Genomic DNA, 72089 nt, shown 5'->3' with positions numbered 1-72089 from the left:
CCACATGTAGCTTGCTTACAAGCAATCACTGCTTCCGCGTCGGAAAGTAAAACAAAATCATAGTTCACTTAACAACTTTGAAAAGCTTCTTCATAAAACTGTGCTTCCCTTTGCCAAGGTGACGGATGTGTTTATCTTTGGTGAAAATCTGAAACAAGATAATGCTTGGTGTTACCATCTTTATTCTATTAGTGTTACTATTTCATTGTCCTTATTATCAACATTATTCTCATTGTTATCATTACGTGAATGTAACCAATCAACCGGAAAACACCATACCAGTTTTCTTGTAGGGGCAAGAATATTGCAGAATTGCAGATTGCAGAAGAGGCGAGAATTGCAACAATATTTTTTGACCTGATAACGGGCATTCCCGAGCACATATTTTGAAAACCATGAAGCAATGTATAATTTATATAACTGCAGTGAATTACCCTTGTTTCTCACTGTCGACTGTGCAATTAGAAGCTAAACAAATTACGTTAAAAAGCACGATATCTGATTCCTTATAGTACAAAACGGTAGTCCAATATATTCGTTTGTATATCATGGCAACATTCGATTTTTGTTTTTGTGTTTCAATTTAACATTTCCCCATCCTTGGTTACTGATTCAGTGTATTTTTTACTTCACAACACATCATACCTGGAGGCAAATCAAAGGAGTACACTATTGATAGATCGTATAAATATCTAATGGTCTAAAAACAACATGAGGTCCACGTTTTCACGCAAGCACGCTTAATTTAACATATAGATGATAACGGACTGCGGCAGCACGGACAGTATACTGTACATGAAAATGTCACGATATGCTGCGTTAGCATTTGAGCGCAATCCAGAGCTATGCTTGGAAGAAAAAAAAATTGGCGGAGAGGCAACATGCTGATGCCTTGCATTAATTCACCTGCAAAATCGATTGGTACACTGGAGTGGCTGTATCGCTAAAAGGCTGCCCCAATTATTCGACACTGATGTTCGCTTTCTACAATTTGTTGAATGTTTGCCAGTTCGTCAGAGCATCATATTTGTTGTGGAGAAGAAAAAAAAAACACAAGAAAGAAGTTTATGCCAGCTCCACAGTCCCCAAGTATTCGCAATTTAGCTTTGACCTTTCAATAATGCAGTTGAAATGTCGAGAAGGGTCTCGGGCAGAGCGCAGATGTAATACTCGCATGAAACACAATGCGTGGGGCTAAATCTATTGTAATATACATGTACATGCAAATAATGATAACTGCTGGCGAAATGCGTGTACATGTTGTTATATGCGGAGTGCCATTTGATTGGATGTTAGGCCAGTCTTGCGCTACGTCAGTGCGTAGAAAGGGATACTATACATGATTCCTATATTCTTTTTTTGAACGCGTAAATGAATTAAAGTTAACCTAATAACGCCGCTTTCCTGTTACTTATTGACCTCACATGGCTAGCGGGTTCATGAGCAAGCTGATCCACTTCAAAAGAAAAGGTTTCATCAGATACAGAGAGAGAGAGAAAAAAGAACACCAGCAATGTATTACGCACAACAGCAACAACGCGCACGTCTCCCTCTCTCTCTCTCACCCTCTCTCTGTCTCTCTCTATCCGAGTGTGCTTGTGGACGCAGGTCTTTTTTTTCACCCGATAAAGATGCAGCGTCGAACAATAACTGAGTTTTGCGTCATTTGCTCGGCACTTGGCCAAGAAGGCAGGATGTTACAACGGTTAACCCAGGGAGGTAGGCAGATCGATGCATGTGACTGGGTATGAGTTTATCATAATGCACAAAACATTTTCCTCATTTTTCTTTTTTTTTTTGCATGAAATCGTGGCGTAGTAGAGAAAAAAAAATGATAATAATGCTTTATTGCAGTATACACTCCAATAAAGAGAAAAGTATCATAAAACTATACATGAAACCGTTTACGAGATATTTATTTTTTGAGTGTAATTGATCAAAGAGCAACTTTAATACTTTCGTTCCAGATTATTATTACTGGGCACTTTTGTACAACTTCAACCCATTGTTATGCAATGCATTTCACGCAAGCAAACAACATAATGACGTATTATCGTAAACGTCAAAAGTCATAACCATGATGTCAGATCTCTAAAGTTTGACATATTCTACCAAGACGTATTATAAACGCATGCCCTTCTAGATGTATAATGCATACTCAACATTCGAAAACATTATGTTGCTTTCATGATAACGCAAGGTCATAAACTGATTCCTCTTACGGTACCTTTTTAAACGACGTTTGACGTTTCATCTGGTTCAGTAGGTCATTTTTCATTGTTTCCCACGCAAGTAGCCCTTGTACCCAGTCGATGTTTCGGCCTATCTTCGCCATTTCGCTCGCTCTCCGAGGTAATCTTCTTTGCTTAAAGTCCCCTCACTAAACATCAAAACCACGAGAATATTAAGTGTACCCTTACTGTCAATGTGAGCGTGTTAAAAAATAATAAATCAGTGACAATTTAAGGTAAGTGTAGAATTTCCACAAAATCCTTCTAAAAGTGTGTTTTTGGTATCACTGTGTGTCATTCTTCATCAGCCTTACATACGGTGACTTAAAATGCCTCAGAAACTAGTATCGACATTTCATATAGAAATGGACTTTTGCTGTTGTTTTTTCTTAATTTCTCTCGTTGCTGGAAGGCCAATGAAGTTGGGTTTTTTTTTTCGTGTGTGTGTGTGTGTGCGTGTGTGTATTTTAAAGCACATTGATGCTAACAACAGCGTCTACAAGAGAAATATCTTGCAAGTTGGAAAGGTTTCGCAAACATCCACCGCTTCCTTTAAGGCGCGATCCATTTCACCGAGATGGCCGGCCGGCTGGCCCCGACTTATGAATTTGTTTATGCTTCGGCCGGCTGCAAGAGCGAGATATACATTTTAGATTGAAAGGGACGAGCAGGATACAACTCGCAAAGGTCACTACACGCATTTAACCAGGAAAGGAAAAAAACAACAACAAAGGAAATGCTGTAAACAAGTTTTCATATATGGCCTATAATGGACAGATACTATACAACTGAAGAAGCGGTAATTTGAAACTTGTTCATACGAAATGGCGTGCATGTATTTTCAAAATATGTGTATATAAATTGTGCTGGCTTAGGGATCTAACCCACATTTCAGTTTTTCATTCATTTTTTTTTAATACAGGCCTACAATGACTTCAGACAGACCAAAATATTGGCGTGTTATTGACTTTCGCAGTGAATAACATTCTGCTAAGACAGTTGATTCTGTCTTTCCTAAATAAGTTGTCCATGCTCACCTCAGATAATAATGATAATAATAATAATAAAAAAGATTGAAACAAAGAGGGTTGACACTGGTTTAAGAAGGAATGTTTGATAGATGTTAAGGGTGAGCTGAGGTGGTTATGCAACATTGTTTCTTTACATTAAATCATATGTTTTTTCTTCGCACTTCTTTACAGACTAAGCATAATCTTTGTGTGTGGTGTTTTGTTGTAAACTCTTTGGATTCAATGAAGTACTCGTATTTCGTCTGAGATGCCCTGTTGTAAACAGCTTATCATCTCATTTTTTCTACAATGCATACATGAAGTTTAAGTAAAAATGCACATTCAAAACACGCCACTTGTCTGACAGTAACTGAAACCAGCAGGCACAATTCATGGAATGTCTCAAATTTCCAACCCACTGTCTATCAGATCTTTGAAAAGACGTCACACACACACACACACACACACGCACACACACACCAAGGCCACAATTTCTTACCATCTCTCTTCACCTTCTTTTCGCTGCTTCTCACTTTCAGCTTCGACACACTTGAGAATTCACTTACACCGTCAGTATAAAGATCAGCGGTCAGTATGGTGTTGATCCCTCACACCGTGAGCGCGGTGAGCCAATGTTAACGCCCTGGCGTGCCATCGATGGTGAAATTTGATGAAGGGAAGGGAGCTCCTATAGAAGTTACGGCTTTAAAGCGTCGTTTATCGTAAATCTCCTTTTCCATTCGCCTTTCCCGCCATTATTTTTCGTCTTACCCAAGAAGCGCCTTCGCTTTTCCCTCGATATTCCCGATCTCGTCATGAGACTTTGCTTCCCACATTTTCATGCTATAGGTAATGTTCATCTATTCGCATTTAACAACTAGAGATCTTTTTTTTGAATAAAAATAGCAATATATCATTATCATTAAGAAATTTTAAACTCTTCAGGTGTTGTTGTTGTTGTTATTCCTGCTGATCCTACTATTGTTGTTTTGTCTATACGATAGAAAGGAGTCTTTACCCGGAATACACAAATACAGATGCACAGTATGATTATCTATATACGATGCCATGAGAACGGCATCTGCCTTGGCTAGAAACTATACAAAACACGCCACTCCACACAAGAAATAGCTCGGGGGAAGAAGGGTCGAAGCGCAAACATTTTGCTGGCCTTGAAATTATGATATTTATTCAATAACGGTAGAAGAGTAAGAGGTGGCTGGGGAGTAAAGGGGTGGGGTGGGGCTGTAACGTTGACAATGAAGTAGACCCGCTGGCCCAAGTTACCTAATAATGGAGAATCAAATCAAGTTACCACTACAGAATGACAAAGGTCGAGGGGGAAAAATGAGAGAGAAAGAAAATCAATTATGTGCTAACCGCTAGTTCGGCAAGGTCGTAAACACATTGACGATGTTGGGGGAAAAAACCCAGAAAATCAAATTGCAAGGTGTTCAGAATGCTTAATAAGCCGAACGCGCTCAATGTATTAAGCACTCCCAGTATAATATACACAAGCGCGCGTGCACACACACACATACACACACACACACACACACACACACACACACACACACACATATCCCTCCACGCACATGCACGTGATTCTCAACAGGGCTTTTCGTTAAGATTATTCTTTGTGTAAGTATAAACCACACAATACTGTAAAAAAAAAACCTGTAAAAAAATACAAAATTTAATAAGTGTCTATCGAGACAGAAACAAAACATACGAGACAAAATTGTTCTATAGGTAAATGACAAAATTGTGCTTTATTGGCAATTAAAAAATACTGATACACTATAACAATTCAAATGTTTTGACTCGCAAATTGCCATGGACTATGTCTGAAAAATCACAATAGGCTGGTTTAAATAGAAAATAGGAAGTCTAAGTATTACGGACGCAAATCGCGGCTACAAATCAATTTACATCAAAATGAAATTGTGGTGACTTCCACCAGAGTGGCTGACCCCTCTTTAGAGTGATTCCATAAAAAGAATTTTGTCCGCGTGCTTTCATAAAAGATCCTCTCGTAGTGTCGTATACGTCATCACACCTTGCGGATATTTCTCCGCCCTTCTAGCCGGATACGAGATTGTCTGTGACAATGTCTGTATGTGCTTGCGTGCATCTGTGCGTATAAAGAAGGAAGCTCCGAGAACACGGCAGCGTCTATACTGTTCCGATACCGTCACACAGCAACGCGACATGGAATTATTGATTGATTTCATGCTCTCCCCCAGAGGAAAAACTGATATATCACACGATACCGGTTGTCGAGGGAATTTCGGTAACTGATGCTATTCCCTTTGCTCTGCTTGTTCAACGCTTCTTTCTTCTTTCTCTCTCTCTCTCTCTCTCTCTCTCTCTTTCTTTTGCTGTATTGTCTCTGTTTCCAGTCTAACCTATACCTTGCCTTATGTCTTGACACATCAACCGTGTGGAGGTAAATACTCTTTATAATATCAATCAATACGATGAGTGTCAAACCGTGCACTGAATAATCTTTGCGCATAAAGTTGCCCGAAGAAAATGGCGTATGGTAATGAGGAAACAAAATACTATAGTAAACGGTTTCACAACACACTGGATGTTCGCAGCTAGAAAGGTATGGCGGTAGGGATCCCAGTCTGCCTTCTCAAAATGTGGTTTTCAAGGTCTATTTCGCCTAACAAGGAATGCAAGTCTTTCTCGCTATTCTTATATACACCAATTACAGCATGTTGTATAGAGGAAACTGTTATTGCTTCGTAATGAATGACATCACAGTGTTAATAACACAATGTACCTTAGTGCAGATTAGATTACATATTGGAATCAATTGAGAGAAGATAATGAACACCAGATCAAACCTTGGTTATTGTTTTAATCACCCATAAAGGTGCAGAGTTTCCCACGATTCATGACAGGTATAATGTCGTATTCGGACTTGATAAATTAAAGGGATCGTATAGTTTTGGTTGAGATCTAACTTCAGGTTTCCAACAATTTTTGGTGAGATAATGAGAAACCTCTTATAAAATGTGAAAGGGCGTGTAATTCAAAAAGGAATTCAACGTTTATTTGATGAAAATCGGTTTTGAAATGGCCGAGATAACCAAAACAGGGCGATCCTAATAAAAGATGGGACCTACCTTTTATTACGATCGCTTTGTTTTACTTTGTCTTTGGGTGTCTCAGCCATTCCAAAACCGTTTTTCATCTGATAAACTTTGGATTTTTCTTAAAATGGTATGTTCTGTGCAACTTCATAAATGGTTTCTTGGTATCTTGCAAAAAGTTAAAAGCCCAATCCTCATCTCCACCAATACTATATACCATCCCTTTAATGTTCGTCAAGAAACGATGTCAAAATTATCATCATTTTGATATTGTTATGATAAACATAATGTATGTTGATGCATTGATTAAAGTTTATCACGGAGTCGTCCGCTATTATTACAATATGATCGAGCAGGCGATCAATCTGTTTTGACAACATTATTATTGAAATCACAGCGCTGCTTGATCGATTACATCGGAAGTAACCATATTAGATGATGTTGATCGAACATATAATTTGCTGCAGGTGTTAGTCGAGCCTGTCTATGTCACAGATCGGTTGTCGTATCACTTCTTACAATAACACCGAGTTTGCCGACTGGATATTGAGTGCAATCTTGGAATTTGAATTATTGACGACATGCATTTTATTCATATGTATAGCAAAAAGTCGATTCCTTATAATGAATACGGTATTAATGTAATGGTCAACGTGTGATCCTTCTTGATTTTTTTATCCTTCAAAATAATGACTAAAGTCATACCGTTAAGCATTCTTTAAGGAGAAGGGGGAAATAGGTGATTGCCTCAAAACGGTAGATAGTTCAGAAGAAAATTTATACCAATATGATATAAGTTGCCAATGTCACCACCGCATCGATTGTTTTGTTGTTATTTTATCGTTATTCTCCGTTAATTTCTTTTGTCATTGTTATCATGTTCGTTATCAATAAAAACCCACTGCTCCTGAAGCCCGATGGATCAATTTGTAAATCACTAGTATTATAATCATCAACATTATTCTCTTATACCAATCAAAACAATCCATTGCATACAATACATGCTATTTCTTAGGGGAGAGCATGTTCCATCTTCTTCTCTGCTGCGTAAATTAATGTGCATATTAATGTTATCGAGGCAAACGTTCGCATATTGTAGTAGTAAATAAGCAACACACGCGTTTTGCAATTAATGCAATATACTAAAATTCATCTAATTCATAGATTATTTAACGCGGAACCTACAATGAAAATGATATTGCCTGGACTGTGTGGTCTTCCTTTCAATCAGTTCTCTATTATAAAAAGACAGATGTAAGCAAAATGCATTTTCCCTGCTCTCTCTCTCTCTCTCTCTCTCTCTCAAAGCAGACGCATATATTGCATGTGTACACACCCACACAAACACACGCGCACACACACACACAATATAATATAATATAATATGATATAATATATATATATACATATATTATATATATAATTATAATCATATATTATGTAAGTGATATACATACGCACATCTACATGTACATTGTACTTGAAAGTGATTCCCTGTGTGTGGCCAATTTCCAAGATACTCTAATTAAACTGTCTTCCGTGTTTAGTTCCTTAAATTGTTCTCAACTGTCACATTTTTTTGACACACCCGAAAGGGTAATCACGTGCAAACCCAACTCATATTCGAGGACACACAGACGCCACATGGTATACATGATCGGAGGTCTACACCAATAAAAGATAGCGAACTCCATGACACCTTGATATGATTACGTAAAGACGTAAAGATAGAGGAGTTCGTGTGTCTGGGAGGGAAACCTGTCTATAATGTTTCACGAGGTTATTATGTTCCTTATGTTCTCCGGCTCACACCCACGAGCTCACAGCTATTCTATATTTTAATCTAATAGACATGGTCTAAAGGCATTTAGTAAAGTTCGGAGGATCGCGTATGTATAGGCCACAAAATCATAATTTTAACTACTCATCCTGCCTCTGACCTGTAATATACAAAATAACAAAATGTGAATAATATACAAATTCACGAATTTTACTAACATTCTTCATTGGAAATACAGTCACGAATCCAGATGAACCTTGAAACCCTAGATTTATTTCTTTTTGATCTTATTCTTACGCAGAATCTCTATACGATATTAGTAATGGCAGTATTTAAAATAAGGTATATACAAAAGTAAAACACCATAGTACATGTATAACTATGTCATGTACCACAGGTACGAAATTTTTGGTTCACGGTGTGTTACATAGTGCAGAGTGATAAGCAGTGCAGCTCTTATTAGATCATACTTATATTTCAACGCTCCGAGCCTAACTTGATTAGTGACGAAATGAAATTTAATGTTCCGGAGGTTCACCCTTTCTCACACACCTACAAAATTGGAGGGTAAGTGAGCGAACTTTTATGGGGACTGCTAAAATAATGTCCTTATGGTCTATGTCTATGGTTATGGGTTTAAGCAAAGGGTCTTAAGACGATGGGTGATAATAATCCGAGGCAGATTCTGCGTGGTACGATCTGCATAATACAGCTATATAGATGCAAAAACATCCCCCACCCATTTAAAGTGTTGTAATAAGCAATGTTTTTTGTTTTCCACGAAACTCATTATTAGCAGTAACATCATCTAATATTGCTACCAATATTTCTATTTTGTACTATTCCTGTCGCTAGTTATAAGTTGCTACAGCTATCTTAACATTATCATTGTTATCGCTATTTATCTGGCGGCTTTAATGAATATAGGAAAAGAAATCGAAAGTAAAAGTAATGGTGAATATCCTGTATTCAGTGGTCTTGCTAATTCATGATCCCTTGATGTTTTATTTTTATGTAGAAAAGAGCACACGCCTTCAGGTCCCATAATTTGGGTGGGGTATAGGAAAATGGAGGTGAAAATGACGGAGAGAAAGGGTACGGATGAGTGAGGTAGAGGCAGACGATCTTCATAGGTATTTTCGTGAGCCTTATATAAGGTAAACGCGATAGTTCCACATCTTCTGAAGATCGTGGATATTAATCAATTATAGATGAATCATTTGCTATACAACGTGAACGACCAAATGGTCAATGAAAGAAAGTTAAGGGGCAGTAGAGGGTTCAAAAAGGGTAATGATATAATGAACTTAATTTCAGTGCATTCTTCGTACAGGGCTAATCGAACCGTGACGCCATCAACCCTATTCGTTAATACATGAAAAGATCAAATTGGACTAAGACCATGACCTATACACAAGGGACATCTGTAGTTAGCTCACCGTCTGGCAGGCTCTGTTAAATCAAATTTACGCGCTCTAGTTGCGTCATTGCTAACTGGATCGAAAAAAGAATGGTGCACGCAGCTCTTTCAAGCAGAGTCCCGGCCGCAATACGTTAAGACGAATCAAAGGTACCGAACAAACCAACGTGAGGTAGTATGGTGATACAGCTCCCAGTCAAAGTTACTCAGCTAACCTATCTGGGTGCAAATTCGGTTCATTACTGAGGGAAATCATTATTCGGGTATCCTTCTTCTCTTGGAGTTTCCTGGTTTTTATAGAACGTCGGAAACACCTGCTTTCATCCGGAGTTCTCGTAGAACACTGGAGTAGGCCTACAGGGGATAATGTGCTCTTGAGTTTCAAGCACTAAGATTCGACTATACATTAAGTGCAAGTCCATTGGCCCCCGTGACTGCATCCTTCCACGGGACAAATCTTTCTAGTCAGGTTGTGAGAAAAAGAAAGATTGAATTCTGGCAACTCTTTCGGTGTTGATGATTGGAGGCTACATTGCGCGGGGTACAAAAGTTGGTTACTTTTCATATTTTTATAGCGGGAGCTATAATGTACACAAACCTCCAGCACACGCACATGATATACAACAACAAAATTCAATACAGCTATATACAATGTTCATAAAGCCATAGTCTCATGTTTACTCTTCTGTCACACACACACACACACACACACACACACACACACACGCACACAAAGATACAGTATGGAGAGGCGGGGTTGGTAAGCCCCGTGCACGACCCTCTTATCGCTGTTTTCCATTAGCCGCACCAACAAGGTGATCGCTCATTTTTCAGCTCATACCGTCACACCATCAACTCCCTAACCTTAAAGGCACTATACACCCTTCCGCGGCAATTCTCTTCACATAAATGTTTCATCCAAATAGAGGCAAACAGTAATTGCAGTTGTCATGATAACAGGTGAACAGGAACCAATCCTCATTAACTCTCTGTTTTTGCTTTGTATAGTTGCCATATTTACTAACAATATTAATGTAGAAAGACACGATGAAGAAAAGCACACTGACACCCAGCGAATTCAGTTGCGTCGATATAGCATAATCTATCCATCTTTCTTTTCTGCCATCAATCCTATAGTCGAGTTTCAAAAATGATTGCAACGTGAATGTTCGTCGATAACACTTCACAAATTTGCCAGAAAGGAGGAAAAGCTTTCGTTGTAGAGACAAAATTGCAGACCATATTTTTTCAAAGAGTTTAGTTGTTATACCATCTTATACTACAAGATTCTGAAAGGTCGCAGTTTCCGAGCTCCTTGGCGATGCATATTCATTTTTTTTTCCATCTTTAAATGGCTCTTTCCCTGTTAATATTGAGATGGGTTTATCAATACCTATTCGTCATCTCCTTCCAATGTAGTGTCATGTTCGTATTCTTACCCCTTTCTGTGCCAGAGACTTTGAACAGTGTGTACAACAGAAGGGGTTTTTCTGTAACAATCGGCACTCAAAATCACGCAAAGGGTTAGAATACTGCTTATGGATATCCAAAGGCAAGTTTCTCACTGCTGATAAACCACATGCCCGCATTTATCAAAATCTCCATCACGAATCCAGTTCGCCCGTTTGCTGAGAAGCCATAAAAATGAAAAAAAAAATTACAAGATAAATGCTTACCTGCTTTCGCTTGCTTTGCTGAATCTGTCCTTTTACGCACGAAGACGGTTTCGCCCCCGAGGCTCGGGCATGAAAAGTCTGAAAGTACGATCCAATCCGCGTTACTCTCCGCGATATTGCACCGAGTATTCGAGCGTTGCTCCGATGTCGTTTTCTCGATGTTCTTTTTCTCGACGGGGAGACAGGATGAGACAAGTAACTCTTGCCAACACGGCCACGATGGAGCGATCACTCACTACGTGCGATCTCGAAGATAGTGGTAATACTGCCAGCAGGTTTGAGATATCATTGCCAAGCATACGGCATGATGTCCGCGCTCAAGTGTGCACGACCATAATGCTGCGCACGCACGTGCGCCGAAGCTCAACACTCATTTTGTGTAGACCGAGAAACGCGCTACTTCTTCAAGACTGCCAGACCTTCGCATATCCCGGGATATATCTGTATTTATATTCTTCTACAAGGATATATTTTGTTGCTGTTGTTGCACTGCACCATGGACTTTGTGGTTTGCATACCTTCCACAGATGGTGTTTTCTCATATGATATCCATTGATAGCATGCAGTCTTAATACGGGCGTTACCCATGACATGCTTACAATGGCTTGCAAATTGAGGTCAATATCAAATTCTGTTTAAAAGGGTCAGACATGGTACTCCGAGCGCACCTGTATCATCCATATTATCTACAATCGTGTTCATGTGAGTCCTCCGTTGTTATTTCAAACAAATTGTCACACAATAATTGTTCATTGAAGTGAGTTTCTGTATGGGAGGGGGTCGCGGGAGGGGGTTGTATCTGCAAAAGGTACAGAGATTCATGAATTCATGCTCCTCTAATTTCTGATCATCGGTCGTGTCTCCAATAACTTGGATGATATCCATGCACGTTGATACTTCCCGCTAAACCACTCTTTGTCCCTGAAGCTGCTCTTGTGCAAACTTGTCCTCGACGTCTTTTCAACTGATTCTTTTTTTCTTTTCTTCACCTTCACCTGCACCATCATGCTTTTAAAACACGACAAGACCTTATACCTATATGGGAAGTTATTTATAGGCCTCCGCTGTCCTCTGGGTGAAAGATGCTTAAACTCGTCTCGACATGTTATGAGGGGGCTTTAGATTTTCATGACGCAGATGTTTAGAGGGGGGGAGGTATACGTATTCATATATAACTGTTTGGTTTTGCTACAGAAAATTCAAGACCTCTTTATTGCGATATTTATCAATGATACAAAAATTTGTCACCTAACTATTCCCGCTATGATTATGATAGATATCATGATTATGTACTATCACCTTTTTCATAGTCATTATTAGTGCTTATGGTAGAGGGTTTTTTTTTTTTTTATTCATATGTAACTTTTTGGTTTGGTTGCAGAATATAACATAATAATATAATAATAATAGAAATTATATAAGAATAATATAAGAATTGACAACGCGTCTGCATAGATCAAAGTTTCTGTTTCTTTCTCAAATTGGTAGTTACATATGGGCAAAATTTCCTTTCCTATGGTGTGTAAAGTTAATGTGTTTTTAAAAAATGTCATTTAATTTTCCTCCAATGTGAGATATGCCTCAAAATTCAAAGATGTCAATTCACAGTAGTACTGGTGAAAAGATGGTAAATTCTGCAGGAAAATCCTCCGTAGACTTGATGTACTAACTCTATGACCGAGAAGAAAATGGCAAGCAGTGCGCTGAAAATGAAACCAGTGGACGTCAACAAATTGGGAAAGCCGAATTTCAGCACTGGAAGGATTCCTCCATCCAAAATCTAGTGCATGCTAGCGCCCTCACCGGTGAAGAGCATCGCAATCCCGACACCCAACTTGGTCCGTTTTGCCAATTATTTTGATAGGCAGTAATGCCCGTAACACAGCGAATTTCGTAGTACGTGCGAGTCGCAGGTAATGGAGTACTTGGCTTTGGCAAACTAATGTTTCTGAAATAAAAATTGTGCAAGCAGTAGAATTGTGTTTGAATTCGTTTTCAGTTTAATGAAAATTTGATAAGCATTTATGCTGACTTTTTCAAGAAATGATACAATAAATAAAATACTATCAAAAGAAACAACAAAAAATACACAAACAAAAACACAATAGTATGTCTGCTGTGATTAGCCCTTTTTTCAGTTATCTCAAATTACACCTAGGTCGTTCAAAAATCCTTTGCATCTCTATGAAAAAAAAAATCAAAAAATCACTGCCAAGCTGTCCAAAAAGACATCACACAAATCAACTGGGTTCCTTCCGTCATCACTGTAACAACTTCACAACATAAATTCAACCAAGTAGGTACTAGACGAGGCTAGTAACTCCTCGTTTCAATAAAGTACATAAACCTAATTTGAATTTACACATTTTACTTTTCTGAGCCCTTTTTTTTAAATAAATCATTTCCGTCTGTTACCACATTAGGTAAATTGATCCATTTTCTAGATGCAAGGAGTTCGAAATTGATGGCATATACCGAGTAATACATTAGATGTCCACTGATCACTTTCCTTGTCATTTGTTACATTTTCATGTTGTCCAACACTCGAGGACCTGCTGCAGACAAACTTTTATGTACAATTTTAGATAAAGCTTGGCAATTAATTTAGAAAGACGATAATCATATGGTTTCAGAGAATGCATTTTAGTCAAGGCCCAGTCAATTTATTCAGCTCTTGCTGTCCGTACTTGTCACATTGAAATACATTGCATATTGTGGTAATTTCATATCCAAAGACGATCCACATCGTCTAGGCTCGCAAGTGTGAATGTCTGACTGAAAAAAGGAAAAATGCATTATCATAGATTTCCAGGATACAACCGGCAGATGACGAGTATTTACGCCTCAGAGCTGGCCTCGCCTTCATTGATAGAGGCATCCAGGGGATTGTTTCTTTAATTGCAACCATTTTTTTTTCTTAGATTTTTCATAAACTTTATTTTGAATGATTACACGACTTGTCTTTTCTTTCTTCCGCGAGTTTTTGTTGCCTGTAGATTGTGTGTAGATCGAAGTTTGGCTGGCGGCTTTAGTTGAATACATAGATTGCAGTGACTGAGGCAGCAACACCAAGCAGCTGTCCAAAGGCCAACGGGAGAGGGCGCACGCCATCGTCGCTTGGGGGAGCCGTGGGCGTGACGTAATCCATGGTCAAGTCCCAGTTCATTCGCGGGTCCCAGTTGTTAATTCGCGGCACCCCGTACATCAGGCTTATGTGGAAGTGGTTGCTAAGGTCCAGCGGCAGCCACTCGTTGCTGCAATAATGGCATTTCAGCCCCGGGCCTGGAGGCGTGTCGGCGCCGTAGGGCCAGATGTACGTGAAACAGCTCGCTTTGTTCGGGTCATTCATGTCGCTATACATTGCGTCGTAGCACTCGTCCTAAGACAGAATTTGTACACACACAAAATCAGACAAGCTCTCCTAATCAATTCTGATCTATCGGAGCCAAATATGACATTAATACACGAAGAACTTTTCATTTTGGAAGTTTGTGGTGTTGACCATGTACCAATACATTTATCAATTGTACGCATTCATTTGTATAATATGGTAGATTTTGAGTGAGTCATGTGCTTTTTATTTACATTATCGTCACTTCTGTCGAGATGCCCATTATGCTGCTTTCCGGTCTGAAATCATCATCATTTTCTTGTCAATCTCCCCCCACAACCATTTTTGCACAAGGCATGGGTGCCCATATCTACTCAAATTTACAACCGTTTACGAGCTACTTCACTTATTATGGTGTGTCGTTATCCGCATTACAATCGAGCGTGTTTTCTTTTTGTTTGTTTGTTTGTTTGTTTGTAGCCGGGATAGACAACGGGCAAGCAATACGAATATCATTGGTGAATTATGTTGACGAAATGAGGATACATGGAAATATATATCTGCACCTTCGAATCTTACCATTTTAAAGAATGAACACAGGGTTGCTGCTCACACATTTCGACTGCGCTTGGTGGGATTGTTTGCAGTTATGGATCACAAAACAATAATTGATAGTTCTGCTAGTAAATAAGTTCGATTATGTTTGTAGTCTAATGACATCCTCACCAGGTCCATGCATCCCTTGCGAATCATAAAGCCGTCACCCTCCGGATTCATCTGGATCGTCGTGTAGCAAGTATCACGAGCGTTTGGGCAATAAACGGCCGTTCCATTCTCAGATTCCTGGTTTGGGGGGGGGGGGGTGGGGGTGGGGGGGGGGTTAAGATGAAGATGAAACAAACTCTTTAAAGCCTGAAACATAGCCAAAATTGTTATTAAACATGCCTTCGACTGCACACTCTTGCAGCTGCGATAAGTTAATGTTGGAGGCGCAGGAGTTACTGAATACTAGTATTATTTGAAGAATTACTCTCCATGACTGCACATAAGTCGTGTCTGTTGATTTGTTTACTTATTCGGCAGTAATTACCATGCGAGTCATTTGTTATGATGTATCCAAATCCGTGCACAAACACATGCCAACATGCGGGCGAGGGGATATCCTTCACTTCTTTTTGCAGAAGTCAAATGCATAATCAATGAATATATGGAATAAGTAGAGAGAAGGAACATTATTTGTTATAGAAATCGAGTTCTAGTAACCTACATGTAGATCAAATAATTTTCTCGAATATATTCATAATGTATGCGCAAGAAGTTTGCATGCGTGCAGTTTCTCGAAACAGAAATAGGCATGAACAGGGCGCAAATACAGTCATTTCAACCCGACATGTGTGTCTGATGGCTGCTGAAAACATGACGTGAATTGATATATTGGAAAGTTTATATGGGACCAAAGACATTTTATCTCTTTGTCTGAAACCATCTTCTTAGTCAAGCTGTGCTTAGGAAGATGGTTGTTAAGGGCAGCTCTCGTTAACAGTGCGTGCATTATACATTACTGAAAGGGTATATGTCATGGTGGAAGATACTACATATGTAGTAGTAGGTTGGTCCGCTGTTTATCTTTTATTCATTAGTTCGTTTATTTACATACAGATCTTTTTCAATTCACAAGAAAATATCAACGCTAAAACATCTCTACTCACCATACGACCGTTACACTGCACATTGTCGTATGAGTCTTGGCAGGTGTAACATCGGAATCTCGTTGCACGTGCTGCATTGGACGAAACGATCGTGGTTTTAGATCTACGTACCCATATAGATGCTGCTCATAGCTATTATTCTGCAAACACCGTAGCTATATTCTGTACCCATTTTATGTACAGCAGTAGTCATTTTCCTTAGCAGAAATGCATGACGAAAACTATACGATAATAACATTATTCATTTGAGATCAAGCATTCTAAATGTTCCTTGATCTTCTAAAACACTATACACCATGTTGGTTATAACTGCTAGTTTACCTACCCAAACTCAGCAGAGGAAAATCATACAGATTTCCTACAAGGTTGAGAATAATAAAGTCATCTTCACTCCTGCTTAGATATCATATCGCATTGAAAAAAATATCTCGGACTCATTGCATGATAGACTGTCTATGATTCTAAGAATTCAATTTCGTCAACCTTCGTCGCAGACAAATGCATTTATAAATCGAAAGCCCTTTACCGCCTCCATTTTGTTGTGTATGGTACTATTATACTGTTTTTTTTTTTTTTTTTTTTTTTTTTTTTTTGGGGGGGGGGGGGGTTCCCAATGAGATCTTGCATCCGGAGTTTCCCAATTGATGCCTTCTTTTTGTAAGCAAATTATTATTATTTTTTTTTTTTTATTCATGTTCCATATTCCACATTTCATACAAATTATATATTCCATTTGATTTTGAAAAAGAAATGTTTTTAACACAATGGTCAGTTTGAACCAAAATTGCACAAATGGATAAGGACGTATAATTGGCGTGTAATATGAGGAACCCACTAAAAAGCAAAGCTTGTAGGATGTGGGTTCCAAAAATGTAACAGGCTTTTAGTACAGTATATCAATTTCAAAAGTGACGTAACATGCAAAAATACAAGATATCGAGAATATTATAAAGTTTACGGAATGCACAAAGTATAGTATTATGTTTTTGACTAAACCTATGGTTTAAATGCTATAAAAGTAGCTAGTTAATCAAACTACTGAAGTCATCCGAGCGAGGCATCATTTGAGTATGCAGACATTTCAAATGGTTACGGCAAAATAATTAAACATAGGATTTTAGAAAATGGGCTTTGAGATTTTGCTTAAAGGAACTTAAAGAACTTGATTGCAACCGAACCGAATCTAACTCATTCCAGAAAGAAGGGCCGGTCGATGTTATTGTCTTGAGGGCTAAAACTGTACGAACAGGGGAAAAATGATTGAAATGATTGAAATGATTGAAAATTTTGAAATGTGTGTAGCAATAATATGTCATGAAACAAATAACACTGCGTCCCTGAACAAGCACTTAAACGATATCCAAATTCTCAAGTCTGATCAATTGATTTTGAATGAGCTCAGATCTTTTTCACGTCGTCTTTCTTTAGTGGCTTTATTTTTCTGCCTGATGTATTTTACCTGTAATTCAAATTGCTAATAAGCAGTTTTGTATACTTACCGACTTCTACTCAGCGAGTCGACAGTTGTGACGTGCATGAGGAAAGAGGCAGAGCAATAAAGCCATAAGAAACTGTCGCTTATCATTTCTATCCATACAATTACAATATAGCAATGAGCAAGTACTAGTAGATCAAGGATACTATCTACGGAATTGATGCCACGCAATTCTGCATAGCTTCTCTCTTAAGTTCATTATGTTCATTTATCAGGTTATTTGCTTCAACCAAATCTTCAAGCTGCAGGCAATTTTACAATCACGAAGTGCGAAATGAGCGCGTCTTTGAAAGAATATCTTGAACTCAAGTTGCGAGAGAAGAGCGATGCCCCGCGTTTATATTATCAAAATTGTCATGAATTGCTTGTAAGGATTTGCTACAGCCAGATGAAACTTGTATGACAACAAATTTGAATGCTTTTGAAATCTTGTGAAATAGTTTAAAGAAACTTATCAATCATTTCCAACTGATAATCGACTTTATATACGGAAAGAAAGAAATATCAGGAAGAACAATGGAGAACGAGGTGAGAAGGGGAGGATATCAATTCAATTTAAGTTTGATTTCCAATATCATAATTATTTTTGTTCTAGATACAAGTACAAGGAAAACAAAACATACAATGTATTACAACATATAAACATTTACATATGAAGCTATTTTTTTTCCGAAATAATTGTGTTATTGGAAAGGAGAGGCCCACGTAAGAGACAGCTTGTAAAAATGTACGCCACTCAATAAATCGAACGTACGATAGGCAATGATAGGAAAAAAACGTGAAGGAACGGAAGTAGACACAGACACAGACACAGAGACACATCGGACGGTGATGAGACACAATTTTATCAACTTACCCGGTGGAAGAGTTTGTGCTACATCTGAAAGTTGGGAGGAAAAACAACAATATCCATGACTTGATATTCATTTCAAAGTAAACATAGACTATTAAAAAAACACCAAAACAAACAAACAAACAAACAGAATTTTCCATGGATGGCGGAATACTCGTAATTTCCTAAAGGTAAGTGGAAGGGATTAGCTTCTAGAACTTTCTATGATAATAGCTTAACTTCAAGAAAAAAAAGAGATGATGATGATGATAAAAGAAATAATTACAAATCTCTGTGTAGTCTTTCAGATACAGTAAGTGAGTGGCTTGCATGATCATTAATGATGGCCTATTGCATTTGTTAGTTGATTTTGTGCGACTGGATACCAAATTCCATGCATTTGTTGAATGAAACACAAATGCAGTCGAGGCTTGAGATAAAAAGTCGTAAAAGTCTTTTAGAATCATGCATACATATACTTCAAAAAAAAACTGATTAAACTGGCATCTTCTTTCTGACATTAACATTGTAATATTACATATCCATCGAACACCAGTTCAGTTCAGTTCAGTTCAGTTCAATTTTATTGTCCGTTTCTGGAAATTTGTTTTGTTTGCATGCATATCCGGTTACATACATAATATACAAAGCACACGCATGTGTTGTAACATTGGCCTAAATACATAGACATAATAGACATACAAAAGATATACATCAATACAATGTCACTATCATTGTCATAAATATATAATATCAAAGAAATATTAATCTGTATAAGTCATTATGTGCGCATAATTGATATATACGGGTGTATAGATAATATGTGCCAATTGATAATTGGTATGTTTGAATGCATATCCGGTTACATCAATACATTATACATATTATGCAAAGCACACACATACATTGTAGCATACATACATAGAAATGATAGACATACAAAATGCATGTGCCGATTGCATGACGTCGAGTCTTAACATTTCTGTAGTCAAATGCCAAAGTCATATGAATTCAAGTGATTAATTGTTGCATATTTCTAAACAGCTGGAGCTTCAGGGCATTGACGGGATCTTTAAGAAATAACAATATAAACCAAAGCAAAGCAATAAACTTACCATCGGGAGCGTCTGAAAATGAGATGAGCAACGATGAAAACACATTACGTTCAGTTATTTCAAATTTCCAAAAAGAAGCCCTTTCGGGTCCTTAGTAGATACAGCATTTTGTTTAATCATTCTGGAGCTATACCGTCGCTTTGATAAGTCAAAGTATAACTGAGCTGCTGCATACAATGATAGTTGAAAATCAGCGTAGAAAAATTGAGACAACCTACAATGTTTTGTGCAAATTACAGTGAAATCATTTCATGCTATGGTTTCTGATATATCTGCCCTTCATCGCAGAGCTGGTGCAAGTGTTCATTTGTGTTGAGGATCCACAGCTTTAAACAAATTATGCCTAGGTTCATTTTCCTGTACAAGAGATAAAAGGGCTATGATCCACTTTCAAACAGATACAGTCAAACCTGCCCTAGCGGCCTCCTGTCTATAGCAACCACCTGTCGTATCACTATACGGTCACCAAAAAACCCACCCCACCCCTCCCGGAAAAGCCATGTTAAAGACCATGCGTATAGCGGCCACCTGTTAATAACGGCCACTCTTTTCTTCTCCCTCTGGTGGCCGCTATTATAGACAGGTTTGACTGTAGCTACCTCGACGCAGAAGCAGTGTCTCATAAAGTATACTCCCATGTCAATAAGAGCCATTTTCGTTCAGAGATGGCCAGATATATTGTCACTGGAATAATTGCAGATACCATGGCAACTACCATCAATGCCCACAATTCAAATTAGTTCCTGCTTAGCTGTGGTCATGAAAATTTCGCCATCCCAAGTTTCAATCATTGTAGAGTTCACCTACCGAGAACTTGGATTTGTGAGGGTTGCTACAATGTAGTGCATGTACACGAATTAGAGTACTGCATGGTATCTATCCTGGGACTGTGACCAAGACAATCAAAACTGATCATCGTCATCAGAGCAAAACTTACCTGTACTGCCTGTTACAAGATCTGTGTGGAGAGATGGAAACAATAAATGATGTTAATACGTCAGAAAGCACAATCACACTCCAGCATCATGCATGTCCAGCGAATCAAACGGACATGCATGATCACAAACATTTTGCCGTCACCTCTATCACCCACCTGATTTTTTTTTTTATAACTAAAATCTCTAGACTGTCTAGGTCTATCGTCTATGAATTACTGGAAATCGTTGTAATCTTGGAACCAATTCCCCTCTAAACACTATCATTACCAGTAAATGTCATTTACAGTGTAATGCAGAAACGAATAGAAACAGAGAAGGGACAAACAGCCGCGAACTAAATGCTCAAAGCCATGGCATATACATTTAAAACAATCATCAGGGTTGATAGTTGATAGTTGATTTGTTCATTGTTCTTATATCTTCTGTGATACTCTGTTGTAACGTGATGCATATACTTTGTTCTACAGCGCCATGAGAATCCTTTTAGGTAGAATGAGCGCTTTATAAGAGTCTCTCTATTATTATTATTATTATTGTCATAATTATTATTATTATTATTATTATCATTATTATTGTTATTGTCATAATTATTATTATCATTATTATTATTAATATTATTATTATCATTATTGTTGTTATTGTCATAATCATTATTATCATTATTATTATTATTATTATTATTATTATTATATTCATTATTATTATAGGCACTGATAGGGAAACTGAAAGGGTCTAGACGGTTTCAGAAAACAATTACCCCCCCCCCCCCCCCCCCCCCACTAGATACTGGTTAGTGATAGGGTTAGATAGTGAGAGGGCACTGTTTCATAAAGCTGTTCATAAAGTTACGAACAGCTTACGAGCGACTGGTGATCAATTCTGGTGCTATACTTATCAGAATTTCCATAATTCAGCACAAGAACTGATCACCAGTCGCTCGTAAGTTGTTCGTAACTTTACGAACAGCTTTATGAAACACCCCCAGATCTGAGAATGTTTGCCTACGAGAACGACTCACGAGTCATGTACTACCACTGTTCACAGCATTCATTCATTCATTCATTCATTCATTCATTCATTCATTCATTCATTTTCATTTTCATTTTAGATATTAAAAAATATCTAATAATCTAGCATCTATTTCTAAACGTGATCTTTTATTTTTTTCAACAAATCTATGCAGCACTGTGCCTAGTAGAAAGATACAAATACATGGATGTGGATATATCTAGTATGTTTTGTTCTGTCTGTCTAAAGTTAGAGCTCTTACATCCGAAATACAAAATAAATCAACAAAGAGTGAAAGAATATGAGCGTTGAATTAAAGCAAATAGAAGTGTTTGAATATAAGAAAATGATGAAGATTTGCTTACCATCTACAGTCTGTGCATATGATAATGAACCTGTGGAGTGATAAAGAAAGAAACATGGATGATGGAGATGGGGGAATACACGGTAACGTTAGAAGTAGATTCTCATCCAGATCATGCATTTCCACAACACGCAATGCAAGAAAACAAAAAATGGGACAGAAAGCTAGCTGATATCTACTCTAGATATCCAATTAGCCCCTAAAGTTAAGAACATCTAGCTAGACGGTTTAGACCTAACCGTTAGACCTTTCTCTATGTCTTGCAGATTCAGTTAGAAGTGAGTTAGACTCTAAGTTGTGTAAAGGAAGGTGTCGAACTTTGTGCGGAAGCGGTTGAGGCAACATCAGTTAACCCTCTGTATGCCACATGTATTTTCTGTCCATAGGTTTACTTTGTGTGAAATTTGTGCATATTTGACTCATTGGCATAAAAAAGGGTTAGAACCTAACACTAGTAGTAGTAACAGCTTCAAGTCGAAGCTCAACGATCACCGGAAACAGAAACATAACAAAATATTTTAATTTAATTTAAGAAGTAGATTGCATAAACTGACCACCAGTGCGTGGATACATCACATGGAACTCATCAGGCCCAGGATTGAATCCTCTGAATGGCCCTCTAAACTAAGTCTTCAACTTAGTTACTGGGCGTCATCATAGTGTAATATCATAGGTAGGTCCCTACCGGTAATTCAGGTAATTCATTAAACAACTTTTCTCTAGACAGAGACTGACATAGAGTCACTACAACAAAGTACAAGACACTACTGTCACTAGTTTACAGGGGACAGTAACCTGTTGCGTGTTGGTGTTTAATAGTTCTAACGTAAGAACAGAGGAGGTTTTTATAATCCTAACCATTAGGCATAACACTGACACTCGATTATTTGTCTATTAACACTACAGTTGGACTGATTTATAATGCCTAGGAGAATCTACCATGAGAGCTCTCAAGGGCTAGAAACCAAAAGGAGAGTTTTAACGTTAGTAATTTTCATCAGTTAGAAATTTAGAATGTTTATGAATGATATTCTTATCAATATCAGGTTTTTCACTGGCCTGTACGAAAAAGAGTTTTAGGGATTGTTTTCTATAATAGAGAGTCTAGTCTAGATCTAGACTTCTACTAGGTATTCTTATCTAAGACCTTTAATACTCTAACAATAGAGTTGTCTACACTGACATGTTATTGGATTGCCTAGTAAATTCATTGCCTACGGCTACGATCGTCTGTAATGCAAATAACTTCAGAGAGTCTTCACTGTGTAAGTAAAGTGTATCTGCGTGTTGATTTATAACCTGTTGCCGGTAATACTATAGGCCTAACATTACATCTTACTGCTTACCTGTTAGTGCAAGGATCACCGGTAACACTGCCAAAACTAAAATCACCCGACTTGCCATCTTGTAAATCCCTCAACGATGTCTACTAATAAAACTCGCAATTTTCGTATATTTTGTCTTTCTTCTTTGCAGTGTTTGCCAGTGCAGATGTTTCACAAAATCGCAGCCGCTGTAGACTTGAATTGAACATGACATCAATGCGCATTAGCTGTTTGTTTCTATGGAGATATTCTACAAACGCATTGAGTGGTGCGCAACTACGTCATCAAAGGAAGAGCGCGTACCCTTCGCGAATACAATGTACTTGCGATCTTAGTACATCCGACATTGTTACGTAAACAATGCCTCCGCAAAGAGATTGAGAGATTCCGCACCTACTGAGGAGAGTACTCATAGTTGCAATCGGCAAAATCTTAACCACATCATATTTTTGCTGGTGCCACTTCCGGGGTAAAAAAAGAAAAAAAAAATGGAGGCCCAAAGTGGTTACACCCTATGTTTTCCTATGTATTGTGTAAAAGGCTAGCCCCCCCCCCCCCCTTCCCGATGGGCCAGCCCTGAGCCAGACGAGGTGATTTGAGAAATCTGTTCAGATTGAAGTCATTTGCAGAAAGGATACTAAGTATTGTACATCGGATACATCTACAAACGGGGAGTTGTTTCGGCTTACCGAAATCAAGGATTGGAGCAACACTTTTTTAAGCCTTTACTTGAACAACCGTATACGTATACCTCTGTCTGAAAACTGTCGTCCAACCGCTTGTCTATGATAATGTGCGGCTGTTGGAACGCATCGCTCGGAGACTATGAACGCTTGTATCGGCCGCTTTAATTCTAAATCTTTTGAAGGAATGAAGACTGAACCTGTCTACTGGCCAGTAGTTTTGAGTGTTTGTTTGTTTGGTTGGTGTTTTTTTTCCTTCCTCTGGTTACAAAATAATGGATGTTTGTTGTACTTACAAAATAATTTGTCGGGATTTCATTTCAGGCGTTGTCTATTAGCAAAACAGCGAAAAGATAGTACGATGTCGATGAAGCCATTGAGCTCTTTATCTGAAAGTTCCTTATTCACCCTCTTTTTGAGAAAAATCGTTCGTTATGCCAATATTTCCTGCAAAAACAAAACATAATTTTCTTGAAACAGCGTGTTGAGTAGAAGAAAGCATGATGATCCAAGACCTCCCAACTCCTGACCAGCTGCTGAAATCGGATAATGCAATATTTTTGCCGCCATCTCTTGGTGAACGTTGTACAAAACGCGCGCGTGATAAGACGTCCATTTTGCACGTCCGTTCATCAACCAACGAACCTCTGCTGCTGCGGGCGCGTACCACCGAACCGGTCGGTGGGGCGTACGTAGAAAGTACGTGTTATCGTGTGTGCGCAATAAAATCACAGCCCACTGCACTATGACCACCCACCGCTAGCCGCCCTCTGCTCCGTTTCTCGTGCGCTGCGCCGCGGTTAAATGTTTTCAGCGATCTGCTGATCATCTGTGTATGTGCCTATGTACCGCACTCTTTATGGATGCGCGTGTGCTTCTCTGCTCTCGTACTACTACCTGCACCGTAAAACACCGAAACGTACGTGCCATGTATGAGCAAGATTGATGTGTGTATGAGTTTCTGAATGAGACAAAAAGTACGGAAATAACTAACGAACTGGCGCACAGAATATCAAGCCATTGTGGTGAGTATGACAACGATATTATGTGTATATATTTCTGCATTTTACTTTATGATTATATGAAAGATTAGTTGTTAAAGTAACGCATTGTTTAGTGATCAGATACAAGGTATTGAGGAGGAAGTGAATGAATGCTTGTGGGACACTCCCATTGGAATGTATGTGGTGTGTGGTGATCGTGTCGTTGGCTGTGTATCTTTCCCTGTGAAGGTCGGCCACCAACACTGCACTGCACTGCAGGGCAAATCTCGTTGACTGATCTTGCACTTACTAACGTTAGGGCCTATTCTACTCTTTATTTCAAGAAACGACGACCATAAAGTTTCATCTATAGCACCACATGACATGATGAAACTAACTTTCAGTGTCACTTCTACTTCTAGTTCTACTTCTAACTCCACGGCACGGGTTAGGAGCCTGCTTAACAGACTCTACTTACACTACAGCAGTATACTTGGGTGACCCGCACCTCGTCATAGTTGATGTTTGCCCATATTTGAATCACATTTCGCCACTGAAATTCTTTGAAATCCAACTCACATACAAGAAAAATGCTGAAAATTCCAATGGAATCACAAGTTCACTGATCGATATTGAAAATTTGCAGCTATCGTCGTCGAACGCGAACGATGCGAAAAAGTTGCGCGCGAAGGAAGGGGCCCGCAACTTGTCACCCGCTCTCCCATAGACATAGCACGTAAAAGACGTGTGCGGGTGACCGTGATGTTCCCATAGACATACACGTAAAAGATGCGTGCGGGTGACTTATAACACGTATTCCTATAGCCCTATGAAAATTTCAGATTTTCACGAAAAACTGTTCGGTTTTCACCACAGTTTGCTTGGTTGTGGTGGCCCTGCCAAGTTTCAAGCGTACAGAACACAGTCCCGGGCATACATTTTTGTTTAGTGCGCTCAAAACAATTTTAAGCGGGGTGACGGTATTCGGGCCCCTGACGAGGTGCGGGCACCTCACTATACAGGCAATAGACAGAAAGATCCGTCTGTCCGGAGGACTCTTTTACATTTTGCCATTAACGCTGTCCTCCATAGACAAACGGAACTGTCGGAAGGTACCAGTGGTAGGCAGTACCCATTGCTGTGTGGATATTCTTAACCACTGTGGCACTGTCTCTATGGAAAATTGGGTGAGGTACCTCACCCTTCTCGATTGCGTCTAATTCACGGCCCTAGGTCGGCAAATTTAAGCTTGTATACTTCAATCAACTATTCAAGAATACACTACACTCACCAGATTAATGAATAATCCAACATTTCAGTGGAATTTTCAATGTAAAACACACATCAACCAGCCCGTCGCGTCGTCACGTTCAAACTGCAGAAACATACAGTATGAATCTATTAATAGCCAATCACATGCGAGGTAGTTTCTACGTCGTAAGTGTTTTTTTTTACTAAAATGGGTACCTCGCATGTGATTGGTTTACAGATTCAAAATGGCGACTTACGGCTAGCGAACGACGATGTTGCGATATGGATGAAATTTCTGCATTATAACCGAGTTACTGTGAGTATTTCGATTGCACAATGTGAGAAATTAACCCCAAATATTGCTGCATAATGTGTCATGTCATGTCAAACTTGTTTGAATGTAAAAAAGCTGTCTGAAATTTGGTTTATCGTAACGTTTGATCTGTGCGCGATGCTCCACACAGGAGCCGGGATCACTGACTTCGGTCTGTATACGGATGGGATCCATGAAGCCAGACGCAGTCTCCGCGGAACATTCCCCGACGGACAGATACAGACCGATCTTTCGGTCAATACAGGCAACAGCTTTTGTTTTAGCAAAGCCTGCCTGTTCAGCAACTGGATGAGGGTCACTTGTCAAATAATTTTGCTGGTCAACTTAAAGGACAAGTTCACCTTCATAAACATAAGGATTGAGAGAATGTAGCAATATTAGTAGAACACATCGTTGAAAGTTTGAGGAAAATCAGACAATCCGTTCAAAAGTTATGAATTTTTGAAGTTTTTGTGCAGTAACCGCTGGATGAGAAGACTACTGCAGTGTATGAATAACTTAGATGTCACATGCGTACAACAATATAAGGAAAATATAAAGAGAATTTCACAAAATTCCATCTTTTGAAAAAAAGTACACATTCCCCTGACTCGTTACCGACAAATGTTATGGGTAATATTATTCCCCCTCCTTTTAGAAAGAGGCAAGTCAAGTGCTCTTTTATTATGCGAGAAAAGTGAAAATATGTTGAATTTTCTTTTACATTTTCTTTATACTGTTGTACGCATATGACTCACAAGCTGTAGTAGTCTCCTCATCCAGCGGTTCCAACACAAAAATTTCAAAAATTCATAACTTTTGCATCGATTGTCCAATTTTCCTCAAACTTTCACTGATGTGTTCTACTAATACTGTTGCATTCTCTCAATCCTTATGTTTATGAAGGTGAACTTGTCCTTTAAAATGTTTGATTGATGTTAGTTTGTGGGTTTTTGGTTCATGCACTTCGACTTTTTGTTAGGGTTCGTAGACTAGACTAGCCTAACTGCGACCAGCAGCCCCAAACGCGTAGCGTAATGGGGCTGCGGACTGGAGCATTCAGGATCATGACGGGTAGTATCACGGATAAATATCAACTTAAAATCGAAAAATTTCTTCAATTTGACAACTTACAGGTAAAGCTGAAGTGTTGACAACAGGTAACGTGCAGCGTTTGGTTCTGCCAATAGTCCCTTTCTGTTCAAATTGATGACTTAATGTGACTTGGTCGAGAGGAACCTGGGAGAGCTACACTGAATTGACGGCCAGCGCATGCGCTCACATCACATGTACACAAATTTCAAATCCATTGACCGGATAAGATGTCTGTGTGCGCAAACCAACTACGCGGGCAAGGCTTGTGTGTGTGTGTGTGTGTGTGTGTGTCCATGTAGTGGCCGCCCATAAATCGGTAGCTATACACACTTCGCACGGCGTCTGGTTTAGCTCGTTAAATGGTAACTGTGTAGATGAAATAAACACTAACAGACTGACAAATCGGGATAAGATTTTTTTGGGGTTTTTTATTATTATTTCACAGAAAAATTTCGCCAAGGCCACGATTGGACATATGTCCTCTGCAACAGGTTAATTAGTGATTCCCTGCTTAAGATATAATGCAGAATTCATTCATTTAAAGTCATGATCGAAGCACGGAAGTTTACCACTCCTTGCGTTCCATTGTGTGCATTATACCAGAGCTTGAAAAATTGCCAAATTGTGGCGAGAGCATCATGGTGGAACTGGGGCTTTTGTTGAAGACTGTTTTATTCCTTCCATGAGAATGTGAGTAATTTGGGGTATGAAGGAATTTATTTAAAATGTACAGAGTGATTTTCCTTCTTGACAAATTGGCATTTGAATATCTCTACATGTACATTGTACATTGTACAGTTGTATCCTAGTTAAAAGACAATAAACTGGATACAATATACATAATGTAGGATTCCATTCATTTCAAAGAAGCTCTTTGCTCATCCATCTTTTCTCCATTTGTGCAGGAGTATTAAAAAAAAAGAACTGAAGCATGACTTATGTACATGGTACACACATACAAATTTATCTGGGGGGCATTTTATGAAGGAACTTGTCGGATAAAATTTTATCCGACAAGTTCCTTCATGAAATGCCCCCCTCAGATCTTCTCACACAGTGATCACAATACAACAATAATTTACCAATGATGTGGAGCAAGGAATTACAGACTGCTGTGCATGTCTAAAAATAATGGAAGCTGATGTTACAGGTAGTTTCTGTGCTTCAGTATGAGTTACAAGCTACACTACATTGTAGCTTGTAACTCATAATAAAGCGCAGAATAAACCCCATGCAATATCATCTTGTTATTGTGTTGGCATCTCAGAGTCTCCAGCTCTCAGTTTCAATTATACGCAATTAGTCTTTTAATAATGTCTTGCATTACCTTTACACTGTACTTGTACTTGTACAGAAACCACAAACTACACCATAAGTCTAAGCCAACTACAAGGGTAGAATTGCAACTTTGGTAAAACTACACAAGTGCCTGTAGACCTAATAAGTATAAACTGAAACCACTGTAAATGAAAGGGGGAAAAATGGCATTAATCGCAGTAACTTTGACCCATCCATTATCTGTGAAGCAAGTCGCCACATGAGATGAGCGATCATAAAAGTTAGTGTGAATGCCAGTGTGTTTGCTCGTACATTGTACCTTTAAGCAAACATTGAAGAAGTATCACTTTTAAAGTGCTGAAAACAAAATACTTCAGAAAGAAATAATGCACATTTAATAGTGGAAAGTATCACTTTTGAATCGGTGCTCTTGTGTTACTTATCAACGTCTTTCATGCTGTCTTTGCCGCCTATCAAAAAAGGTTGGGAAAAAAAACACACACACATTGTTGGCACCCATACAAGCAAGAAACTTTGTACATTATACTCAAAAGTGCATTGGAGATCATACAATTGTATGCTCCAGCATATTTTACAAATGATTTCAATGAATGATCCCAGCTGCATCATCAAGTACAATCTCTGCAACAGCTGAAGGGACTGTAAACAGAATTTATGACATTACCATTTCTATGATGGCATACAGTTGAAAACTTTGAAGGTAATGGTATGAAATCAAAAAAACAACAAAGCCCTTTCCTGTGAATGCTGTAATGCCGTATGGTGTAAATAAATTGTCTAATAAATTTGGACCATGAAAACAATTTTCCAGTGGTTGATTTCATGATCAAGAACTACAACGAAGGAAAACTAAAAAAGTACCAGATGTATTTTTAGGAGAAACTTAAAGTGACTATCGACCTTGGACAAAATATTCATGGACGATGCATTTGTGTTATTTGAGGCAATATTTCCATGAGTTGTTAAATTTGTGAATATAAGTTGACTCACAAAATTCATGAAAGTTAAAACACCACTTAATGTCCTGCACAGACATTGCCTGTATTCAGCAAATACAGGGTGTTGAGTACAAGGTATTGAAGATACATTTGAAGACAGATGTTGTTTTCCTGATATTTTAATGAGCATGTTGTTTGCACACTTTTTAGAATTTTCTACAAACTTACAATAAAAGACCTCCTCTTCTGTAATGTACAATTGTACAATGTATTCTGTAATTTGTGTATGGCTCCGAGAAAAAATTTGCAAGGTACATGTACATTGTAGGTACTCGGTATCGGTACAATACAATTCACTCTTTCTGTGCCAGTGAGTCAAATGTGCACAAATTTCACTTAGAAACCGATGGACCGGTAAATAACGTGGCACACGAAGGGTTAATTGTACTTTTCCGTGTTCACAAGCATAATATGACATATTTTTAATATTTCAAAAACAGACTAGACATCTACTGGAAAAAATTACCATCTGTATATGACCCTGAAGTATACTAACAGATGTCTTGAATCCTCTCTCTCCACACACACACCTTGCCATAGAACCACTCATAATTGAAAGATTGATTCAAATGACCACCAATCAATCGATGAACAGGCTCAGACCTACTTGTACTTGCATCGATGGATTAAAGTAAAGTAAAGTAAAGTAAAGTAAAGTAAAGTAAAGTAAGACATGTTTCAAATTGTTTTTAGAAGGACAAAACAAAAATATGAAGGGAATTTCTGAAAAGTTCACTGAAAATGAAGATTAGTGAAACTTATTGTTTTCTTCAAACATGTACAACTGTGTATTGGTTTTGATACTATTGTACATTTTAATTGCTGTTGAATTCCCATCTATAGAGGGCAGCACATGGAATTAACCAAACCAATAAAAGATTCATAACTTCTGAACAGACTGTCTGGCATTCCTCAAACTTTCACATAATGTTTCGCCAACCCTTCTGCATTTGCTGAATTATATTTTTATCAAGTTTAAAATATAGGCCTACTGTGAACCCACATGCTCACTTTCTTGCTGGAACCAAAAGCAAGTAAAATGTGATTGTGCTTGAACTCATTGTCACCTGACTTTGCGAGTGAGGGATATTTCTTAGATTTATTTATTAATTATTTTTTTAAAGAGAGAGAGAGAGAGAAGAGACCTGTGTGCTGTATTGTAGTCTGCATAAACAGGGTGGCCTAGAAGATTTAGGAGATATTGGCAGTTTGACCTCTCTGCTAAAGTGCATGAGGTGTCCTCACACTGACCTCAGCATGTACAATGTACAATGTACAGTGTATGACTGAAATGAAAGGAGCACTGAACCGGGAGTCAACTTTACTTTATTGTATACAGGGCTTTTCTGCCTTTGTGTCATGGTTACCTTTTGTGCAATGATAAGCTAGATGTACACTTGTATTATCTCTTCTTTTTTTTTTCTTCAGGAAATATGCATACGTACATGTAGGCCCTATACATGGATGCTGCCCACATATGTACAATAACCTTACAAGTCTCAAAAGAAATAATTCTGGGAACTCATGTACAATTGTACAATTTACATACCATTCACATGTGTACATACCCCCTCCCACACACACACACACACACACACACCCATACACACACTCAGAATTACATACGACACATTGTGACTATTACCCTACTATTCTCATTCATTTTGAGAAATGTGAAATCATGATTACACATACACACTAAACCTTCCCAAGTGGGGGGTTAGCAACACAGAAAAATAGCCGACAAGTACTTTAGTAGTTCGCGAAAATATCTACTGGTATGCGCAAAAATTTTAGCTCACATACAATTTGCAGCTTTATCTTCTGGAGGATTGTGTGTATTTAAAGGACAAGTTCACCTTCATAGACATGTGGATTGAGTGAATGCAGCAATATTACGTAGTAATAGAACACATCAGCAAGACTTTGAGGAAAATCGGACAGTCCTTTTAAAAGTTATGAATTTTTGAAGTTTCTGCTTAGTCACTGCTGGATGAAAAGACTACTACAGCCTGTGATGTCACATGTGTACGACGATATAAAAAAGAAAGTATAAGGAAAATTCATTACATTGTATATTTTCACTTTTCTCGCATAATAAGAGAACACTTGACTTCCCTCTTTCAGAAGGCAAGGGGGAATAATATTACCGATATAATGATTAAAGAAAGTATAAGGAAAATTCAATACATTGTATATTTTCACTTTTCTCGCATAATAAAAGACACTTGACTTCCCTCTTTCAGAAGGCAAGGGGGAATAATATTACCCTTACAATACATCAGTGACGAGTCAAGGAAATGTGCATTTTTTTTCAAAAAGTAAAGTTTTGTGAATTTTTCTTTATATTTTCCTTGAATACCGCATGTGACATCATACACTCTAGTAGTCTTCTCATCCAGCAGTGACTGTGCAGATACTTTAAAAATTCATAACTTTTGAACAGATTGTCCGATTTTCCCCAAACTTTCACTGATGTGTTCTACAAATATTGCTGCATTCACTCAATCCACATGACATGAATTGTATAGATGGTGGACTTGCACCAACATTGTAGGCCTACCCAATCTGTGTGATAGCCATACTGTACACCCAAGTGTGTAATGGGATATGGTGTATGAGGAGAGGGACAGTTTGATCCAAGGGGGCAAAGTACACATCCATGTACAGCATCATCAATACTTGTTTGTGTACCAAGGGTTCTTACTCTGTACTGATAGTGGGTACAGCATGTTTATAGTAGTTGCAGTGCAGTGTGAGCCCCCATTTGCCACACAGGGCAGGTTCTCAAGCAGAAATAGGCTTGTTGTACACAATTTTAACTATCTAATGTTTTGATATTACTAGGAGTAATTCATGGTACCGGTATATACAAACTGTAAATGCACATGAAGCAGAATCCAGGTAACTGGTTGTCTCATGTTTAGTGGGATTTATGTTTGAACTCCAAGGTGGATAACCCCAGATTGTTGCCATGAAATTTCAACCGAGGTTGCCACAATGGGCATGAAAACAATTTAGAGTGCATGTTATTGTATGGGTATAGCAAAAGATGGCTCATCACTTCAGTTAATTCAAATTGAGAACCTTTTAGTTTCCCTTTTCAAATCTTGCCCAGTTGCCAGTGTTTGTGTTTTGACTACCACGGTAGCCTGTTGCAACAGGCTAGAGGTGCAACACATCCTGCATAGAGTGCCAATGTCTGATTCAGGAAATTAACCTGCCTAAAATACTGCAATAACCTGCTATGCTTTATACATGTATATGCACCAGTAACCAGTTTATATTGCGAAAGACTTACAAGATCAAAAACGTAACTCATAATTTTTCTTTCTAATTAAGACTTGGCTACAACTTTGAAGGAAAAAAGAAAACACATACTAAATAAATTCAAGTTTTAATCCACTGCCATAGAAAGGGTTTTTGTCCCACCATATGCAATTACACTTGAATGGATGGGATAGTGAATGTGTATCCACTTTACAGGACATTAATTCAGGAGTGTCAGATAATGCAGCTGTTGATTTCAAATTCCACTTGCTGTACTGTCTACACTCTCCTTCACTTCCTCCTAAAAAGTGTACATTGCATTTATACCATGTTTGTATGTTTGCCGGTTGACATTCTTTGGTTACATGTGTGCCGCATGTAAAGCTGTGCACCATGTCTTACGGGGATTCCAAAATATACAGTATTCTGTACAGTGTAGTTACTGTAAAAGTGGATATCTTCGCGCGACTAATTTTTCGCGATCGGCGGGGTGAGAAGAGTTTTGCGTGTTTTTAATTCCGCAGAATCAAGACATCAACTACTGGAACATATGGCAAGCAAAAATATTTGCATGCTCTTATTTTCGCGCTAGTTTCAATTGCGCGAAATGCGCATATTTCAACGCTGAGAAAATTTCCACTTTTACAGTATTGTAAAACCAGAAATTTTCGCTTGCATTTTAATTTTGTGAGAGCCAAGATCTGCAAAGATTCAAAGTGCATGCAAAAGTTCTTGGCTACAAAGCATTAGATGCCAGTGGCAATTCGCATTACTAGCGTAGCTCCAATTCGTTAAAATTTCATGCCAGTACTATTAATATTCTTGCTTTACAGTAGTGGGGCCATTCCTCGAATTGCATGGTCTCCCTATGCTAAAAGGTATTCATTTTTAAAAGAACATTATTTGGTGATTTGGATAGTTATGATGTAAACCAGAAGTAAACAGTAGGAAGTCAGTTTCTCCATGATTAGTCTGACTCCAAAAGCTTTCTCAGAGTGCCTAATTTCCTGTGCAAAGTTATAGTCACCATTACACTTCCTTCTACTGTGTTATCATAACCATGCAAGATAATGAGTTCTTATTTCAGTGTGCTTCTTTTGCTTTGTTTCTTTTTTTTTTACAGTATATGATATCCAATATCGTTATTCAAGTACACATTTTTTGTAGAGCTGCTATCCTAAAGCGTTAAAGATAATATACAGTTTTGGTACCTCAAAAGTTTCCCTGAGTTTCCTTGTCTTAGTTTGTGTTTCAGGTTAAAGTACCTTTCATATAACTAACACTGTGAGACTTACTCACCCCAAAGTGCTCTCATGTCTTAGTAATCATGCAATAATGGTTTCGTACAATACGTGTATATTGATTGTCGCGGTACCGCGTCGAGTCAAACTAGCGGCTCGTTCGAATTTTTCAGAGCCCGCTCTGCTCTGGTACGAAACCATTATTGCATGATTACTAAAGACATGAGAGCACTTTGGGGCGAGTAAGTCTCACAGTGTTAGTTATATGAAAGGTACTTTAACCTGAAACACAAACTAAGACAAGGAAACTCAGGGAAACTTTTGAGGTACCAAAACTTTATATTATCTTTAAAGAAAAGTAATGTACATATTGTAATATTACTGTAGAACTTTATGTTTCACTGTCAGTGTTTTCTATGTACAGTTGTACCGTTAAGTCTTTCATTTGATACATCATTAATATCATAGCTTTACATTACATTTGATGGAAAATGAGGGGGAAGAGTATTCAAAGGGATAAACGTTATGGACTCACGTTTATAGAAATCAATGATTAACCAGGAATGTGTCAGATATATCAAAGACACAAATTGATATTCATTATGCACATTGATTAATCAATGCTTGAAGGTGACAAATATTTCACAGTGAAAACAAGGCTATTAAAATTCACAACTGAGACAGAGTTTGACATTGTCTTTTTGACATTTTATGATTGGAATACATACGTAGGATCAGAAGACACAGGTATCCAACTCAAACACAGATCAAACAATGTACAGTACTTCCAACAACTGCATTTTGTTTTAGAATTAAAATACTTCTTGTGAACTCTGGACTTGGCAAGAAAAGATAATATACAGTTGTGTGCAGTAGCTGATAAGTTGTCTCTGATGATGGGTGAAAGTTCAATATACATGTATACAGGTAGTTGTACCAAGGAGGCACTAGGCTCGCCTAGTACCTCCTTGGTACCTCCTTGGTTGTACCAAGGAGGTACTAGGCGAGCAGTGTAAATGTCTTTACAATACATGTACAAATTGTACGCGTGCATATCCGTCAGCTGAGAAACAGAAGGGCTTCATTGCAGTTTTTTGGGGGGGATATTCAGTTATTGATGTCATGTTGTAAAGCTCAATCTCCACTACAGTATAGTATCAATTTCAAATTTTTCAGCAAAATGTTAAAAATCAAAACCATGAGGGCACTTTTTTACCACGCTCAAATTTTAGAATGCGAAAGCGCCCTCGTTGACAGCTGACAATATGTACTCTAAGTGTGTATGTGTGCAGTAGGCTTTATCTGTTGCTCACTTTTGCTGTGTTCTCGCTGAAGGAATTGGGTGTAGGAGTTTGAGACTGATTAAACATATCCTGGATTGCGAACTGTTGTGACTCCACACTGATCGTCATCCTGTAGTAGCTTTCACAAGCTGTTTATGTTTGTGCTAGTCCAGAAAATTTTCTCGGCAAGAACACTCATTCTGTTCCAATGAAAACAAGCTCGTGAAGTGATTTCTCCATTATCCTGGAAACTGTCACAGCTGATTGTGATTTTGAAAATTGAAACGGAAGAATCGAGACATACCACAAATGCTTTGAAAGAATGTGTTGTCTAGAGGTCACTGATTGTGACATCGCTCTCATTGCACTGTCATTTCCTGATAATTGTGAAATGTCAGAACGTTTTCTGATTTCTCAGAAGTTGTAGGACCTACATGTGTACCATGTATTTCCTCCACCGACGACCCTACTGATTTTAGTGGTATTATGTTACTATAATTTCTTTACACACTAGAAAAAAATAGGAAGGTCAAGCAAAATTAAAGAAATGTTGTGTGTCTTACATACATGTTAATGCCATACTTTATCACCATGTATATAGGGAGTGTATTTTTTTTTTTGCGGATTGAGACTTTCCGATATTTTTGTGAGTGGTTGAATTCGCAATAGTGGAGTACAATACTAAATGGAGAAATGTTGTACATTGTATACGTGCACGTCACATTCTTGTCGGGATCAGAGTTCATAGTTTTGCTTGATTTTAAATCCACCGATAGCACCAGACTCGTGAAATTCGCAAAAATAAAAACCTTTGCAAAACGTATATGGCGCATACAGCAGTACACAAATCACATTTTCATATTGGGCACATGTATGCAGTAGTTGTGTTGGCATATATATATTGTATGTGTGTTCCTGTACTAAAGTGGTATACCACTTGTGGTTACATGCACTACAGAGTACAGTATTGTAGGTCCTGTATGTATCATCAAGTAAAGTACACGGTATGAAAATGGTGAACAGTAGTTGTGTTGGCATATGTGTTCCTGTACAAAAGTGGTATACCACTTGTGGTTACATGTACTACAGAGTACAGTATTGTAGGTCCTGTATGTACAATGTACAAATCAAGTGAAGTACACGGTATGAAAATGGTGAACACATGTAGATCTGTGAATGCAGAATGATCAATGGGTGTTTTGCTATAAAAAATAAACCGAGTTTGTCATGTCCATCTGCTCTCATACAATGTATTGAGTCTCTAAAGCTCTGCAGGTACACAATTTCCGTGTGGAGAATTTGATTACATTGATGTTGCTATTTTAAAGCTACTGTTTCAAGTAGCCAGGACTTCAGTTTTCCCAGTTTACAAAATTTTGTTGGAATGAAAATAGGCCAAATGCATACATGTATCTGCTGTTCAGGCGATACTTTGTGTGTGTGTGTGTGTGTGTGTGTGTGTGTGTGTGTGTGTGTGTGTGTGTGTGTTTTGATCACTACATTTATCCCAGAGGTCTTTGTTTGCAAATTTATATCGTCACTGGGGTGACAAGACCTCATATCTACAAAATGTCAAATGTTCAGGAGGACAAAAAACATGGCAGCCAAAGCACTGCATCAAATGGGATAGCCTTTCCTTTGACATGCCATGGTGGCTTCATTTTTGGGGTAAGACAGCTACAATTGTAGGACTTAGACACTACATCACTGAACTGATTATCTGACCATAAATCCAAAAAAGTGATTTTCACCAAAATTTCAGATACGAGGTCTTGTCGCCTCAGCGATGATATGTACTTGTACTGCATACTATTCTGGTGTGATGGTACATCAATCAACTGTGTGTATCCTTTTATACAAATATTTTGATATTGTACCCAGTACCTGTTTTGTGTGTCATAGGGTGTGTGTACATATATAGTGTTTCGTGTGCAGTTGCAACATGCAGTAAAATGCTAGTGTCAGTTATGCAATCACAATTGTGTAGTGGTGAAATACTATGGGCTGGGGTAAAAGCTGTAGACAGCTACCACACCCCCAACATATTTGAGGTCACACTGTGGCTATTGTTTGTGACTCAGATGGGCGGAGTCTGAAAGAGATCATCTATTCACGCACAGACAACTATCATTATACACTAGTATCTTGCAGATACACTGTACTCACACACACACACTCACGTGTGTGCATGCCTGCAAAGCTGCATACAAATGTACTGTACAATGTACCGGTACGCAGCACAGCAGTATGAAGACCCTTCTGAGCTTGCAGTGTAGTAATGATCTGCACAGAGCAAGCGGCTGGTCAGTAATGCGTGTACATACATTGTGTACAATGCAGAAGGTGTGTAGCCTTCTGCAGAAAACGGTCTTCATCCTGTGTGTGTCTGTGTGTGCGTGCGCTGCATGCTTGTGCTGCCTAGAATCACCTGTGCAAGAAGTGTGCCTGCGAGACTGAGCGAGTCATTTATATAGCCCTCTATAGTTGGGTTTTGACTGCAAGCGGAATGGTGCTAAATATAGCATATGACATAGTGGTGCTAAATTGACTGTTCTGGCCTCTGCTGCAGAAGCCTAAAGGGAAAAGGGTATAAAGATGAAACACAAATCAAAGCATTTTATACCAAAGAAACTTCAAGAAGTGTTAACTTTAATCAAACTTTCCTGGATTTTGTTTGAACATGGTGGTGCAGTATCTGTCACAATAAAGTGTGTAGGCCTATGCATAGTACACTGTGTTTTGCCTAGCAGTCAGCATTATCTGTATGATGTAGGAGCTGAGGACTTTGCGTTCTTCACATAAAACAGGCTCGTCACACTTCTCCAGGAGCTAGTTTGTGAGTAAGTAATCTCTGAGCTATATTAAATGCATCCACAGATACCAGGTATGGTTCATATTATTATAACACAATTCTGTCAGTGTGCAAGCATGCTTTATTCTATTATTTAAAATGCTACATGTACATACTCTAATATGAGGGGTAGGCTTATACAGCGATGATTCCATGCATCTCTCATTACTAGAGCATGAACAGTAAGTAAGTGATACTGTGATGGGGGTATCCTTGAACACAACCATGGGAGTAGAGAGGGTTTATAGTAAACATAATGCTCTGCAAATTTCAGTTCTCTTTCATTAACTGAAAGAAGGGCATAATGAATTGCATGTACATGTAGGCCCTATACATGAACAACATATTACAGGGAGATCTTGGTACCAGCGATGTTATGCAGAATGTTTATAAGAACAGTGCAGTACATGTATGTTTCTTAGAAGCATGCAGAAGAACAGATTAAGGACACTTCAGCCATCTTCTTTGATTGAAAATGAAACAAACAAACAAACTTGCAATGCTACCCATGAGTGCTGTATTGTGTGGTTTAGGATGTAATGTCTTCACACATATCTTGTAGGCAGAGAAAGTATATTTCTGTCCCCTATGAAAGGTCTTGTCTTTGAAGCTGAAGAAATGGGTGTTTGTGATATGGGCTATTAAGTGATAGACAGCACTATAAAGATAGCTCTTTTTTTTAATGCATTCATGAAATTAATCCATGATGGATAACATTTTAAAAGTTGAAAATTCTTGTCAGTAGACCAATGAATTTGACAGTTCAAAAGCAGTATTGTACAATATGTAGCTACTGTCTTTTGGGATGATAATCATTATTTTTGTGTTTGTGTGTGTGTGTGTGTGTCTAAATATTGGTACAAATTGTATGGTACATATGCCATATCATGACAGTGAAGTCCTTGTGAAAACAGCTGCTATGCCTGTGTATGTGACAGACGATGCTGTGCCATGACCCTTTAGAGGGACTGTACAGTGAGGATTTAGCTTTTAACATTTTGCGAGATATTGAGAAACCACTCTATGAGATGTCTAAGAGCATACAATTCTAAGGGAAATTGAAAGTTTGTTTGATGAAAATTGGTTTTGAAATGACTGAGATATCCAAAAACAAGGTGAAACAAAGAGATCGCATTTTATTATCATTTTATTATTATCGCTTTTTTGGATGTCTCAGCCATTTGAAAACCAATTTTCATCAAATAAACATTGAGTCCTTCTTGAAATTACATGCTCTTTTATATTTCATAAGAGGTTTCTCATTATCTCACAAAAAAATGTTATAAACCTGAATACTCACCTCAACCAGTACTGTACAGTCCATTTAAATGACGAGTGACCTTCTTATTGCTTATGTGAAAGACTTCCTGGTCCTGCTGACTGACAGTCTGTGTGGTACGATGTAGGCGATGGTTTCGCTAAGATTGTAAACATGCACTTCGACTGGAGAGGTATGATGAGAGCACACTTCCTGTCCTGAGATTTCAGTGAAAAAAAACTTGGTATGAGGTTTTTTGGGGTTTTATTTTTTGGTCGTAACAAGTTGAGAAAGGTCAAAATTTTTAACATCTATGCCCTTCCCTCCCACTACCACCCCCCCCCCCCCCCTTCATGCCCCTTGACAGAGGGATATATTGTTTCCTGATGTCTTTGATAAAATGAATGAGGGTAACAACTTGTGAATGTACTGTAAAACATGATATACATGTATTCGTGGCATGAATTTTTAGCGCATTGGAGCTGACAGCCTTTTTTGCGGCATGAAATTTTCGTGAACTGCCACTGGCATTCAATGCATATAGTGTAGACAAGAACTTTCGCATGCATTTTAATTTCGCGAATCTTGGTGCTCGCGAAATTCTTGCAATTCGCAAAATTAAAATGCATGCGAACATTCCTCGTTTTACAGTGTACAAGTTGTATATTGCATTTCTCTTCACATCCATTTCAGTTGATATCAATTAATTCTTAAGAATTCTTTGATGCAAATTTAATTTCTCAAAACAGAGAGAAAAACCCATCTTTCTTCACCTCACATGTCACACTTTCAGTGGAAATTTGCTAAGCAACTGCATGTACTGCAACCACACTTTTGTGCATCCTGTACATGTCCCCACATACTCAGGCATTCAGCATACAGTGCCACTAGGAAAAGGTTACTGCAAATCCAGAAATGTTTGCATGCATTTAATTTCGCGAATTTCGTGAGAGCTAAGATTTGCGTGATTAAAATGTTCATGAAAATTCTTTGGTACACCATGCATTGAATGCCAGTGGCAGTTCACAAAAATACCATGTCGCGAAAAAGACGGTTGGCTCCAATTTGCAAAAATTTCATGCTGCAAAAATATCTTGCTTTAATACAGTATACACACCATACACAGCTCCATCCCCAACCCCGAATCCCCCCCCCCCCCATTTTATTAAAAAAAATGGGGGGGGGGGGGGAAGAAGATATCAACAGAGTCAGGAGCCTCTTTTTTTTCTGCCAGTAAGGAGCAAACCACCCATTATTTTTTTTTTTCATGAAGTACAGATGAACATGTATAATTTGTACATGTCAAACCAGGCAGAGAGTTTATAGTGCACTTTATTTTTCTGGGAGTAGTCGTGTGTCATATCAAGTGATTAGGTGCAAAGAATTTTGTAACATACTGTATACGCTGCTAAAATTTTCTTTTTATTTTTGATAAATTGTGTTTATTATTGCTATGTTTCTAGTTGTTTGTTTGTTTGTTTGTTTGTTTGTTTGTTTTTTATAGAGTACCTGGTATGTACTACAGTTGAACCTCTCTTATCTGGCCTCCCTTTATCCGGATCTCTCTATTATACGGACGCAATCTCGCCGTGATTCTTTTTTTTTAAATAATTACGTGAGGAAAGGTGGATTCCCAACTCCTTGAGAACTCCTACACAAACACACATGAATTACATATTACTTACAACATGATTAACATACATTACATCACATTTCCTCCCAAATTGCTTACCTTCAGACATTTTAACATCCCCAAACATCCCCAAATGTAACAATGAAAAGGTTGCAGTATACACATTACTACATGTGGTACTACAATGGGCTACATCAGTACATGTGTATGTATGTATAAAGCATTGAGTCTCCCGTATCCGGCCAAATCCCTTATCCGGATGAGCCCCGGTCCCGACTTGTCCGGATACGAGAGGTTCAACTGTATATATATTTTTTCTTTTTTCTTTTTTCTTTTTTCTTTTTTTTTTTTTTTTTGTGACATCTTTCACAGATTCCTTGCCCAACCAGAATATGCATTGTTTGTGCTTGTCCTTGGTTTGTTGGCAAGAGCCTACATGTAGGCCTACATTACATTGTAGCACAATGAGTGGGCCTACATTGTACATGTATGGTGTGTACATTTCATCCTGAATGCAGGAATTGCTGCATTTATATGTACCCCTATATGAATGACACACTGAGAAGCGTACTCAACGACACTGTATTCACATGACTTGGGAAAGGAAGTGGTTCTGGGAAGTGGTTGGCGTGATTGATTGGTTTTGAATTGTATGCACGTTCTAAATGTATAATATTCAATCATCATAATCTAGTCAATGTGTCAGGTATACAGTGTACACATGTCTTGTGCCCAGAGTACAGTATTCATGTACAAGTTCAACAAGCCAAACTGTACTATTGTACAACATAGGAACTGGATTATTCTTTATCTGCAGGATGTTGTACTTCCGTGCACCATACTGATAGTCCAGATGACATCCATACACTGAAGCGTTCTAATTCATTCCATCTGTTCTCAACCTTTTCATTTTTGCAGACACATAGACAACCCCTGAAGTCGTTCTTCAGCGCTGTGAACCTATCGACAAATCTTCATCATGCAGACGATAAAGTGTGTTGTAGTAGGAGATGGAGCCGTGGGTAAAACTTGCCTACTCATATCATACACAACGAATAAGTTCCCTTCAGAATATGTACCAACGGTGAGTTTCTGTGGCCAGAGAAATGGCAACAAGTACTGCATCTTGTAAATCCAAATCTTGAAGAGATTCTTGAAAAACATTTTATAAAACATTTCAGATATTCTGAGATTAAAAAGATTTCTGGGGGTTTTTTTTAATATCTAGAGTATCCAGACAAAATTTGCTGTATGAGAAATATGTGATAAGATATTCCATAGGTATAATCGCATTGGTAAGTATCGCCTGCACAGCTGTTGGAAAAATCATTAGCTTTACTCCAAATTTTAAAGTAATTGCTTGTTTGTAATAGCATTCTATTTTCAATTTTCAATATTAAAGAATATTAAACTGGACTGCGTGTAGTACAAATTGTAATTTTTATAGAACAGTAGACGTTAACCAACCGGTACAAGCTGTATATGTCAGATTGCAGAAATGAAATCCTGTGCAGGACGTGACGTTTTTTTAAGTACCGGAAAGTTTCAGTCATCTCTCGGGAGAGGAATTATGGCAGTCTGCGACAGGAAAAGAAATGAAATACAAGAAAGTTATGAGCACATACCGTAGAGATGCAGTAAATTTTCTCGGAAAACAGGATGGCATGCTGGCGAGACTGAAAAGACCGTAACAGGAAAAAACAAAAACAAACAAACAAATGAGTATTAAACACTTTATGTACCTCTTTTGTTTTCCCTTTCCAAAACAGACTAGCCTTTCTCAGTTTTGTTTTTGTTGTTGTTATGCTGTTACAGATAACATCTCATCATGAATTGTAAAGGATGTAAGAAGGTTACTCTAGCCACATTCACACACAGGAGTTATCTGTTTTTGCATCATGAAGTGAAAATCAATTCTATTTGTCACCGTTCACACTCAGCAACAAAAAATATTAATTGATTATTAGATAAAACACTTTGCCACAATTGAAATATGTTTGATATTGAGAACTGTATCAGGGCAATTACCCCCCCACTCCTTGGCTAAATACTGGTTAGTGATACGGTTAGAGTAAAGATTATGGTTAGGGTTGGGTTTAGGGGTACAGTTAGGGTTAGGGTTAGGATTAGGTTCACTATTAGGGTGAGGGTTTTGTAATAGGGGAAGGGTCTGGGGTAATTGTCCAGGGGGTAATTGCCTTTAGACCCATCCAGAACACCTCCATGCTGCCTCTATGCCTGAAAAAAGAAAAAGAAAAAAAGACTGGAACATGACTCCCTGTACCTGTGTGTCTGAACCTATGATGCAGAGTTACATTATAGGATAAAAAATGATAATGATAATAATAATTTCTTTGCACATTCTATGCAGGGCAAAGTATCACAGGAGTTAGAAATACATTGTAGAAGGAAAAAAAAGGATGACTTGTGTATTGCAATAGGTTTTGTGAGAATTAATATTTTTTTTTGTGTGTAGACATTTTTTGTGTGTGTCCACACACATTTAATGAATGTTTTTGACATCATGTTGCAAAAATTGATGTAAAAAAAAAAAACAAAAATTGATGTAAAAAAAAAACAAAAATCAATTTCTTTTAATAAAGCGGGGGAAAAGGTTGATATGATGGTGCGGGTTGCGAAGCTTTGTTTTAAAATCTACCAAGTTTGAATGTTGATTTTAAAATGTATGATGTACTCCATCAAAAAAAAAAAAAAAAAAAGATTAGTGATGAGGTCTCTCACTGTCAAACACATCAATTAGGCCATTTTGGTCAATGCATTAACATTCACTAAGGATATCCGGCCTCATTCCCAAAGCCTGTCACCCAATCCCCCCCCCCCCCCATCCCATCCCACCCCACCCCCACCTGTATCCTTCCTCGCTACCCTCAGAAACAGCTGGAGTCACCTCTACACTCTTTCCTCTTCCTGATTAACAAAGGTGCCATTGTTTTGTGACCCATATCGGGGTTAGATGAAAACTCTAGGCTCACACTCCAGGAGTTTAAACCATAAATCCTTGTGTCCCTTCCATGGCTCTGTATTCAAGTATTTATTGTTTCTATGCATGAAAGACTGAATCTTTGTGAATGCCCTATAACTTAGAAGCAAAGGTGGCATTGCAGTGCACAGTGTTAGGAGGGGAAAGAGATTGTGGGTTACAAGCCAGGATGTCATGACAAATCACAATGGTATGCCTGGAGAGGAATTGTAACATTCCTGTAAAAGCGGAGGATACAACGTAGCAAGAAGTGAAGAGGATATGAGACGTTGTGCAAGTTCAGTGTACATGTATGCACATGTACAGTATGCATGTTATACATGTAGGTGGTAGAGCCATATGGGGGACGATGCGTCCAACACAGTTTTGTGTCTTCATTCAACATTAAAGGACAAGTCCACCTTCATATACATAAGGATTGAGAGAATGCAGCAATATTAGTAGATCACATCAGTGAAAGTTTGAGGAAAATTGGACAATCCGTTCAAAAGTTACGAATATTTTAAGTATCTGCGCAGTCACTGCTGGAAGAGAAGACTACTACAGTGTATGATGTCACATGCGTACAACTATGTAAGGAAAATAAAAAGAGAATTTCACAAAACTTTACTTTTTGAATAAAGTGCACAGTTCTTCGACTTACTACTGACGTATGTTAAGGGTAATATTATTCCCCCGGCCTTCTGAAAGAGAGAAGTCGAGTGTTCTTTTGTAATGGGAGAAAAATGGAAATATGTTGAATTTTCTTTATTCTTTCTTTATATCGTTGTACTCATGTGACATCACAAGCTATAGTAGTCTTTTCATCCAGCCGTGACTGAGCAGAAACTTCAAAAATTCATAAGTTTTTAACGGATTGTCCGATTTTGCTCAAACTCTCACTGTTGTGTTCTACTAATATTGCTGCATTCACTCAACCCACATGTCTATGAAGGTGAACTTGTCCTTTAAGTGAAGACCGACTGCACGAGGGCATCAGAATTTACCGAACTAGAAAACTAACCCGACGTTCACATCAGATTATAGGCCTATGATGAGATTTGCATCGTAGGGAAGGTTGTTGGCTATCCTTGGGCAGGTTGGCAGTTTATGCATTGATCTGCATGTTACAATCTGTGAAGTGGTGATGAAATTTGCAAGTTAACACAAGATTTCATGCCTGTACATCACTACTGTTGCACACATTCAATGCCAAATCGTCATTTTCATTTTTCTTGTTTTATTACATTAATGTGACATCTTCATTCATTCTTTTTAAAGAAAGGAAAGAAGAATAATGCTTGGAGTTATCTGATTGTCAATACCATTCTGAAATCATTTCTGAAGGTGGTATTGTGGTTAAGTGAAATTCCAGGTGATGTGTGTAGGCCTATTGTAAAACATTTCCTGTGTAGTGCAGTGCCAAACAGGATGTTTCATAAGCCACCTGAGTTCTGAAGTACTGTACTGTAAGTGCATTTCCATACCACATTCATGTCAGCTTTAATTAATGTTTAAAAAAAAAACCACACAAACAAACAAACAAAAAGAATCAGACCAACAATATGGTAGACTTGTTACCAAACTAAGGTGTAAATGTCTACATGTGTAGAATAAGAAAGTTATGGAATTCTAAAACCCATATGTTTTCACAAAACATTAATATTAGTTGCAACGTCACGTGTAACATTGAGTGAATGATGTCATTACTATGCAAGATTCCCACAGAGACTTGTACTTATTAAATCTTCAGTGAATTTCCCTTTTTGGCATAAAATCAGTTAGAATGAATCATGTCCTTTAAAATGAAATCAAATTAATTTTTCCTTGTAATAATCCATCATATTGACTCTTTGGTGGGAAAGAAGTTGTACATACGTACGCTGTACTTGTATGCCGTACACATTGTAAAGAGTGTTGTATAGGTTAATGCAAAATACATACAGTACATACAGTACATTGTAAGCTTGCTGCGAGAATGTTTCCATGAATTGTGGCAATCCAGTTTGACAACGCATGCTACAGCTAAAATATATCATATTAGCCTATTATTTAAAATCATAGATATACATGTAACACTACACATTTTGTGGATGTTCACCTTTAACAATTATAGACCCATTACCCTGATTATGCTGAGCTGAGTCAATTGCTACTCTCGGAACATATTATGAGACGAACAGCTTTTGTATCATAACACAATAAATTGCTCCAGCACGCCATGTCTGCATATTATGTTCCTCAATGTTGTGTGCCTGGACAAGGAAGTGGGAAGAATTTAGATGACTGTATCGTGTTTCATAATTGAAGTAGCGCTGCCTCTAGTGTGGGACACTTATCATGCGTTTGCCATGAAGGGAATGCATTTTATTTTACAGCCTAGATTTGCAGGGGACTGGGAGGTTGTCCTGCCTCAGCAATGTAGAGCTTATGTTATCTTTATGGACGTAGAACAGCAAACAAGGGCATAAAATGACAGGCGATTAAACTGACCAACTTCCGCGTTGAACTTTGAACAATTTACTGGGTGATACAAGCTCTACACTTGTGCCCCACAGTCATACATTGTACCATGCACTTTTGAGATTGCCCTTGACAGAATTTATGATTTGGGAATGAGATCTTGGGCCCTGTTTTTGAAGCAACTGTCCCCGAATATACATGTACAACTGTTCCAAGTAAAAGAGGTCAGATGTTCAGTTCTTACTGCACAATTTGCAATACATGGGCCTACAATGTACACATCAGATTGTGGCCTTGTACACATGATGTAGGCCTAGTGGATTTTACGCATTCAATGCTTTCATGTCAATTTTCATGGTAATGGGGGGGGGGGGGGGGGGGGAGCAATGTTGGGGCAAGGCTGGGCTCAGGGTGATGTAGTGACATGTACCAGTACAAAATGTATGTTGGTGGACAATAAATCTTCGGCAACTGTTGAATATCATGCTACATATGTACATGTATGTAGTTTCCCTGACTCCTATAAAGTTAAGCTTTTGTTTAATTTTTGTACTTTTTAACCCATGTTGATACATTTTTTTAGGGCGTGTTCATTAAATTTCTTCTCTGAGTAAACCTACAATGTAGGCATGATATGATGTATCCCATGTTTATGCTTATTACAAAACAAAGCAAATTGATAAACTGTGTCTCAGATACAGTATGCCCATATTCAAAGGTGTATTTACGTGCACAATATCGTCATGCACATGGCAGATTATCATTACAGCGCTTCCCTGCGCCAGGCAGAATGTTGTTTAAATAGCACACTTCCCTGTGCATGGTAGAATGTTGTTAACCCTATGCGCACTCCCACACCCTTCAACGACAATCTGCCATGCGCGCTCCCACAAAGCGAGCTTGCGTAGGCAGCAGTCTAGTACCATAGCTTAAAGGAAACCAAAACCGAAAGAGAAATGTGGATTGAGTGAAAGCAGCAACATTAGTAGAACACATCAGTGAAAGTTTGAGGAAAATCGGACAATCGATGCAAAAGTTATGAATTTTTAAAGTTTTGGTGTTGGAACCGCTGGATGAGGAGACTACTAGAGCTTATGACGTCATGTGTGGACAACAATACAAAGAAAATATAAAGAGAATTTCACAAAAATTCACTTTTCTAGCATAATGAAAGAGCACTTGACTAACCACTTTCAGAAAGCAGGGGGAATAATTGCTACCCTTAACAGACACTGTATGTCAGTATCAAGTTGATAGAATGTGTAATTTTCATGAAAAATGAATTTTTGTGGAATTCCCTTAATACTTTCTATATTGTTGTCCACACATGACGTCATAACCTCCAGTAGTCTCCTCATCCAGCGGTTCCAACACCAAAACTTTAAAGATTCATAACTTTTACATCCACTGTCCGATTTTCCTCAAACTTTAACTGATGTGTTCTACTAATGTTGCTGCTTTCACTCAATCCACATTTCTCTTTGGGTTTTGGTTTCCTTTAAAATGGCAAAGCTTATCGTTTGCTACATGTATCAGTGTTAGAAACATATCTTCCAATATGGTGCACATCGCCAGCTCCCTGCCAGCAGCGAAGCAAGTTTACATAGTCTTTACCTTTCACACGCAGTAATGTGCATGATGTCATTGTGCTATCAAATGCCTTTAGTCTAAATCTGTCCACCAAGAAAGTATCTCCATTTCTGTACAGAAATCACTGTGTTTGCAGAGCCGAGTTCTCGCTGTCTCTGCAATGTCTTTTTCATCAGAGTGTGCGACAGCAGAACAGGTGTAGCGTGTAGCCCCTTGCATTCAGCTGTGACCAGTCATAGAATTATTGTATACTAGAATACAACCCACTATGAGGCGCAATGTATTGTTTCCTCACTGTATGAATTTCTCCCCCCCCCCTTTTTTTTTTCTTCCTGTGAGAACGTTGCCTGTTCACAGCCTGAATATGGTACCATTTGCTACCCACAAGTGACATTGCTGTCAATATGCTCTTTAGAAACATCCAACCGCATAATGGCACAGTATGTTCTCTGATAATACTGGTGAAAAGACATGTATTGTGCAGGCACACACACACACACACACACACACACACACACACACACACACACACATACAAACACATGTCTGTATTTCGGTCTAGAAATTGAAATCATCAGGAAGTGGTACATAACAATTTAATTAAGTTAAAAGTCGTCTGCAGACTTTCCCCTTTAATTCAGAGCGCCTATGACATACATTTTTGTAATTAGATTTCCTCACGACTTTATCTTGTTGTGTTCATCTTCTGTTTTATCTCCTACAGGTGTTCGATAACTATGCGGTAACTGTAATGATCGGTGGTGAACCATACACCCTGGGTCTATTTGATACAGCAGGTATGTGATCACTACTCTTGTAACAAACATAAAAGGATTTTGTCACCAAGTATTATATTCCCATTGCTATTTAGTATAATGTGCATGTAAGTAATTCATGTCCTTGGCACATAGAAACATACAAAGCTGTTGTTGACTTGATATCCCGGGCTTGAGATTAGCGATGGCCCGGGGCCAATAAAAATCTATGTAGGGCCACCAAATTTTCAAATGGGTTGTCTTTTGGTGGTCCGATCGGACAACTGAAATAAAAGATGGACTGTTGTGTTTCCTGTATTTTGGTTTCGGACCATTAGAGATACAATTGTACTGTATGTATTAGTGGCCCCGGCAGGCTACCAGAAAAAACACAAGAAAAGTCCTGATAATCTATATCAACTAAACCAAGCCCTTGGACACTTAACTACAGTATGAATTTTCCTGTGTCTATTCGTCAAAACGCAGACATCACTTCTTCGTCCAACTGTGAGTCTGTGTATGTTGTTATATCTGCGTTTTGCTGTTGGAGTACACATGTATGCACATGCATACTCAACCAACCCAAAGTGAGATTGTGCTTTGTTTCTAAAGAAATCAGTGTTCATGGGCAAAAATAGATTTAGAGCGAGCCACCATATCACCTGACTTTGAATTTTTGTAAACCTTTCTGATTTCTGTGCACACTTTAATGAATGATCAGTTTCATCTAATGTCTCTCTAATATGGGATATATGCAGTCAGATTTCAGGGTTGCAAATTTAATGAGTGCAAGATGATGATTTCTGCATCAAAATTACTCTGGAAGTTAATGAGTTAAAGGAAAAGGAAGATTTTCATACCAGATGGCACGCTGGCACCCCGCCTACCGTCATGTAGATCGCATCATGATGAGAGAGATCTGCTGGCGGGGATAGTAACCAGTGGCTAGATAACATATTGGCAGCTCTGGGGGTGTTCACACTTGCTACAGAACTCGGTTGTCATCACATTTTCTGAAATGCAGGTCTTTTGATAAACAAGTGAAGTTATGCAGCGTTAAGAACAGAAATTAGTCTTTTCACTGACAGCCCACTGCAAATACCTTTTTATACAAAGATGTCACATACGCCTGTCTGACACCACAATCTGCTATCAAAATGACAATGCGGCTCTTGTTTTAGTTCATATACACATGTATACATTATGAGCATTTATCTACCCGATATGGGTGAAGTGAATACAATGCCTCACTCGGCTCTATCTCTCCAGTCGTAGTTTAGATTTCAAACCACAATTCAGATTGAAGTTTGCAACCACAATAAAACAAAACTCTACTTTCAACAACCCCTTTTTTTGTGCCAGGGACTTTGCAACGCGTATACAGTGCTGTAGATTGTCTGTGGCAGTCGGCACTCAAAGAACAAAGAGGTTTAAAAAACACACCCCCAGGCCTTGATTGGCCAAATATGGCTTCGGGAAATGTGTGGGAGGAACTTATTTTGGAGAAAAACGATTCACGTTCACATTCGGACGGAAATCTACCTAGGAAACGTGTCTAAAAAAACAACACTCAATAATGTTACTCTGAAGTCCTCTTTCATTTCCATGAGGTTCTCAAGATGCCATTGATGGTGATCATGACTGGCAGGCAACCTTTAGGGTCTGTAGGCTAATCACATGGTGGTCTGTCCCATCTCGCTACTGGCGAGGAGATAGCGACCTTTTGCAGGCGCGATTATTAATTGCCATCTACGCTTGGTCTTAGCTATGCTCCAGAAAACCCCACAGAAGTCTGCTCATCCGTATGAATGACAATACAATGTAGTTTAAGAGAGTGTCGCTTCATCATTGTTTGCTTATTATTCTGTCAATTTATTCTGTTGGGATGACAGTGGCAGAAGGATTTAAAAATTGCTACTTCATTCCTGCTTGATTCAGTTTTAAGCATTATACATGGTGTGGAAAAAGAAAATAATACTGTATCTACAGGTTTAGATAGCTGTTACGTTGTATCAGTCCCATGTACTGATTTTGGATGTTAGTCTGCAATCTACTAATCTCATCTCATACCAGTTGTTTCAACTTCCAAGCTCCTGCTTCATGGGATTTCAAATCAGGCCATGCGTATTGTTCCCTGCTGCTCTGTAATTTGCCACACTCACTGGGCGATAAGCTTTTAAAGTCGTCTCCAAAAATGAACACCGTCTCATACATTGCTACTGTGTAAACTTTGACAGTATCATGACCCAAAGACACATCTCCATAATAGTTCCCTCAGAAACAAGTTTGAGGTAAATTTTGCTCCATTTCTTCCACCAATCTCAGGTCAAGAAGACTACGACAGACTGAGGCCCCTCAGCTACCCCCAGACTGACGTCTTCCTCGTCTGTTTCTCCGTTGTAGCGCCCTCGTCATTTGAAAATGTCAAAGAAAAGGTACGATATGAGCTTGGTAGAAGGAGGGTATGAGTGTTCACCCAAAGATAGGATTCTGTTCTTGCTGGTAGAGTGAACAATGTCCCACCACTTAGGGATGACAGTGTTTTCAGATTTGTTTTTTGTACACCCCTGTAACATGGCTCTGTTGAATGCCATCTTCAGAATGAGAAATTGCTACGCTTTCTCCTGAAAAAGGATAGTACTTACATATATATTTCACATTCACTGGCAAAATTGCCCTGCAAGACCCAATTTGCAAAATATGTGTATATGGCACATACAGTATCAGCCTTGTTCAGATGATACATTGTAGGGACTGATCATATTTGTGTAAAAGTGGTCTTGGGCTAGCTCTGAATTAAAAGTGAAAGGTCAAAATGCAGTCAAAAACTCTGTTTTTGTGAATGTTTGTTTCACATACGTGGAGGCAAAGTGACACTTCATATTATGCCAGTTTCATTTCACTTTCGAAGACTGCATTTGAACAAAAGAGAAGAAGGATAATGCAAGTTTCAAAAGTATTCATGAAGACACTCTGTATTGTCACCATGACATCATATCATGTTTGTTTGCTCGCTGCATGGATGACGAGAGGATGAGCTTACAGTTTGCTCATTAGGTATTACAAAAGGATAACATACGGAAATATTTGTCATGGTCATGCATCTACAGATATGCATATGTGATAGCTGCAATATGTGGTAAACATGCCTTTAATGATATGCTGAAGTCATATCTCAGAAAATATATTGTATTTGGGTTTTTTTAAGTGCCACCGTGGGTATGCCCCCTATTTCCTTTCCATGTGCTGTAGATTAGCTCATCTGTCAGTTTTGATCTGTGTTATCATGTCAACTGTGTTCATTTACATCTGCCTTGTATCCTGTTTGCTTATGTATACACACATGTGTATGTATGTGTATAGTTGCACCATGCGAATGCCCATAACATCGTTATTAGTAGTGGCACTGAATGTCATTAGTAATACTGGTCTCCAGCAAATAGGCGGAAGTAAACAAATCAAGTGGCCTAATTTGTGCCTTCCCCATTAACTGGCGACTTGTCAAACTTGCTGAAAGTGATTGTAAACTGGCAAAACCAAAACAAACCAAGAAAGGAAGAAGGAATTTGTTTTGATTCTGTGAGAAAAGTGTATTGCAAAATAAATATGGCCTGTATTCTTAAGCAAGAAATGAAATAGAAAATTTTGCAAAGGAGTGTGATTACTGTGAGTATGTTTTCCCCTTAAATGTATGCGTGTGTGTATTTGCTTGTGAGTGTGTATAAACGTATGTGTGTATGTTTGTCAGATTAGTTGTCGTTCATAGTTATCTTCATACAATTATTTGACGGGATATAATGCCCCCCGTAATACCCAAGCTTCATATGAAGAGTTTAATTGCTCGAGAGCTAACTCCATTCTTGATAAGTTGAAATATTTGCAATTAAAGCTTCTAAAACACAAAGAAAATACTAAAAAAAAACACAGAACATTTTTGATCGTGACTTCAAGAATATATCTTGTTATGTAAAAAGTGAGTTTATACTGGAAATGATTTATTTTACCCTATCTGATTATGGATTAATTTATATGTTCAAAAATGGCACTTACCGGTAACCCATTCTGCAATGGAACTCTTCGCATGTTGGAATTACCCTGAACTCAGTGATAGCATAATAACCCTACTTTCCATCTCTCCCTACCCCCTTGAAACACCAGTGGGTACCAGAGATCACCCATCACTGTCAGAAGACGCCGTTCCTGCTGGTGGGCACACAGATAGATCTCCGTGACGACCCGGCCACCATCGAGAAGCTGATGAAGAACAAGCAGAAGCCGACGACGATAGAGGCAGGCGAGAGGATGGCCAAGGAACTGCGAGCCGTAAAATATGTTGAGTGCTCCGCCCTGACACAGGTACAGTTACGATAAGGAACTCGTAGTCCAGTACATGATAAGGGCTGTGTGCCCGTATTGACATACACCACTCATTTTATGGTCAGTGGGGTGACAAACACCACTCATTTTATGGTCAGTGGGGTGACAAAAGCTTGTATCTCAAATTTTGGTGAAAATCACATTTTTGTATCAATCGTCAGATAATCAGTCGAGTGATGTCCTGTCAAAATCTCAGCTTTCTTACCTCAAAATGAAGCCTCCATGGCATGCGAAAAATAGGCGGTTCCATCTGTTAAGCTACCATGTTTATTCACTTCCCTGAACATTTGACGCATTCGAGATACATGTAGAAGGTTTTGTCGCCCCTACAGCGATATATCACAAGTGTTTTCATCTTAAAAATTCCTACTTACTCACCAGAAGGACATTTGTGTGATCTCTACTGGGTTGATGCTCCCTGTAGAATGCATCACACGTAGCTATGGATGAAATCACTAAATTGCCGACCCCTGTATGCACCCGGTTGCAACCACAGTACATGCATGCATGATGATATAGCTAGTCTAGACATGTACCTCGTGTAAATGCATGTGCGTGGCCAGTGCTTTACTGTTAATGAAAGAGTGGACTTGATTAAGAAGCAAAACACTTGGACATATTAACACACAAAACCAGACGAAAGCTGTACACTGAATTTATACACTTGATTAAATTCTGAGTGCACCATTAAATAAATCCTTGGTTTTCTTATCACAGATATCATAGCCATGCTAAAGATGTTTCACATTGGCATGTGTTTTCAAAGCAAAGAATAATTTCAGCAAAAGTCTCGCTTAGCCCGGCAGGACCTTTGAACTATTTCTGTACCTGGGACTTTTGACAGGGTGTACAATGCTATGGGATTTTCTGTACCAATTTGCACTAAAAACGCACAAAGGGTAAAAAGCATACATGTCTGTTATGATGACTTATCTACAAGCGTTCTGAAGTTGGACTTTTCTTCCTTTCACAGGCCAGTAAAGGTCTGTGAAAAAAAGGTTTTCAGGGGATAAAATTCTGTCAAGTTTAACCTGTTATAGTACTATCTTTTATTGAGGAAATATTCATTTATATGAAATAGGCTTTTAGTGTAACAGTCATAGACTAATAAAATGTTCACAAACAGCTTTAGATATAGTGCGCTAAAAATTTCAGTTTAGGATTTTTTTATGTGACATGAAATGTTGCTTCATATTTTCTTTGTAGAATCATCAAACAAGCCACAATAAAGTAGGAGATACGCTTTGAAGCCAATATGTTAGAATTCAATGTTAAAGCTAGTGTTGCTAAAATGAAAAGGACAGCATCAGTGGTTTTATACCCTTGACTAAACGAAAGTAACCCAAAAAAAAAAGGAGAAAAAGAAGAAGATGGCTCATCCTACCGTAGCAGAAAACCATGGAGTTCTCTGTTGGCGTAAGTCATTACCTCTATCCCTTGAAAGAGCAGTGAGTCTTTATATTTGTCTGACACGCTAATCGTCTGTCTCAACCCCTGCTGATCAAGCTCCGCCTCACTCTGTTTACACGTGATTGTTACCGTGGCAACCCAATTAATCATGTCAACAGAAGACCCTGCCCCGTTCCCGCTGATTCAGATCTTCCCTACGAGTGAAACAGATAAACGTTCAGATGCTGTTCCTTTCCCCCCGAAACTCTTTGACGTCATCAGATAGTACTGGAGCACCCCATTTTTACCCCCGAGATGGGCCTCCCGTGCCTACTGCCTCAACACTCTTCATCAAACTAATTATTTCCTCATCTCAAGGAGACAAGCTTTGAGGAGCATATTTTTTTGTTTGTTTTTCATGTGAACCTCTCGTATCTGAAGATTACTTTCGAGTGCGGGATAGCCTCGTCAAGTTTGCTACTGCTATGTGCTGCTGAATATAAAACAACACTGCGATAAGAAGAAAAAAAAAAGTGTGATAAACTTCTCATTTATCCAGTAATGTGATGTAATATCATAGGTCACAGGGTGGAAGTCAGTTGGAAAATTTTAAATGTTTTTGGAACGTCAGCTAACTCAAGATATGCGTCTTGAAAGTCATAATCAAGCAGGAAGCAATCAATGAAAAACCGTAGCAAGGCAGGGCATGTCTTCATTTTCTTGTTTGTTTGTTTGTTTGTTGTTGTTGTTTTTGGGGGGTTAATGTGGTGAATTTGAAAGTTACAGGTGAGGTCTGGAATTTTATACATTGTCGTGGAGACAAAGTTGCCAAATCTCTGTGAGTCTGAAGGAGTCTCCGTAGATATCTCTTCATCATTCTGATTAAAGGGGACAACTAGCTCAGGAAGAATTTTGTTTACCCGATTTTGCTTTAAATAAAACACATATGTCTGTGGAATGATTAAAACATGGGTATAATTTCTATGGGGAAAAAATAGAAATATGATTAATGACGTTACAGTTTGTGGAACGGATCAAGTACACTGATTTGTGCACGACTTTCTTCTGTGCATTTTAATGATATAGGTCTGTTCATCACTTAGTACTTCTATCGCATTTAAAATTGTCAGGTCCATTGTATTGAAGTAGTAAAGCGTCAGTTGCACACAAGCATGTGCAGTGGGTATAAAAACAGGCTACACCATCAGGCATGCATGCGCAGTATATGCACCAGGGCCAGTGATAGATCACTCTACGTTACCTCCATTGCATCGAGTGAGATGAAACTAGATGTTATGTTTATGAGTGGTGTATCTGTTGTATAGAAAGAGAAGAAAAGTCCTTGTCTTTGGAGTACCCTTTAAACCCTCCCAGATTTGCGAATCACTATTGTTTATTGAGATGCAAGTAACACGCACACACACATCTCCCTCATTTCTCTTTAAAATCTGCCAGCTCTTGATACGTAAATGTTGGCAGCCCACTGTAACATTCATTTGAGAAAACTTCATGCCCTTTGAAGCCATGATTGAAATTGGAAAAGATTTTGTGATGGTCAAAATTGCAATTATTGTTGTCATCAATTTTTTGCTACAGTCAAAATTGTGTTGAGGCACACTCTTTACAAGTTGAAACGACGAACAAAATCATTTATTGAGAATGAGATCATCTTTGATTAAATGATATCAAAATCAGAGAGTTTCCTCTGTATCATTGTCATTATTATTATTATCTATTCGACCAGGTAAAGAATATAGGATACATATAATAAGCATTGATACAAACATGAAACAAAAACCAGAATGAACATTACAAGGGGATACACTTTGATTGATTAATCAAATGCAAGTCCAATTTCAATCATTTCTTTGTGTATTCTGTAAAAAAAAGAAAAAAAAAAAAAGAAGTTTGAATTGAATTGAATAGGTGCAGTCTAAGTTTAAAATATTGCGTATATGTGTATTAGATATTTACCATGATTGTTTTGTCTGATTTCCCCTAACCCACCTACAGAAAGGACTGAAGAACGTCTTTGATGAAGCCATCCTGGCCGCTCTGGAGCCTCCCGAACCAACCAAGAAGAGGAAATGCCGCCTCCTCTAAAGAGGGAGGATAGCACAGCTTCGGCCAGTCCATCTTGGACATCCAGCGTCTGAATCTGACCTTTTACAGGGATTCCTTCAACCAAGGAGGGGAGAGCAACCTAACACTCAAAATGGCGGAGATTTGTTTGACTCAAAAAAAGAGATTCCAAAAAACAACACTAAAACGTTCTTGCTGGTGATCAAGAGAGAGAGAGAGAGAGAAGATTATTGTCGTGAATAATGATTTTGATTCTAACCGGAAAACAAAAAATAGATAACAGTGATAACGAGGAGGAGGAAGATACGGGGAAATGGGGTTTTGTCAAGATGTACCGTTGTTGACAATTACAGGTAGGATTTTCAGTTAAGGGTTTGAGAGTTTGCGAAGGAAACATGCTACACTGAGCTAAATATGAATCTGTCATTGCATTGAACGCACGCAAGCGTGTTCCAGAATCTCTGACCCAATTTTTTCTCATTTAGAAATGTATAAGACGAATTATGCATTTGTGTAATTAACAAAAAAAAAAAGGTGTGTAAATTCATTTGAAAATCGCCTAAATGTCACTTTGTGAGATGCATACACCGGTAAATCTTATTGATATGCAATGTGAGAGGAAAAGTGAAGTGGCATTTTTTTTGACACATATAATCGAATCTCTGACTGTTGGTCTTCATTGTTATTATGCTTTTTTTGAGATGGTATTTATATCTGCTTTATGAAAAGCAACCAAACTGGATAATTTGTAGAGAGACAAACAGAAAACTGGTGCCTAAATAGTGATGTATATATCTGAATTGTTTCCACAACACCAGCACCCCGTAGTTAATCAGCACTTCGCTCCCGAGTACGATACTTCACCTCTTTTATCAAGATTGCAGGAAGCTGCAATGCTCTACATATCCATAGTTGTGCAAAATCGGTAACTTTGAATTTGGAAATAAAGTTGGCTGTGAAGATATGCTTTACGTCACCGTTTTACTCTCCTTTATCTTTTTTCATTTTGTGCTTTTCTGCACCACCTTCTCCGAAGTGTTGTCTGAGGTTTCAGTTTTCTCCCGATAGATTTTGTAAGTCTGCCACAAATGATAAGAAAAGTAGAGCTGAAGCAGGCTTGACAACAATGGAGCGGAAAGGATGAGGTGTTTGCAAGGTGGAGAATTGGCAGCAGCGTAGAACAAACGGAGCCGAAGTTGACAAGACAATTTTGTTGTAAACAGAAAAAAAAGGGGGTTGCTTCCAAGCCAAAGTAAAAAAAGTTGGATAATGGATATGACACCTCTCAAAATTGACAGAAATACCTCTAGGCATGAGAAGAGATATTGCTCACTCATTGAGAAAGGGGAAGCACAGGCTCGGAGATTAAGATTAAGATTAGGAGCAATGATCACCTTCATCTCCCACAAGATGAGGGATTCAGTGAAGTCTCACTTAGGAGCAGTCTTGTTGTGTTTTCACTTTTTACAAAAGGGGGCTAATGTATGTCCAGTTCATCTGAGCCTTTTTGGAAACATGGGTCATAGAAGAAAGAAAAAGATAGAATTGTAAATAGATATGTATACTTTTTTTTTTAGGTCTGATGTGAGTAATGGCTTGTGTTGATGCATTTCTGAAAGAGAGAATCTACTGACGTAGTGCCCAGTGATGGTTCTGACAAAGATAATGAGCTAGTGCAGAAATTGGGCCCAAGTTAAGCAGTTATTGTCTGATTGTGTCTATGGTCATCATATAAAAGAGGTGCATACTTTGGCTATTTTGCGGAAAATAGTAGTTGGATTTGCATAGTAAAGCAGAGCAAAAGAAAAACAAACAAACAAACAAGCAAACAGACAGAAGAGTAAAGCAACCTTAAACTGTCTTAATGTCTTGATGTGTAGCAATAATTTTGCAGAGGCTTTCTACTGGTTATATTCTATCACACTCTTTCAATTTAACAAAGAAGGTGGGCTTACTGTGCCCCTTGGGTTATGTCTGTTTTCACATGTGTATGTTACCCCCTTTAGAGGTTTAGTGATATAAGAGATGTGAGAGAACATAGAGAGTTTGCGTAGAGGGAACGACATAATTTGGTCTGGTGGTAGATGTGCAGTACCTCAAGAAAATTGGAATATTGTGTACATGAAGAGAGAGGGGGAAACATGGCAGTTTAGACAGAAATTTTTTGACCTTTTTGCTGTTGTAGCACCACTGTTAGAATATGATTGTTGTGCCTCATGGAGAAAAACAGAACTGGAAATCTAAGATGAGTTGAAATATTCTTGATGCGCCTAGATATGTGTTGTATTTCACAAGGCTTCCAAGGCCCATGTCCTCTGGTTTGATGTATTGAGAGTGATTCTTCATCAATGTAGGAGGGAGATAGAACATAACTCGGTCCTTTTTTGTCACGTTCTGCTCTTTCTCTCACATTTTTGGTATACATGGAGTGGATACCCGGTTACATAAGAACTTTGCTGAGTATGTGAAAAATTCTGTCATTCACACGGAAAGGATATTGTCAATTGATCCAGCTTGAGTGACATGTGTTTTTTTATTTTTCCACATTTTGTTTTCTTAGGTGCATACACAGTTTTGTTTGATATGAGTGGCCTGCAGCCGAGTTATGTAGTGTTGTGCAGATTGCAGAAAAATCATTGCTCTATAGTTCAGACACCAACACTGTTCAATCTAGCTATGCGCATCCAAGCTAGTTGAAAATGCAACATTCCTTGCAACTGCTCTCTCTCTCTCGTTTCCTCGCTCGAAACCCTCATTTTCTCACTCTCTGTATGAGTATGGCAGGAAAAATGTACAAAAGTTTTTTTTGGTCTTTTTTAGATAGTATTTAGCTCTTCCGCAGCCACGTTGAGCTATCCATAGACCTAGTTTGTGATACAAACAGCAGAGCCTCATATAATGGTAGTATCCTTTATGTGTTTTGCAAGTCCACAAAACATGGAGGAGAGTGAAACTAGTCAGCACTCCTTTACAGATTTTTGTTTTGTTTTGACAACATACAGCTTGTAAAGATGATCTTGTAGCAAGGTTTTCACTAGCGCTCTATTTGGAATTACTGATGAAAGGGATTCTGAAGTTTTCTTGTGCAACATACACTGTAGTTTACTTCAAGATGGTTCAGGATTTTTATTGTTTTGTTTCTATGTTATCATGAGCAGTTGTTTCATCCTGTAGACGTAAAAACAAAACAAAGCAAAACAGTCCGGTTATAATACCAGGAGGGAGCAAAGGAAATCGATCATACAGTATTTATTTTGCAAACATCTCTTTGAGTGTCAATGGGGCTGGGCATGTAGGCCAGACTTCAAATTGGCAGCATTGGTGTAATTCACACACACACTGAGCCAACAGTGATGTGAATGTGTGGTTCTGTCTTCATCTTAATTTATTCTGTTTCTTTTTTCCTTTTTTTTTTATGTGTCTTTTCCAGGTAGAGAGAAAGCTAGGAACTTAGACATTCCTGTGTACAGTTAGCAATTTTCCTTTTCTCTTTCTTCTGTAATGCAGCCTGAAGCAATTTGTAATTGGCATTGTTTGCACAAATCACAGCAAACCTACAGAAATGGTTATTTAAAAAATAGAGAATGAATAGCTGATTTTTTTTCTTTAATATGAGGTGTAATATTGTACAAACTCACACAACATGGAATAAGTTGTCTTGTAATTCATACAATTATATTCTCTCATCAGCATTCTGCTCGAAATCAGTTTGATACAGGTTTGACAGTATTTTATATTTATTTCCTAGGAATGAGTGTTGTAGGAATGCAGATCCAAATGTTAGGCAGTTTAGCGTGAAAAAGAAAAAAAAAGAGGGACAAAGCTGAAGAGATGGTCAAAGCTATGGCCTGCCAAGATCTTTTCTTTGCATCAATCTCAGCGTTTACAAAAGGGGCCATCTTGATAAAATGGCAAGGTTGTAGACTTTGTTCCCAGGAGTTTCTACCTTTTTTCTTGTCTATGTAGAGTCATCACATCTTTGCATGCTAGTCTCTCACTCCAGGTGTAAGCTGGAATTGGCGTATTTTGTGTGTCCAAAATGTAGTCGATGCTCTAATGTATCTAGGCTCATGTATATAGTGTTGTGCAAGGGTTCTGGTCCAAAGTTAAACCGTATGCTTCATTTCTTTTCTTGATGATGAGATTTGCATGACATCTAAATAGTGGCATATGATTTTTGTTTGAGTAGATTACCAGTGGGTGGTTCTTAGCGTAAAGCTGTTTGTGTGTAGGTCACCAAAGAACCTGAGCTAGTAGCAAGGATTTCATTCCTTACTCAAGTATGTGGGCGACCCCCTCATAGATAATTCCCACAGGAGTATTGTAGTGAAATCTGTCAAATTACTCATTTCACTCGTTGTTGTATTTCTTATTTGGTGAGATACTATACTAAAGTCTGTTATATCATTTTTTTTTCTTCTATTAACACGCTTATAGTCATATCTGGCTAATGTGTTGTTATCATTGTTGTTAAAGATAAGTCATGGTTACTTTTTACCTTTATTGACCAGACTTCAACCTCAGTTTGCAAGGCATGAAATGATGTGTTGTTAGGGGTGGGGTGGGGGTTGTGATCATCTTTTTTGTGTATCAATCAAAAACATCGTGCCAGAGGTTTACAATGCTTAGAAATGATATTTCATCTTTTGCAAACTGAGTAGTTTTTTGTAAAGTAAAAATTGAGTGTATGTTGATAAATTTTTTATAGTTCTTTTTTGTGTGTTTATTTTTTAGGTGCATTCTGTAACCAATGTAATCATATGATACATGCAAACTTATTATCCACTTGTACGTTTTGAGTTATTGATTGATTGATTGGTCTATTTTTCATGTAAGAATACCATTTGAGGTTGAAAGAGGTGTTTCTTTTAGCACATTGAAAAAAAAACTATCTATGTGACTTTAAACAAAATGAATACTTGTAATGTCATAATAAATAACTACCAACAAATAGGGAAAAAGTAAATGGTTATTGTGTTCAGAGTGTGTTTAATTTGTTTTTCAGTGTATTTTGACGGCATGTATGTACGTACAGTAAACCTCGCATAAGTCGACCTCGCCCAAGTCAAGAAATTGGTTATGTTGAAGAACAATTTTACCCTTTTGGAATATGAACATGTATTCATAACATTCTGTTGTGTAAGTTGAAATTCATGCATGTGGAAGGCTTTTCCTGCGGTCCCTCTGGGTTTGACTTCTGCAAGGTTGACTGTATTTCCTTGAAGAGATAATGTGTATTGTGCTGACAGAGATATGAACTGCCGGGCAGAAGGGCCTAAGGTTTGCGTGTTCGAAAAAAAGTACGCACGCACACAGACACACACACACACACACACACACACACACACATTCAAATGATTTTATTTCCATATAAAGTAATACAAAGCAATATACATAACGCTTGACATGAGTACATACAATATTTTGAGGAACTTTGAATCACATAAGTTTCAACTAAACATGGATACAATACCATACTAATGTCAACTTTGGTTTCAATAAGTAAGCAATACAGTCTTATTTTGTAACTCTCTATGGTAAAGATTGTATAACTCTATATGGACAAATATATGATTATATTATGAAAGAGCTTTCAAAACTATAGCAAAATATGTCATAAATCAAAATTTGATTTTAGGTTAAAATTTCATGCTAGAGTCCTTCTGCCAGGCAGATGACGAGGGCTGAGTGCAGTTGCCAGAGACCATGTGGATGAGCCCAAACATTGGGCATGGGATGATGTTGATGCTGGTCGTGTGTTTTGCTTGGTGGAAAAGATGACAAATCTGTAAACCAAGCTACCAAGATGTCAGAGGGGGGAAGTCCCTTTGCTCAGTTGCCGTTGTATTCGTTGAGACGTCCTGAGGGGGCAAAGTCCTACTTGAAATGTGATGCTTTTTCCAACGTGACGAGGTTGGGTTGCACTGCCAGAGAATGGGCTGAGGAGATGGATGAATGGTTTGTGTCAGTACATGTACAAGGAATGTAAAAAGAGAAACTGCTCTGATTATCATTTCTTTAAAAAGAATGGAAAAAAAGGACTGCATTTTCTATCTCTTTTTCTTCAGTATCTTCTTGCTGTCTTTGGATACATACATTTATTCATACATGTATACGTAAATACACACACACATACATACACATGTACATACATACATGCAGCTGTACATACAATACATACATACAAACATACATACACACATACAAACATACAATATATTCAGTATGTACATATAGCTATCTGTATCTGTCTATCTTGAGCTATCTTGTGAAAGATACCTTAAAAATAAAAAGCAAAGGGATTTGGGAGAATGAGGAACGAAGGAGAGATTGACAAATTAAACATAAGCAGATTGGTGTGTATTTTCTATCTATCTATCTATCTATCTATCTATCTATCTATTTATCTCACTGTCTGTCTAGAATCGTATCATCTATCTATCTATCTATCTATCTGTCTATCTATCCATCTATTCATCATACTGTCTGTCTAGAATCGTATCATTTATCTATCTATTTATCTATCTATCTATCTATCTATCTATCTATCTATCTATCTATCTATCTATCTATCTATCTCTATTTATCACACTGTCTGTCTAGAATCGTATCATTTATCTGTCTATCTATCTATCTATCTATCTATCTATCTATCTATCATCAGACTGTCTGTCTTTAATCTATCTATCTATTTATCTGTTTATTCATTAATTCATATCAGTTTTTCCATTTACCTATATCTATCAGCATACCTCTACGTATGGCAAACTGGCTATCTTTCTTTCTGTCTAGCAGTCTATCTAATTTATTTTTATCTTTCTCTAATGTATATATTATATGTATCACGATGACAAAATCGCCCCCCCCCCCCACACACACACTGACAACTCATATCACTTTCACAATGGAAGATGACATATCACATCACTGTATCTGTGTCAAAAGAGTTATGATCTTTCTTTCGTTATGCTAGTGAATAAGTGTTCGTAATAGCCAATATCCGCAATCGAAGATGACGTCACAATAATATCCCTTTCCTCAAGAGCCCTATCCAGTTGCCATGCGTATAGGGCCTACAGCACAAAGATTGAAACTGCAATAGCCTTAGCGTCAAAGCCTATATAAAGTTTTTCACTTCCGTATGCGTAGCTTTATTCCCCCTAGTATTTTAGTTGTCGCGGTGATTTTACATGTCAACGTTTCCTGTTGCTGACATTTTCGGCTCCATGCAAGTTTTTATTACTCGCCAGCACAAAGAAACACGTTAATTGCAAAGTAAGGGGAAGCCCCCCACTCCTACAAAGAGGAAAAACGAAACTTCAGTCGCTTTTATAGTAGCAGGATGCCATTTTCAGTCTCATGATTATTGATGAAGGTCATCATTGTCTCATGATACAAATTATACATCAAACAGGTTTTTTTTTTTTTTTGCGTCTCCGAATCCATAAATTACTGTAATTCATCGGGATTTGGGTCTTCTACTTTATCTATGATCATTGATTGCTCCGTGCTTACCTTAACACAATTATCTTCTTCTGCATTATAGCCCGAAAAATAGAATCACGGTTTGAAGACCGCTTAGATTGTTACACTTTGTGTACAAGCTGCATGTCATCATTACTACATGTAGTATGCTTCCCTCGTGTTTTTAACGCAAGAAGTGTTGTAATAGCCGATTTCCTGTTGATACGTAGTGGAAAAGGATCACGTTCCGTTTAGTGTACTGCCATGTCGTTCAAAGGTGACACGACAAAACTTTGCCTTGTAGCTTTCTTGTTGTCAACAACAGAGGGCAGTAGATAGCGCTTGACTCGCAGACTCGGGCCATTCTGGCAGTTTTTGGAAGGCTTAATAAAAAGATGTAAACACAAAATGGAAAGTTCACGATGAATATCGTATAAGTGTAATTACCCGAGAATATTGGTGTTTCTTATGATCAAACACAATTCTTCTTTCGTATGCTAACACGTAGTTACCTTTGGTATTTCATTTATTATCATTGGGCTGATGATTACCTTGCACTTTCGAATTATGGACACTATTATGCTATCAAAGCACATGAATTTATTGAAAACTGTCCTAACTTTAGAAAAAGAAACGACTTTTTTAATTCTTTACCAAATCTAAGGAATATTAATCCACCATGACCAAAATGACAAATGACATGTGGCGTTGCTTCGAAGGGGTTTTCTCCATCTTCAGCGGCACCCCTCTGCTACATTATTCGTCTGCTCAGTCATCCCCATTCTAGCAGATAAGTGATGATTGTATCTGCCATGTTTCTGTCACTGAGGGCATGGACTTTGAAATTTGCACAGACACCCACCCCCTGTATAGACTAGACTCGTCTCCATGGACACCAGGACTTGATGAAGAAGAAGAAGCAGAATAAAAGAAGAGGGAGGAGGAGGAAAAAGAGACCAGAGCCCAGTGGGGGCACAAAGAGGTGGTAGACTCTGATACGAAAGGAGGGGGGGGGGGGAACAAAGGAGGAACAAGATAAAAGAAAGACAAAACAAGTGAAAGGAAAATAATGAGCACCACTGAAATCTGATACTTAGTATATCCCACTGCATCAACATTTCCATATCATATTGTGTTTACTTAATGTCTCGAGCATTTCTATGCAGACTGTGATATTCTCAAGGACAGGCCATAACTATATGGGTCAAAAATTCCTGATAGCCTCAGCAGCGAAAAATCAGCGGTGTTTCATTTTTGACCAAAGCAAAGTGTCCCGTACGATTAATCCTTTGTAGTTTTAGGAAACGATTTGACCCCAGGCCTTCGTACAGTCCATCGTAAATGAACTGGGTAATATATCGGCTTGGGTCACATCTACGGAGGGTGCAGAGGTTCTTATCGTGTATGGGATTTTGTTTCCCCCCCCCCCTCCCCACCTCCCCAACCCCACCCCACGGAGTCTTGTCCACTATGCCACAGCGCCCCACAACATTCATGGTTGTTACGCGATTCATGTACTTCATGAACACCTCTTGATGATTTGTATTGACATATAAGCATCGTAAATATCATTGATGGGAAATATTCCTGTTATTATTGTCATGACTATAAAGGAATAAATTAATTATATATCAAGTGGATAGGGCTCTTCATTACTCTTATACTCTTATTGGAAGTATGCCCGGCGCCACATCCTTACACAATATTTTCAACATATTTTTCTTACTTATTAGGCCCTATGTCAATAATATGCCTGTCTTGACCAAAGAGTATAAGATGGCAAGCGGCTTGGAATTATGACAGGGTCCTCTGAGGGGACTGAGCTCACAGGGAAGAAAAGCGATCTTAGGTAGATAAGACTTCTTATGATTATCATCAAAATGCCAAAACACTCATGATACCATGTATACAGTTGCCGTATTAATGCTTTATAATCCCTCCTTCAATTCCATGTACAATCTTATCATGCCATGCGCTATATTAAGTCTTCAGAAGTTCGCTCGTTCTTGCACAGCACATAACCCAGGCGCCTCACATCGCCCTCAAATAGATTTACACCATACAGGCAGATAATTCTACTATTTATGTACATACATACATGATATGTGCTGCTATAAGTCGGCGGATTACTAGATAATTATCAGCACAGTTCATCGGCGCATCTCACCTGAAAGATTTCAAGTCAAGCAGCATGGTTGTGTGGTAAACCATGTACGCGGCAGCTCTTCCCCTTCAATACCGCCGATATGCCTGACGGGCATACCAGCTGTTAAAAGACCGTTTTGTATTATTCCTTAGCTTGATAAAAGGCGTCCTTCCTATCTCTCTACTATTAGTCATCATTGTAAGTGACAACTTAATGAATCTGTCTTTATGTCACATTATCATCGCGTTTTTTCTCTATCTCTTTCCGACGGGAGCTCTTTAATCGATGTATGCATAACTGTCAAAGTGTAGACGCGATAAATAACCAGTGCGATTGTCACAAAGAAAAATGCGTTCAGAGTGGTCACACTTGAGCAGACTGTCGTAAATGCAGACGATTTGTGGGCTGTGGCGGCGCACACATTCAGTCCGCGATCAACGAGAATCGATCGATACCACGAGGAGAGATATCGGTAGAAGCCGTCTGCTTCAATGCAGCCCAAAGCAAAGGTGCATGCACAGTTCTGACAGGAGCGTGAGGAGATATTTTTCGGGAGTCGGCAGGATCTCCATTTGAGCTGATATCCCCGTGGATTTCTACAATCGGAATAGACATTTATAGTTCTAACGATGATCCATGTGGGTGTGGATTTCTTGTCGGCTTTGGCCCTGGTCAATGTCCTGATGGTGCTCTCGCTCTACCTAGGCGAAGCGTGGGCTACGATGTCCCCGCAAGACCAGCGGAGAAGCGAGTGGGTAGAATGCTCAACGCCCGACCCCGACCTCGAGGTAAGCTGTCAGATTAGATCGGCTTATTTTGTTTGTCTTTGTTTGTTGTCACCGTTGCCATCGTGGTCATATCTCCAGGCATCTTCACCTCATTATATATCTTTTCTTCATTTAATATATGCTTCATTTTCGATATCTATTTTTTTTCTCATTTTGCATTGAGGTGTGAGGTGGAAGTTGGCTGGTTGTGGAAAGGTCAGCTTCCATGTTACTGTAATCAATATCCAGTTTAGGCTAAACGGCAACGGTATATCCGGCTTGCTGATAAGGGGGTGTTTCATCATGGAATGCCATTGGTTTCCCTGTTCAGTTTTAATGAATGTTTTGAGAATCCACTTTACATAATTGTTATCAAAATTTATGGATAAATGCCTTTGCCAGTAATGTTCTTTATTGTATCAATGGTTGCATGAAAAATCTCCAAAATGTTCGTTTTCGTTTGGAAGTAATAATATTACTAAAGACACATAGCGCACATACCGTCATTTTTAAGTTGATTTTAACTTTAAGATCGTCTTATATCCTTTGTGACCCCCCCCTTACACACACACACACACACACACACACACACACACACACACACAGAGTTGGTCGTCGCAGTTGTATTCTGATGCCCTCAAAAGGTCATCATGATGGTGATGATTACAAACAAAAAGCTGTGTGGCGTATATACATAAGTAGGCCTACTGAAAATAAAGTTTTCTCTCCCTCCCTCCCTCTGGAGCAGTATTCTATACTTAGTAGGCCTACGGGACCTGAATTGAAACAGCACATTATCTTGCAAAGCTAAGATCGTCAAAATTTCCAGGGTGAACGTTGTAATGGGTTAATTAGCAATGTTTTGACATTTACCAAAATTGATTAAAAATGTTTGTGTCGATTTTTTTTATTGCAACTGATTGACAAATTGCCCAACGTCAGCATAATGTAAAGGTGAAGATTTACCCATTCAACATTGACCTTGCTTTGAATTTGCAAATTGTGATAAACAAAAGCAAGATATGACTGTATAGAGTGCACTGGCGTAGCCAGGGGGGGGGGGGGGGCGATGGGGGCGATCGCCCCCCCCCCCCCCCTAAGATTTGGACCGGGGATTTGGGAGGCGGAAAAAAAATGCGCGTATACTGTATATGCATGCACATGAAGCGGGTCTCCTTTGCAACCTTTCATCAAATAAGATATTTTTTGAATATTTCACTCAAAGTGTGCACCAGATCGTTGAATTTCAATTCAAAATATGCAAAATCTCTCGTGCTTGGGGGGGGGGGGGGATACCCCCTCCCAAACCCTCCCCCTCTGTGCCTCTTTCCCTAGCTTAGTACACTTTTTAGATTTACAAAAAATTATGAATAATTCTGAGTGCACAAGACTTATCACTTATATTCCGAAAACTCAAGGTTCCCTCATGTATAAGGGGAATTTCCCCTTTTAATCGACCCTTTCCTCCCTCAGCCCCCCCCCCAATCAGTTTTGTGTGTGTGTGTGTGTGTGTGTGTGTGATATTTCCCAAATGTTGATTCCATCAAAAATGCGTAGATGAGATATCTCAATTTCAACCTTAAAAAGGCAAAAGCTCGATCGGAAGGGAAGGGTGGGGATAACACTCGCCCACGCCTTCTCCCTGCTCCCCCGCCCCTTCCCCCCCCCCCTTCCACCATGCATAGAAGTATAGACTGTGGCTATACCCAGATCGCTTTATTTCAATTCTAAAAACGCAAACGCTCCGCGAGCAGGAGGAGGAATCCCCCTTCCTCATACCTCACTAGACTTTATACATACACACAGATGGTGCACATTCGGAATAAGAGCTACATTCCGTGATTTTATCACTTCGATGAAAAAGTATTACACCAAAAATTTGCAACAGATCGCTGAATTTCAGGTCTGAAAACGCAAAATCACCTTCGTGTGGGAGGAGATATGCCCCTATCTACACCCTCGTGTGCATGCTTTTTCTGTTTGACTGCTGAACAGACAGTGTTCATGATATTCAGTGTAAGAATTAATACAAGAAGATTATTTAAATGATACCATTTTATAGGCAAATTGTTCAATAATAATCTACACTAAATTATACTGCAACTTTAAACAAGTGGGACTGTTTCATCTCGTTAAAACACGCAAAAACATGCATCAAATTGCACCATTTGCAACATCAAAATGCTAAAAGTTCTCACCGTGGGAGGGGGTACACCCCCTCCCACACCCTCCCCCCTCGCTCTCTCGGGTTCAGTCGCGTTCATGATATTCAGTGAAAAGAAGTAATACAAGAAGCGTATTTAAATGATAGCATTTTATAGGCAAATTGTTCAATGATAATCTACATCAAAATATACTGCAACCTTAAACAAGTGGGACTGTTTCACGTCAATAAAACGCGCAAAAACATGCATCAAATTGCACCATTTGCAACATCAAAATGCAAAAAGTTCTCACCGTGGGAGGGGGGACACCCCCTCCCCTCCCCCTCGCTCGCTCTGCTCGCTCGGGTTCAGTCGCGTTCATGATATTCAGTGAAAAGAATTAATACAAGAAGTGTATTTAAATTATACCATTATATAGGCAAATTGTTCAATGATAATCTACATCAAAATATACTGCAACCTTAAACAAGTGGGACTGTTTCAACTCGTTAAAACACGCAAAAACATGCATCAAATTGCACCATTTGCAACATCAAAATGCAAAAATTCTCACCGTGGGAGGGGGGACACCCCCCTCCCACACCCTCCCCTCCCCCTTCACTCGCTCCACTCGCTCGGGTTCAGTCGCGTTCATGATATTCAGTGAAAAGAATTAATACAAGAAGTGTATTTAACGTATACCATTTTATAGGCAAATTGTTCAATAATAATCTACACTAAAATATACTGCTACGTTAAACAAGTGGGACTATTTCACGTCGATAAAACGCGCAAAAACATGCATCTAATTGCACCATTTACAACACCAAAATGCAAAAAGTTCTCACCGTGGGAGGAGGACACCCCCTCCCACACCCTCCCCTCCCCCTCGCTCGCTCCGCTCGCTCGGGTTCAGTCGCGTTCATGATATTCAGTGAAAAGAAGTAATTCAAGAAGTGTATTTAAATTGTATAGGCAAATTATTCAATGATAATCTACATCAAAATATACTGCAACCTTAAACAAGTGGGACTGTTTCAACTCGTTAAAACACGCAAAAACATGCATCAAATTGCACCATTTGCTACATCAAAATGCAAAAAGTTCTCACCGTGGGAGGGGGACACCCCCCTCCCACACCCTCCCCTCCCCCTTCACTCGCTCCGCTCGCTCGGGTTCAGTCGCGTCCATGATGTTCAGTGAAAAGAATTAATACAAGAAGTGTATTTAACTTATAGCATTTTATAGGCAAATTGTTCAATAATAATCTACATCAAAATAAACTGCTACCTTAAACAAGTGGGACTGTTTCACGTCGATATAACGCGCAAAAACATGCATCAAATTGCACCATTTACAACATCAAAATGCAAACAGTTCTCACCGTGGGAGGGGGACACCCCCCTTCCCACACCCTCCCCTCCCCCTTCACTCGCTCAGCTTGCTCGGGTTCAGTCGCGTCCATGATATTCAGTGAAAAAAATTAATACAAGAAGTGTATTTAACTTATAGCATTTTATAGGCAAATTGTTCAATAACAATCTACATCAAAATAAACTGCTACCTTAAACAAGTGGGACTGTTTCACGTCGATATAACGCGCAAAAACATGCATCAAATTGCACCATTTACAACATCAAAATGCAAAAGGTTCTTACCGTGGGAGGGGGGACACCCCCCTCCCACACCCTCCCCCCCTCGCTCGCTCCGCTCGCTCGGGCTCGGTCGCTTCGCTCCCTCGCATACTAACCGCCCCCCCTAAGATGAAATCCTGGCTACGCCGTTGATAGAGTGAGGGTGAAGTTGATTTTATGTTTCTTCCTTAATTGGGCAATGTTGGGGGAAATAGAGGGTGCAATCGGTCTGCTGTATATACATCCCAGTGTGATGATTGAGAGGGCGATGTCATGAGATGTCAGTTTATGATGATCTGTTGCAACTGATAGATATATATGTGAAGGATGTTGTTACCCTTTATACCGGCAAAATATTATGGCAAAGCAGAGGGTAAAATTCAAGTCGCTTCAAACTCAAAGTTAAACGTTGGCGAGAGATTTGAGATTTCTTATGCTTGTTATGTGCAAAACCTGACGTTCTCGGTGGTTAAATGGTCCGAGAAATATGTAAATAAGTCCACTGTATTGTCAAGATTGTTTTGATGTAAGTAAGTTTGCATGGTATTTGTTTATGAATACCAGTGTTTATGCGGTTTCCCGTGGTAAGGTCGTCTGCAGGTGAAAAGGCAACGTGGATATCCGTATAGAAACTAACTAATAACGATGATTTGTCGTCTGGTCTGTTGTCATTTCAGCGCATTACTATCATTTGACTATTGTACGTGGATGGGTCTTTGTTGGAATATTACCTCGCTGGTTATGCTATTTGCACAAACGAAATACTGTCGACGTCGGACGTGGGTGTGCATCAATGTCATTT

The 72089-nt window shown here is 38.6% G+C and overlaps 2 protein-coding genes across 2 annotated transcripts in view; one reads left to right on the top strand and one right to left on the bottom strand.

The window, feature by feature from the left end:
• LOC139743964 (uncharacterized) overlaps window positions 1–11475 on the bottom strand; it is a 97745-nt gene extending 86270 nt beyond the window's left edge. The window contains exon 1 of the mRNA XM_071654429.1: window positions 11222–11475. The gene's annotated coding sequence lies outside the window, so the exon portion shown is untranslated. The remainder of the gene's footprint in view (window positions 1–11221) is intronic.
• Window positions 11476–24817: 13342 nt separating this feature from the next.
• LOC139743968 (cdc42 homolog) lies at window positions 24818–57679 on the top strand. The gene is made up of 6 exons (XM_071654434.1): window positions 24818–25046; window positions 42415–42580; window positions 49254–49326; window positions 51610–51719; window positions 53443–53640; window positions 57064–57679. Exons 2-6 carry the CDS (start codon window positions 42476–42478, stop codon window positions 57151–57153), a joined length of 576 nt encoding a protein of 191 aa, XP_071510535.1. The 5' UTR covers window positions 24818–25046; window positions 42415–42475; the 3' UTR covers window positions 57154–57679.
• Window positions 57680–72089: the final 14410 nt, after the last annotated feature.

Source organism: Diadema antillarum, unplaced genomic scaffold, assembly GCF_040938485.1.
Source record: "Diadema antillarum isolate AM-2024a unplaced genomic scaffold, OU_Dant_1.0 seq00001125_RagTag, whole genome shotgun sequence".
Lineage (NCBI taxonomy): Eukaryota > Metazoa > Echinodermata > Echinoidea > Diadematoida > Diadematidae > Diadema > Diadema antillarum.
The sequence above is the reverse complement of the archived record's forward strand: the minus strand, read 5'-3'. Positions and strand labels throughout refer to the sequence as shown.

Excerpts from the sequence above, each read along its gene's own strand:
- LOC139743968 (XM_071654434.1), top strand. The coding sequence starts at position 42,476 with ATGCAGACGATAAAGTGTGTTGTAGTAGGAGATGGAGCCGTGGGTAAA. Across the intron at positions 51,720-53,442 it reads TTGAAAATGTCAAAGAAAAG|TGGGTACCAGAGATCACCCA; the intron begins GTACGATATGAG and ends TTGAAACACCAG. Across the intron at positions 53,641-57,063 it reads AGTGCTCCGCCCTGACACAG|AAAGGACTGAAGAACGTCTT; the intron begins GTACAGTTACGA and ends ACCCACCTACAG.